Source organism: Nyctibius grandis, chromosome 4 (genome assembly GCF_013368605.1).
Source record: "Nyctibius grandis isolate bNycGra1 chromosome 4, bNycGra1.pri, whole genome shotgun sequence".
In the NCBI taxonomy this organism is placed as follows: Eukaryota; Metazoa; Chordata; class Aves; order Nyctibiiformes; family Nyctibiidae; genus Nyctibius; species Nyctibius grandis.
The window spans coordinates 3,260,135-3,332,223 of record NC_090661.1 but is presented as its reverse complement, the minus strand read 5'-3'; the positions used below and the strand labels follow the sequence as shown (position 1 = coordinate 3,332,223).

Genomic DNA, 72,089 nt, shown 5'->3' with positions numbered 1-72,089 from the left:
TCTTTTTCTCTCTTTCAATCTTTCTCTCTTTCCTTCTCTCTTTCTTTCTCATCCCTTTCTTTTTTCCTCTTTCTTTCTCTTTTCTTTCTCTTTTTCGTAAGTGCTTACAAATGCTAATGCAGGACACAAAAATCAAAGAATGCCCAGCACACTTTCCCCCCAACACAATGTATGACTTTGTGGAAATCTGTGGAATTTCAGCTTTTGCTGTATCCAAGCGACATGGTTTACAGTTTGCTGGATGCAGAAAAATTCCCTTCATTAAAAGCCAAAATAGTTGTTGCATGGGAGGTTTAAGAAATGAAAAATGAAAGAACTTGCAAAAAAAAAAATAACAAAGGGCCAAGGCTTTAATAAAGATGAAAACATTTAAAGAGGCAGGATGCACTCAAAAGCAGTAATAATGTTTTTGGTTCTAAATATCCCCTTAAGAAATCAGAAAGCACAGCATTGCTCTGGAGTACAAGACGTGTGGAGCTCCCTCTGGTCACTGTACTGATAGGGGCTGCAGTGACACGAGTTTATTCCTGCGCATCAGAGGCTGCCCATTCATACAAGTATTGCTCTGCTTTTTAATGGTATGATTATTTTTTAATCTTTACTATACGTACTTAGAGGTTGTTGTTGTGTCTTAATGACGCAGTTGTTCTTAGGTAATTACTTCATTTGGTTTAAGGTCATTAAAATGAAGCTCAGTATTTAAAAGTAGAAAAAGTTTTGACCCCATCAGTCTAGAATTACTTTGTTTAGAGCAAATCCCATATGTTCTGGCACCTCCCTTAGCTTAAGCCTCGGCCCTCAACAGGTTTTCAGAACCAACAGGTGAGGAGACATTAGGACCATTTTGGAAGGTCCTGAATTAATATGAAAGTGTGTGTGTGTGGGGGAAGTGGTTTGTGACTCAAATCCTTTATAGCCTGAGGACAGTTTAGTCTTTCACGCCAGTAAAGCTCTCCTGCTGTTCCAGAAAAGGATGCGAGAGAAAAGAGAATTGCCCCAAGCCAGCTCACCTAGGTGCGAAAATCTCTGACCTTCGCTAAACCTAAGCAAACTTAGATGATGTGCTTTTATTTCTTCTTGTGAGGTGCATATACACTCTGTGTGTGTGTGTGTGTCTTTCTCCCACCACACCTCTCAGGATGGAAAAGAGACTGCTGCTGCTTTGGGGGTGATTGCAATCTGGTGCTACAGAGGTTACAGGCTCGTAGTTTTGTCTCAATGTCAAACAAGTTAATTTGTGTGTGTGTGTTTAAAGACAGCAGAATTTAGATTTTTCTGCATGGAGGTTTACAGGCTGGTAAATCCACTGAGGTCAAATGCACAGACAGTTGTTACATTTCTGTTTGCATCGGGTCCATCCAGACCCCTCTAAGACCTGGCAAGCCTGGTGGATCAGTGCTGGATGAAAGGGCTGTGCACCAGGCAAAGGCCTCGTCCTTCCCCAGGGTCCTTAGAACAGCGTGATCCCCCCTCCCTTCAAAATCCGAATTGTTTGCTGCTAGCAAACAGCAGTGGATGAATTTGGGATTAAGTTTATTTACCCTCTGAAGGATAAGGCCAAGGAGTGGTACTTCTGCCAACAGACCTACCCAGCAGCTTCCCTCCTGCAGCACAAGCATAGTCTAACGCCCACAGCTAATGGGTCAGGGCCAGGCCTGCTTGGCCTCACTGCCACTGACAGCGATTGCCCCTCACCCAAAAAAACAGGAACTCTGAGACCTTAGTCCTGTGAATGTGAAAGCACGTTAAAACTTGAAGTTAGGGATGTGCACTGGAGGCCCAGTGAGCTGTGGTACCTTCATCCCTTTGGGATGTATGGAAAAGGGTCCTAAAACACCCTGTTAGGCTCTGAGTCCATATATTTGCAAGATCAGGTCCTAAATGATTACTCAGAGCATCCAGAACCTCAAATTACATTGCCACAATATCACTGATGAATAAGGGATGCTTCTAAAGTTCGTTCTTAAACTTGTTACAGAATTAAATGGCACTTTTTCCATAAAGGCTTCAAATGAACCTTTCTGAGAGGAAAAGCAACAAGTTTTCAGCTAAGAGTGAAACTATGAGGTTTGATTTGTGCTTTCAAATTTTATATATTCGTGTGTGTGTGAGCTTGTGTGCAGTCCACCTATGAAACACTAGTCCTGATGCTTCAAAGCCTTCTGATCGCCGAGATGTTTGTACCTGTGAAAACCCCATAGGGATGAAAGTGAAGCAGAACTGCAGCATTTTCAGTTTGCACCAGGTGTAAACGACAGGTGGAAGGTACTGACCTTCGGGGTCTTTATGTTGCAACACAGACATTTCCAATTAGAAATTATTGTCACAGGAAACAATTAAGGCAGCATATTCCCTATGGAAGCCACGAAACTGTGTCAGCAAGGCTCTTCAACATGCCATCAGCTTTCATGCAAGTGAAGGGGAGCTGAGTGCTCCACATCATCCCATAGTTATTTCTTCTGAATCTTCCACATCGTGCCATGCTGTGCCCCCTACACTTAGTGTCACACACTCTTTCACGGTAATAATTTGAATATTAAAACAGGTAAAATGTCTTCATCTTTGTATTGGCTCTATTCCCTAAGAAGCATATGGGGATGTCACAGTTCAGACAGCTCTGCTTTCCAAATTCCTCTAGGCTTAAAGTATAAAAAAGAAGAAAGGATTCACAGAATTCAGGTCCACACCCAGGTTCAAGCCCCATATCATGTATTCTGAAAGAAAAAGGGAAAAGAAGAAGGAATCTGGAATATCTTTACAACCTTTATGGAAATCATTCTGCCATTGCACTGGCATAGCAGACATCTGAACTTGGCTCTGTGTCTGTATCTCTAAAGGGGTCTAGGTCTACAATCTAAAAATCAATTTACATGTTTATTAATCCCAGTAAACAGATGTAAATGACCCCAAAAGATATTGCTCATGAGCTTTTCTATTGAAGGCAAATATTGTACTGACATCCTTTGATCTGGAAGGATGGGGAGTGGACTGGAAGGGGCATGGAGAAGTATATTGTCAGGACAAAAACCCTTTCACCATGTTTGCATGCTATGAAGACATGGTAAAAAAGCAAGCCCGTACCCCAGCTCCCCCTTTGCGCACGCCCCTTTTAATTATGATTATTTTGGAAGACAACTACCCAGCGATGTGCAGAAGGGTCTTGCCTGAGAATGCTTTCTCACGTTCACGTCTGGCTGCCTCTCTGTGTGAGCAGGGGCAGTGGTCCCGGGAGAGGAGGCAGGCTGGAATGCAGTGCAGTGCTGGGGGCCCAAGCCCCGAATGGCCGAGGTCGCTGGGAGACCTTCGCCATCCAGGCCTCTGCTGCCTGCATAACACGCATACCCACACACAAGCTAGCGAGTCATATGCACTCTTCTTTCTTTTTTTTCTTTCTCTGTTTGCAGCTGGTCTATTTGATCTCTGTGTGCCTGGGCTGTTTGCTGTTGTGAGCGTCTTGCCATGATCAAAACCTTATTATCTCGAGTGATGTTGTAGTGTTGTATATTAGAAAAGGGCAGTGGAGTATAACAGCAGGCAGCTACAATACTGGGCAAACAACAAAGGCACCAATAACCTCTCTCCAGTGTATTTGAATTGATTCGGTGAGAGGACTGGGTGTCACTTTGCTTGTGATGGGTATGGACTTTTTCAACAGCTGCTCCCTCTGCTGCTGTTGAGTTTGCGCGGTTGTACATCTCTGTATCCCTGTATAAAGCAGAGATCAGAGAGGACATAACTGTGTTCATCTGTGTGGCTCCTGTAGGTCTTCAGCAGCTTCGATGTCGCAAGTCATACTTCCAGCTTGTGACTGTGCTGCTCACATACACCCGCTGTGGCAGGGGTGAGCACCAAGGAGCTCCGACTGGAAGATCAAGCCACAGACGTTTGACTTTCTGTGAACTGCATTCAGTGCCTTGGCAGCCTTTTTCCCAGCTTCTGTGCTTTATTTGTTTGCTTTATTGCTTTTGAGCTGTAAGGTTGCTGTTCCTGCAACATCAGCTCAAAGGTGTGAGGTGGCGGTGTGGTGATAGCGACCCTCTGGGAGACCCAAGGCCGTTAGCCAAGCAACCCAATGAGGTCATGGCAAGCCATTTCCTTGTCCTGCTGGCCTTGTCACTGACTGCCGTATGAACAGCTCTGGGGTGAAGAAACAGGTCTGGGCAATCTATAATACCTTCTGCTTCTCACCCTGTTTCTGCAGGCTGCAGCTTTGCTCCATGCTTTTCTTTCACTATGCATTCCCCACAGCAAAAATTCCCAACCCGACTGTCACTACCACACCTGTAGTTTTCCAGCGGTTTTCTTTGCTCCATTGGCTTTTGCTCTTTTCCAGCAATTTTCTTACTCCATTGTTATCAGCTCTTTTTGCTGCACGTGATTCCTGTTGCCCACTACCCTCTTCTCAATTTTTTCTTCCTTTTTCTGTAGCTGTTCTACTTTCTTCTCCATCCTCAGGACAAGATAACAGGCTTACAGAAACAAATGCCCTTCATGAAAGTTACATTCATGGTAAAGGATGGCTAAACAACACCCAGACCTTAACTGCAGGCTTGAAGGATGTGGCCTACCCAGTGGATCTTCTGCAGTCACTTTTATGGTGCTGCTGCTTACTTGAACGTGTGAACTATGGCTGGCATGAAAATGAGCTTTGGGGAGCAATGTCATGAGTACCAGCTAAGGGAGGAATTCTCAGCAGCCTTAAGTGGGATTGCTCTCTGATGTTGTGACTAGTGTCAGTTCCTCAAGCCTGAGATGCTTTTCTTTGGGGTGGTGGGACGAGTGGAGAACATGAAGGATTTGAGGACTCCTCAGGAACATCAAGTTTGTATTATTGAAGAGCAGGACTCAGTGGAATGGGACAATGGACATATCCTGGGAAGTCATCAGTCAAGCCAGATCATTTTTGAGGGCAATCATGTCCCAGGGTCTTGTCATAGCCTCACAACCCTCATCCTCATGAAGTTTGAACCAAAGTTTGGAAGGGAAGTCTGCTAAGAAGTCTGCTAAGATGGAGAAATACGTTCAGAGAGCTCTGGTTATTAATGTAGGTCTCTTTCAGAAAACTTAATTCCCAGCCAGGCTTGTTCTTATGCTAAAATTCACATGCTTATACTTTCATATTCATTGCTGACATTTCTGCATATGCTATTTTCTTCTTCCTTGTCCTGTATTCTTTTTACCTATTGAAATTATAAACACTTTAAAACTAAAAATATACATTTTTTTCCTTTTGTCAGATTATGGCACATATACTTTTGCTGACACATTACTTGACACTCTGCCAAACAAAACTGGTAAGAGGAAACATAACAGAAAATGAGTTTTGAGAATCAGGGTAAGTGTTTGTTAAGCTTATTTTTATTATTATTATTGTGGGAAATGGTAGCTTAAGCTAACTTTTTGTGTGAGAATGTTTTAGCTGACTTTGAATGTAACATAACTGGTTTACAAGAGTCTGTTCAACATGTGGCTCTCTTGTATGAATCATTTTTTACCGGTGGCTAATGTGAAGAAAACTGGCTGTTGTAAGCAAATGACGTGTATTGCTGAATTTTAGAACTTCCCAGCAAAGCATCACTTAAAATCTGTCAGAACATATATGGACATAGCTGTACAATTTATAACCTCTCTGAGCATGTAAGAGACTAGCTTTTCCGGCTGACCTTTAGTGTCACAACTGTGAAACAAACAGATGTCTCCTTTCCTTATTTACTCTTGGACTTTTCGCGGTGCTCGTCACTGCAAGGTTTGAGTCCTCGGAGGAGGTAGTGGCCATATCCTCAGAATACCTTCATGAGCTGGGTGTTGCTATCCTCCTTCCCAGCCTGTTGCTCACTGTGGCAGTGAGGGGCAGCTATGCTGCCATCAGATGAGATGCCTTCATGTGCGTTTGGGGTGGCAGAGGGGGAATCAAGACTAGAGAGGCCGTAGAACACTTGTGTCATCTGTTGGGGTTGACGAACTGTTGTGGTAGAGGTTCTCAAAGCCTGGTCTAGGCAAGTTGCTTTCCCAACATGGTACAGCGTGCAGAGAACCTACAATGTTGACTTTGACCCCCAAGGACAAGACAGCTGCACAGGTCCAGCAGGACCACGGCACTCACCTGCACCAGGAGACACAGCTGGGGTCCTCTGATTTTGGATAAGCTCTGCACCTTATGAGCTGCGTGGGGTGGGGGCTGGAACACAGACATCCTGAAACCTCTCCAAATGCTCTTCTTTCCTAATAACCACCAGCGGTATCGGCAATGGCAAGAACTTTATCTTGCACTCTGGTGCACAAAAGGCCCTGAAAACAGTTATAAAAACACAGTTTAACAGGCAGCTCACTCAGACCAATACCCAGTTCAGCACTAGATTACTCCTGATGAAGTCAGCCAGAAACAACTGTATGGTTTGCTGGGTGAGTTTTTGAAAAGTAAACTGCAAGTCACAAAGTATACACAGATAACAGCTCTAGAACTTGAAGGCCAACCAGCATGGATGTTACTCATCAAATTCTGTGTTGCTTGAAGGTAGCGACAGCAGTAATATATAAATATATATTACTATAAACAATATATAATAAAATGTAATTTCTTCCCCTTCAAGGCATTTGGAAATAAAAGCTAAGATGCCAGATACATAGCTAAGAAGCATATTGCAGAAGTGTGTAAACCAGGTTATCTGTCAACAGATGTGTCAGTCATCTGTCATCAGACATGTCTAGAAGATTTGTCTTAGGTTTGGCACATTTATTATTCACTCTCTTTATGCGGTTTAATAACAGGCCTTATAGATTACAATGGGAGCCAGTGCTCACTCCAAGTTTGCATCACACAAGATGTAAGTGAATAAGTTTTGGATGAATGAACCTTGCCCAGAAAAATCCCCTTGACACCAAGGAACCTGCAGAGATGGCATACTGCGTTGCTTGATTTTTTTACGTAATCATTTAATTCCTCCTGCCATTTAAGGCCCAGAGCAACTTCGTTCTAGTCAACCATTTTAACATTGCCTCTCTTCCCCCTCCATCTTTCTCACTTCACTGATAAAGCTACGAGAGCTACAGTAACATCAGCATTACAGGAACTAAGACATGCAGGTTAAAAAATAAACAAGCAAAAGAAAAAGAGAGAGATTTTTCTTACATTTCAAAATGTGTTTATATTTGGACCAAGAGAATGTACAGCTTCCAAACTACTAATGTGCTCTGTGGGAAGAGATCCCCAGGAAATTGCTTAGATATTTGCCTTGCTTAGGGCTACTTTTTGTTTTTAAGATGTGGCATGAGTTAAATGCAAACTTGAAATGATCACTTTAAAGATCGTCTTGAGAAGAAAACAGTCTTAAACCAGGCGGACAACAACAGAATGAAGACTTTGGTGTTCTTAATAGTTTCCAAAGACTAACCCATGACTCCCTCCATCGGTAGACTGGAAGTCACTTGGAACTGAACCAAGTGTCCTTCCTCAATATGTATGTCCTGCAAACACTGAATGTAATAATGTGGTCGTCTAAAACCTATTAGCTGTCATATGCAAGCAGAACATGTCCCACAGCTCCAGCACTTTCACTTTGCTACTACCAAACTGGAATAATGGGTAAATTATTGCATGAAAGACACTGAGCTAAACTCTGTTCTCACTCATTTCCATGTAACTACCTGAGATAATGGGATAAAACGAAATAAGTTGAGCCTACAGAAAGTCTGATCCCTACCAGAGATATTGGTTTTATGTTCAGAGCACAGCCATTCAGAATGATTGTTTTTATATTAATCTTATTATTGATATTAAAGGGAATGGAGGATGTACACGCAAGCTGTTGGAATCAGAACAGTGGGATGGGAATGATACATAACGAAGGGAAAACTCCCTGCCCAGGGAATTCAGACAGTACTGTGCAGTCACTGCTATGCTATTTGCCACGTGCTATATACAGTCACAAAAGATTCCACTCAGAGACATGGCCAGAAAAAGCCCTGCGAACCCCAAAGTCTTGCAGTCTTATAATAACCACTGAAGCACGCCCTCCACCACAAAAGGAGCACAGCAGAGCTCCTGTTGACCCACATGGGACAAGCTGCATGCAATTTATTCCAGCGTGTAAAGAACCAGGCAAAATCAGAGGGGCTGGTTTCAGTACATCCGTGGCCATTTCACATTGCTGTGGAACTGCAAAGCAAACATTTTTGGCTACCTTAAAGAAATTTCATAATGCTGGAATGAGGTATTATAAAATTATCTGGAGTTTTCAGAATATCCTTTAATTTCAGGGGATAAAAAACTAAAGTTGAGTAGCAGTATTTGGGTGAAAAATGATTCTGTCATTAAAATAAATCCTTTCAAAATTAAACTGTGCTCTTCTCCCCTCTTCCCCCACTTTTTAATTTATAAATTTATATTCCTGATAGGTGGACCAGCATACTAGGAGGCTACTTGTCACTTGAAGTTCAAATGCAGGAACTCAGAAGAATAAAAGGCATTGGAGTCTTTATGAGTGCTTCTTGGGTTGGAAAACAAAGGAACATAATGATGATACAATAGTCCTTACTGCAAAATGCCATTCCTACTGTCTACAACACTGCACGTGTTATTATGACCATTCCCATTATTATTTTTCTGAAAAAAATCAGCCTAAGACTTCAGTTACAATCAAACCATAAACAGGATAAAACATCAAACACAATAAGCTGCTGACTGACTTGTCTTCCAAAATGCCCAGGCAGCTTCTACTTTTCAATAGTGTTTCTGCATGCTGTAATTACAAATTACCGCAGTCAGGTCATTTTCATTTGGCCTTTATTGGCCAACACCAGCATAGCAACCTGGATGAACATACCTATCTATTTGTGTATTGGCTTTAAGAAGAGGATGGGGTAGGTCATGTCTTGTCCTACACAAGAAGAGTGGCTGCAGAAGGAGGAGAGCTGGAGCTGGCCAAGACATTATGTCAGGATTAGAGCCAGCTTTGGAGAGATCAGGCCAGTCCTGAAGAACCTGCAAACCAAGGCAGCCCAGGGAAGGTGGGCGTTTGTTGGTGCTGACTGCCCTACGCTAAGAGAGTAGGTGGAAAGCCTGGCTTGGTAGCCTTTTTCGTGGAGTGGTGGACCGTGGTCCCAGTAGAAATCCCACTGGCTGGGGATTGGCAGGTATTGGAAGGAGCAAGAGCCAGGTAGATCTCAAAGCTGTCGTGTGTGTTTGCCTGGAATTCCCCACTGAACTGCTGCCAAAATGATTTAGTAAGAATGTTATTTTTGGTGGTAGTGACAGTTTTCACTATCCGTATTTGAAGAGACAAGCAGCACCATCCATAACAAACATATCGCAGTTTGGGGATGTGTCACACCTGAAGTCAGATCTCCTCTTTTCCTTTCCCTCTAAAACTCGCCTGCTCTTTCTCACACTGCTGTGGAAGGGGTTTACCTGCGGAGCTGGGAGGATAAAGGAGAGGAGGGAGAAGAATTGCACTGGCAAGTGTTGTTCTACGTTAGATTTTTACAGAGCTTAGAAAGTTTCTCTCCCGCCACATCACCACAGTAGTTTATTTAAATTGCAGCAGAAAAATTATGGATTGTAAATAGAAAATCTACCCCAAAATGTCTCCTATAGCAGCTTTGGTGCGATTGCAATCAGAATTCAGAATCATGGGAACAAACCTTGTACAGTGTTGTAGTCTATTATTTAACAGCTGCAAATTGCTTGGTTTTTTACCAAGCCTGAGGGGTGGTTTGCAACCCCTTTCTCGTGCTTCATGGTGCTTTCAACTCAACATGAACACAGGGTGCAGAGTTAGCTCCCAAATACATCGGGTCAGGATTTGATGGTGTTGACAAAGTGGCTTCAGGAACTCTTCCTTTTTGGGGCTGCAATGGTTTGCACCCAACACCCTGCTGTGGTACTACCCCTGCTCCTTCAGGGGTTTCAGCACTTCCATCACCAACACCATACTCATTTATGATAAAAAGTTGCATATTGCTATATATTATTTAAGCTTCTGTGATGACTAGGGACAAGGGAAAGACATTTTTCTTAGCTGCAGAGGGGAACACAGAATACCTTTGGCCATGGACTAACCCTATACTGCTGGAGGAGCTGCAATACCTCAGCAGAGAGCTTATCAGAGATCAGCCAGACGTGTTTAAACAGCAATTTGGAATCACCAAATACTAGCCAAATATATCTCACTGTTGTTATAGTATAAATATAATTATTGCTATTATTAGTAGTAGCAATAGTTACTATTACTGGTTACTATTAGTCATAATTTTTACTGTGGTCCCACTTAGGAATTCCCTTAGTAGACCCGAGCGCCATTGCAATACGCACTGTAACGCTGTTACCATGACAATTGCTCTCTGTTTGCCAGTGTGTTTTGGCTAGAGCCAGCTGTTGACTAGCTGTGCTCCAAGTTGCCGAGCAATAAATCCCAGACCAAATTCATGACCAGATTTCTGCTCCAAGTCTCAATCTTGTGACTTGCCACATAGGCTGCTTTGCAACTCTACCTGACTTCATCAAGTCACTCTGCAAAAACACCACTCTGTCACCGAAACAAGTGGCTCCTAAGAGAAATTTTTTAAAATATGCATTGCATACTCATTCATACAGGTAAGCACAGGAGATGCTGCCAGTGAGACTGACAATGCAGAAAGTATGTGTGAAAGGCTCTGGGGAAACAAGTGAAGATGAGAATGATTCCTTTGCAGTACAAGAGAAAAAGTTTTTAGAAGTACATTATCTTAAGAAAAAGGCATTTAAGTAAGCAGGATGAGACAAACTTTGTGAAGTGTCAATGGTTTCTTAGAGATCAGGAGATTTCCCTGACAGATTGTCAGTCTCAAGAGATCCACAAAGTATTGGCTTGGCTTCCAGAGTGATGTTGAACATATTAATGTTATTAATTCTTCCAAGATGATACAGCCATGTGACTTTTTTCCTTCTTGTAGCAACATGTGAAATTGGTCACTGTGCATAGAGAATGAATTTCACTGTGGGGTTCACTCACAAATTAAGTTCCCCTTAAAATTTTCATAGCCTTCTGCACAGACGTACCTGTCATGCACCAAGCAAAGAGTGCATCAGAGGTGTGTGGGGAGTCCTCAGGTGCTCACAAAAACCCGGCTCATTCGGCTGCCCCAGGACCACTGGGGTGATGCAACCCCGTTGTCACCAGGACTGCAAGCCATTAGCATCTGAGGGCTGTTGGATAGAGCCACGGTATGTGAACTAATGGTCCCAAACCATTACCTACGGAGTTGAAATCCTTATCACAAAAGCACTATGGTTGTGATTTGCATCTCTCCAATGTGCGGGTTCAGTAACTTTTCCATCTGTCATTACCAGTAATCTCTCTTTGTAATCTCCCTGGTACCTCTGTGTCACCAATATCCCCACTATAGGTGTTGTGTTTTCTAATGGTCCACTTAGCACATTCAGAAGTCTTCCATACTCACACTATTGTTTGATTATGTCTTTTAGGGTTAAGATCTGATCAGTGTATGTACACCCTCTTCTGAAGCTAAACTGACTTTCCTTAAGCCTACTATTCAGCTGTGCCTGCTTTCTTGTTCACAGGCACTCAAGCAAATGTATTCTCAAACACAGCAAACAGGCTAATGCCTCTTGAGTTTTATATTCCTTCCTGCCACCTCCTTTTCTTTCTCTTCGGCTTGCTGTAATCACATCTGAATACCAGGCACAAGTCCTTCCGCAGCTTTGTAAAGCGCTGGGAATACCTGACGCTGTCCCGCGGATGACACCTTTGTTGTCAGCGCAGCCAGGAGGATGCGATGCTTTGGGACAGCTGTCCGTGTGTCACACTGAGGACCCAAGGAGCAATGACATCTGTGGGACCACTGTGCTCTCCTCGCTGGCTTCCAGTCTTGATCCTTGCGGCTGTGCTTGGCGCCCCTGTTGATCGATCTTTTAAATGTCCCAGCATAGATCACCAATGCTCTTTTCAATAGTTTTGCACTCTCCCTTCCAGCTTCTCACCTAAAGTCCTTAGTTTTCCTGTCTCCCTCTTCAATAAGAAACTTTTGAGAGACGAGCCATTCCGACACGTTCCTGACTGTCCATGTGCAGGTGTGGGGCCATGTGAGTTTCTGACTGCATCTGTCACTCACCTTCCAAAGCACAGCTTCAGAGATATGTCTCTGAAAGGATCTATTTAGAAATATTGATGAGTTAAAAGTACACCTGGAACTTGGTGTTAGGTCCTAATTTAAAGCATATTCAGCCTTTATGCAGGCTAATCACAAAATTGATCTGTCTTTTCACACTAAACTCTTTTCATGTTAAGGAGACTTTTGTCCTTGATCAGAGTTTATCTGATTATCTGATTAAATACTGATAAAGTTGTACCATGACACAGGCAGGCAAAATATTGCATTTAAAAGATGATGAGCATTCAGACTTACCTTTTTTGATCAAATGGAAATAGCCTTAGTTTCCTCCCTTGGGCAGCCTGGTGGTAACTTTCTGAGAACGCTCTCCATCGCTGGCAAAAGGCTCTCAAAACTTGCAAATGTAGTGGCCAATCTCCAGAGAGAGGCTGAAATTAAATTAGGTCTTCTTGAAACAAATGTCTGGTCACTTCTTGCCAAATATGCCAGTGTTACTGCTCCTACAGGAAAAAAATAATGAGGAAAGCAAATATTGTTTTATTAATTCTCTGACATTTCTGTGTTGTTCAAATGCTGCAGACATCACTGTGTGAGGCACCACACAAATGTGCAGTCTAAGACACTGATCTGAACAGCTCATTAGCTTGGTTAGTGCTGATGTAAAATAGTCATATTGCACCCTTATAGAGCAGTACTACTCCTGATAAAAGCAAAAGCCATTATAAATAAAAAATCCAAAAGTTGTTTGCGCCAACCAAAAACCAGTCACAACAGTATTCGTGCCTCGGCATTTTAGGGATCAAGTCTGTATTTTATTTTTAAAAAATTAAATAAAAAAATTATTTCCCTAATAAGTGATTGATATCATGTTTAATAAAAATATCTCAGGATCTTGAGGAAAATCTGTGACGCTATTTCTGCTAGAAATCAGTGTAACTATCAGGGCTGGCAGCTCAGGTTCCAGGGAGACATCTTTCTTCCATTGCATTTTTTTCTGTTCCTTCTGTGCCAACTCTTATAAAACAAGATACCACTGGATTTAATTCTAAAAATCTAATATTACTGCCTTGTGGTGAACTGAATACTACAGATTCCTTCTTGATAATACTGTCTCATGGGATTCCTGTGTGGTAACAGAATCTCCTGGGATTCCTGCCTGGTAACCATATCTTGCTGGACTTTGGTAGTATTTCTCCCATTGGATAACCCCAGCCCCACCAAATAAGCAGTCATAAACCTTACGCTCTCACTATTTTATATGACATTATTTTACTAATGTCAGATCCTGCACCGTTTAAATCAGTGGGATGTTTTTTTCCCACTGATTTTCACTAAGTTAGAATACGGGCTCCAAGAGAAAAGAATAGTATGGAATATTTTATTTGTTTGACAAGAATAACATTAAGAAATACTTTTAAAATAGCAATAATAGAAATATTTCATGGCTGGTTTATCTACATATTGCCACTTGCAGGGTAACTCTGGCATGAGAGGCTGGTCCCCGTGGTTATGTGTTTCACAGGGTTCAGATCTCTCTCATCAACCTGTAAAGCTGAGAGTGATTCAGGAGAGGTTTGCTCTGGTTCGCCCTGTGAGATTTCCAGGCTCAAAAGTTTTGGCTTGAGCTTTCCGTTGACTTATTTAGTGTTTCTAATAGCCCACTTCTGAGAAGATGATGGGATCTTTGTGGTTGGGGGATCACCTCGGTGGAGGGATTGCTGCTGAGCTGAGAGCCAGCCTTGCTCATGGGAGAGTGATTTCACAGTGTCATCATATTGCCATCATACACCTCTTGGAGAACCCGTCCATAACAGTCCTCACCAGAGTAAGAAAGATAGCTTTGCAGCAGTAGCTCTAGAGCATTACAAAATCTGAGCATTTGTAATATAGCTAAAAATCCCCAACAACGTAGGTCAAATAAAACAGTGATGGGCCCTGCAAAGAATTATTCAGTAAGCTTTGTGTCGCTAAGCTCTAGATGTACCAACAGACATCAGGGCAGGTCTTGACTACCGGGTTCCTCCTGGCACAGGGTGGCTTTAGCAGAGATCTGGCCAGTTGAAGCCCTGGCTCAGTAAGAGAGGGAAAGTTGGAAAGCCAGACACTACAAGGGCTTGAACCACAATGAAGGCACCTGAAGAATATAAATGTTAGAGATGAAAGAAGGTAAACAGGCAACACCTATTAAAGCACGGTATCTCCTGTCACATGTTCAGACAAAAAAAATGGACATATGCAAGTTTTCCTTTTCACAGCTGTCTTTCAGTCCAAATATAATACTCACAACTCCAGATCTTATGGCTGTTCTGAGCCCTTTTTTGAACCCAGACCTTGCTTCATCACCAACTTTTCTTTGGTCTTGATCAAGTCATTAAACCTCCTAACTCTTGGAGATACAAGTATCTGTGATAACAATCCCTGACTCCTTCATGTTATATTTGAGAGAATCAATGAAGTTTCTGAAGCACTTTTTGAAGGTAAAAAAAAAATACGACTGATGCACTTGATACCAGATCTGCCAAGACGCCTTTATCCCTAAACGCTTGAATTTCTGTGGTGTTTAACTGCCTGAAGTACCATTGAAATTAGCAGGCAGATAAGCAAGTGAAAGGTATTCGGGACCTTCAGTGGCTTTGGTCCTGGATGGCACTTTGGTACCCTCTGCGATGACTAGAAGGGCTGTATTTCTGGCTATTACTATAGCGGGGTGATAAACAGGAATGGTGTCAGATTAGGGTCTACATCTCTGCCTTTTAGGGTACAACTTGCTGCTTGGACAATGAATTGAGGAAACTGTATTGGAGACTTGTGGAAATATCTGCAGGCAGCCTGGACAACGAAAAGAGGAAAAACAAAACACTTCTTACCAGGGGGCTTTGGACAGCCTCTTAAGGGGGCATTCATGACTTTCTTGTGAGTCACCACCCCAAAAATACTGTAAGTGCTATTCGTTCAGCGGGGCTAGCAGTGCAAACTGGAAACAATCTAGGGAACTCGCATCTTCAGGTCAGTGGGGGCTGGCAGCGCAGTCACTCTCTCCCTGGGAACGAGGGGCGAGACGAGAAAGAGCACGGCTTCGAAATTGCTCTCGTGCATGCTGTGGCTGGGGACTGGCACCGCAGAAAGGGAAGGGTTTATTTGCTGCCCAGAAGCAGAGCTGTGGATCCCCTTTACAGCTCTTGTGAGAACTGGAATTTTTTTTGTGTGTGTGCATGACAGATGATTATGGCTAGGAAAGGTTTAGGTAAAACTGGAAAAGGTGCAGAGCTTGGGGGAGACACATGAAAATTCCTGCCATCCCGCACTGCTTAGTCTTCTGCTTGGAAGGGTCAGAGAGCAGCTTCGGTGTATATCCCATTTATAGCCCACAGGACCTTCTTAGGGCCTGAAGCCCTCCTGCTATAAAGATAGTGGAGAATCCATAAAAGCAGCAGCATCTCATATATAGCACAAATCTTTTCTTACAAGATAGGCAAGAAGCTAAATGCCTTAATTAGAAGTTCACAGAGTTATTTTTCGTGTGTTGCAGCTAACGACACAGAACATGGACTCCTGATTGAATACCAAGGCAGTAAATCAATGGAGGGTCTTTGCTACTGTTCATGAAATGCTCCAGCTGTGCTCCTAAGGATTATAATGTCAACAGAACTCTTGATTTGAATCACAGCCTTGCCTTCACTCAGAGGCCATATATTAGTCTTGCAAAGCAGACAGAGTTTCATCGCTCAAAGAAAAAAAAGAGAATCACAGAGCTGAAAATAAAATGATGATGTAGGGGAGGAACACTGCAACACAGACGAAGGAGACACGTGGCAAATTGCAGCAAAAACCTCTAGAAATTTGAAAGTTAAGGTATTTCTCCATGTTTGTTTAGTATAAATTTCACAAGTCACATTTAATTTTTCCTAATACGTTTAGACAGTGCTTAGCCACCTGATTAAGTGCTCGGTTGGTGTGACTCCTAAAAGCTTCACTAAAGCCAGTACAGCAATGCCAACCAACTTCAGCCAAGGACCTGGTCCTTACTCAGGGTATGATATATATCAGGAATCCCAGGAATCAAGACGTGGATAATTTTAGACACAGGTATATTTGTCTGGAGGACAAATATGTTTCTGAATGTTACTTGTGGTTATGCTTCTGCTTTAGAGCATGAGCAAATCAATGAAGACTAGACTGTAGTCCATTGAGCTGGATTCCTGAAAGCTGTGTAAAAGGTGTGGTTTTGCCTTAGCAAAATACTTGAAGTTTCCCAGGAATCTTTTGCCATTTAGCAGGTGTTCTCTTGCAAAGATTGTAATTAATAAATCTTAACAATTCATATGCAACCAGGCAAAAAAAAAAAGCTGAAGACTCTCCTAATGATGACCTTGAAGTTGTTGACGAGGTCACAGTGGTAGTGTCATACTGCAGTTTGCACGTGTTCTTACTTTTTTGTTCCTATAGGAATCAGCTGCTGCCAAAGTACACATGATACAAACTAGAATCTTCATTATCCAAAGCTCAGTCATAGCCTCTGTTTCCTATAATACAGTTCTATCCCTGGTATTTATTGCTTACATTGAAAAGTATCTCAGTTATTCAAAACCTTGGTTACTCAAATTCCGTAATTGGACCCATTAAATCAATTTGCAATTAATTCATCTGGCCTGAAACCATTTCTCCTCTTATAACTGTACTGAAGTTATGCAAAAGTTTGTACAAAACTATTCAAAGACGGAAAAATCTAGCATTACTTTGAATACTTTTGCTGAAAGCAAGAAGGAGGAAGAGATCTCACAGAGCCCTAATATTCCTGGAAGTTTGGGCAGGTTTATATCTTTGCAGAAGCAAGAAAACTGTCCATGCTTCTTCTCTGAACTATAGAATTAATTGAAAATGCTGCTTTTCACTAGTACCAAGATTGAGCAGTAGCTAAAATACAATTGGGTTGGAGAGTTGAGCCAAGTTCTTGAAACGTAATACTAGTTTTGACTGCACTGACTCTTGCAAAGTTACGTTACCCACTGAGGATGATAGCAGCCTGTTTCCTGGCTAAGCATTTTGTTTATTGTGCTTCTCCACCACCACACGTGAAAGAGCTGCACACTTGTGCAGAGCTGTGCCAGCTTGTGCTCCCTCTACCATCTGCAGGACTGCACTAGGAGCTCATGCCCATGGCTGCCACGATGGGTGAGTGGTCAGTATCAGACTCTCCAACAGCCTTCATGCACGAGTCTCATCTCATTGTTTTCTTGTATAACATGAACTTCTCTTCTGATGGGGTCTCCAAGCACAAATATGCATGTGTCACCACGGTTGAATACACAGTTTTACAACTGTTAAACCTGTTACTGGTTTGCCATCACAAACAACCTAGCCAAATAGAAAGTGTGAGTTCGTTTCAGAAATAAGTGAACTTGTATCACGTCTGCAAGTAAGTGATGTCATTGGTGTCAAAATACGCATTTTGTTTGTCTTGGTTATACTGCTTTATTCCTGGAAGTGTGTGCAGAATAAAAACCCACAAGCCTTCACTTGGCAGGGTTCTCCAGGGAAGTTTTCTAAACTGATTCTGTTTCTTCTTCCCCTCGTGCCCCTGATTCTTTTTCTTCTATCAATCTCATGGAGGGAGCAGCACCAAAATAGCAGCTCAAGGTATAAAAGTGTTGTTCTTATCTCTCTTTGATTGCATTTTAATCCGTCCATGATTCCTTTCTGTTTCTGCTTTATCAAGGTTGCATGGAAAAGAGGCACAAAATGTCCTTCAGATTTCCACAGCTTTTTGCCCAAATGCTTCATTATTTTATAAAAAAATTTTGTTTGTTTAACCATACATGTTCTTTACATGAGCCATAACCTAGATTTGCTCCCAGACTTATCAAGAAAGCAATACTCTTTGCCCGTCTTTCTAGTTCACCTCTAAAATTGGAACCTTGTTCCAATATTCAAACACCAGAGTAATCCACACATAGACTTTATAAATTATATTATTTTATAAGGATTTATTTGTTTTGTAAGAATCTTATTGTTCCATAAATTTAGAGTTTTTCATCTCAGTGTAGATACCATGGGAAATCTATAGAAAAATGTTGCAGTGCAGATAAGAATTTTTATAAAAATCTAAGATTTCTGTGGAAAAGAAGTTGGATGGAATGTTTGGCTTGTGCCATGAGACAGTGCCATTGCAAAAATCGTAGGTTTTTTTTAATATGGATTTTTAAAATCAGAAAAGTTTTCTTATTTTTTGTTCAGGGTGTTTAAAAAAAAAAGAAAAGAAGGAAAAACTCAGTTCTGAAGAGCTTTGGTTCTGAAGAGCAGGTCACCCCCTGGGAAGATCTTGGAGAATCTCAGTTTCCAATATCTATGAAAAGGACTGGAAATGCAATGTGCTCTTCATCCAGAAACAGGGAAAGAAAGGGTTAATCTGATCCCAAGGGTTTTCTTTCCATATGCACTACTGAATATGGCTAACAGATCCTCGGAGCAGACAGACTATGGGACACAAATAAACTCAGTTTCTGCTGCTGTAGTTTTAGACCCATGTTGCCATGAAAAAATGTCTAAGGATTTAAGAATAATTTTCAGTGGGTTTCATGGTCTGAGCAACACATGCCTTGGAGACTCCAATGTCTGCAGTGTAAACCAAGCATGTACTATCATACTATAACTATGCTGTGCCGAGTAATGTATGTCACCTCTCTTCTAGTGCCACTGTCTCAGAGAATGCCAGCAGACTTCTTTCAGACTAATTCATTTCTGGACACATAAAATAACATTTGTGTGACTTTTCCTACTAGGAACATAAAAGGAAGGTGGAGCCGTGATCTGCTGTCAATTTTTTGGGGGAGCCATATTTGATGAAGTATATAAAGACACTGAGTTCTGGTCATACTTTATGAATGAGCCCATTTCTCCCTCCAAAATCCATGCAAGGAATAATTTCAAAAGATAAAAACTGATTTAAGACCAATTATTATCTTTTGTGGCTGGTCATCACAGGTCATCACATGCAACATTTTGTCGGACAGTATAATCAAACTTATATGAAGTACTTCCCGAAAAGGTTATTTCCAAATGAAAAAGACTTTCTATTCAAAAAAATCTTAGTGTGAGATCTTGTGATATTTTGACACTATCAGACCTAGTTTTCTTTGCTCCAGGACAAAAATTTGCAAAATCAGGCAGCTGGTGCCAGAGATATTTCCAGGTCCATAGAACTTCACATCACATGGGGGCTGGATCCTTCAAGAGCTCTGCAGCCAGCCCCACTGTCCCATACTTCTTTCTTACTTTTGCATTAGCATCAGGATATCTCTAAGTTGTCCTCACAGACAAATCATTGTTCTTCAAATCCATACATTTCAGACTGCAATAAAGACACTACAGTGTTTAGGATTGTCACTGTAAGAAAGCACAGCAGATTCTTTAATATGTAAAGTGAAGACCATGAGCTTGTTTTAGTGGTCAGAAAGGGGATGTATCCTGAATTTCAGAAAGGCTTCTCTCCTGCTATGCACTGGTGGCATCTAAACTATTGCAGAACTAAAACGGGACAGAGTTCTCTTTAACCGTCTAAATTTGGAGGTGGCCGGAGAATGCTAACAAAGGAGGACAGTTACCATCAACTGTTCTCTAATTATAGATCTGCTTGTTCACCTTCCCAAATCCTTCAAACTTTCCGAAAGGAAACAGGAGATATTTGAACTTGAGCGCCGCTGCAAACTTCAAAGGCACTATGTAAGATAGCTTAAAAAAAAATAAATCAATCAGTTCAATGCATTTTCTCCCTATGCCAAGTATTTTATCACTTAAAATCCGAGAAGGAAGAACACAGATCTTCTATAACAGAAGAGGAAGCAGGTACGTGAGCTAAAGAAACTTCTACCTTATCCAAGCTATTACGTTTTTTTTAATATTCTTTAGTTCTCACAGGGGTACAAGTTTCCCAAATTGCCCCAGGGATTTATACATGTTCTCACTCTCTTTCTCCCTCTACTTTGCTAATTCATGCCGCTGAAATAAATCTTCCCAACGCCATGGTTATGGGCAGTGCTCTCATCTGAGGAACAGTACATCCAAAAAGCAAGGCACCTTTCACTTACAAATAAATAACTATTTTATTCAAATATGCCCCTGATCTGTTTACTGTATGTATTTACGAAATGCTCAAAGTACTCAAAAATCTTGTTTAAGCTTTCACAATGTTGTAACATCAGGTGGAAAATTATTCAAGTCCACTGAGAGTAATAGAATAAGTCCCACCACCTGTGGTGGGAACCAGACCGTACTGGAGCCAAACCAAGCATTTATAGCTGAAAAGCTGAATTTTACACTACAAATTGGTTCAAATCACTCCAACAGTGAATTCTTTGGTGTATGTTCTGCCCAATAGCTTCCCTGAAGATAGTAACAAGAATGAAATTTTGCCTCAAATTGGAGAAACATATGTCAAATTCAAGTAAAAATTTTTGCACCTAGTTTCTTACGTCTCTGCCTTTATTCACGTAATATTTTTAGTTCTCTTTTTTTGTATTTTAGAAGCTGGTCACTTCTTTTTGCTGTCACTTTAATGGCCACAAAATGTGTAAAGCAATATTTGCAGCTGCAAATATTTCCTTCACTGGGTCAGTTTGTCTCTCAGGGTTGTGTCCACAACACCATTTCCCACTATAGGTGCCTTCTTACCCTATACACCAGCAAGTGAAGAACATGAAAAACCACCACAAAGGAGGGAGCATCCCTCACATTGCTCATCTCCACACTCACAACTAAGCTTTTCTGTGGACAAACCAAGGAACTCACTATTTTGAAAAATGTCTATAGTAACAGCTAGGAATCCACGATCAGTTTTTAAAATGCCATTACCAGAATAAATAATAATTCTTCAGTCCCTGAAGACTTGTACAGCTGTGGTGACGTGCTGAGGAGACCAGAAGCAACCAAGGGGTGATCGAAGACATCTCACATCCACTTCTTAAGCTCTAGAAGATGCAGTAGTATCTGTCAGGATCTGGTTCATCATCAAACACCCTTCAGAGTGTCCTGTTTTTGACATATTAACATCCCTTCCCTGTGCCTTACCTCCCCACAGAGAAAATGGAGACTGGAGAGACTGTCAGCGACCACAGCTGTATTCCATGTCGTGACACAGGTGGGTCATGAGTGCTTGCATCCTAGAGTCAGGAAAACAAAGTGAAACGTGAGGACAGACCGCATTTCACCCCAGACCACCACATCAGCATGCAGAGCTGGGGCAAAGCCCAGGCTGCTCATCCATGTCTTGTGCTCTGGCCACTGTGGCAAAGCTTGAAGCCCAAACTCCAACATCAGTCTCTTGCCTGTGAAGCCTGAAGGGCTTGGTGTTAGCTTGTTTGTAAATTGTATCAGATACAGCTTACATTATGTAAATGTTAAATGACTGATATCACAAAGAATATTCTAACAAGATGGATTTGAATTAGTGGGAGTTCACAGAATCACAGAATCAATAAGGTTGGAAGAGACCTCTGGGATCATCGAGTCCAACCATTGAGTTAATGCATTTCATCCCACCATATGTTGTTTCACTTGTTTGTTTCTTTGTTGGTGTATTTTCCTGGTAAAAGATACTTCTTTTGTGATACTTCTAAATGCTATATTGCCAATAAAAATAGTTTGCATTCTGAAAGGAGAAAAAGAAGAGCTGTCAGTAAGGTCCTTCTGAGAACAGATTATTGTTCTGATAAGACAGATCACAGAAGTTCCTACCAAGATCTTTCTGTCAGAGTGGCATTCTGATCTCCTTGCAAACATTTGGTCCTTAGAAAACAATTCTGCCCATAAACAATGCATAAATAGTTGTCCTAATTGAATGCCTTTTTTTACAACACCTTCAGCACATTACTGGTGATTAAAATTTAAATATTTCAACTCCAGGAGTATAAAACATGTAGAATCTTTTTGCTTTGGGCCCAAAGATGTAATTGTATTTGCTGTATGTATATGACATTCAGTAATTTCATGATGAATAAACTTAGAAAGGTTTGGCTTAATTTGTTTTAATACATTTTCAGAGAGGTACATTGTAAACCACTCTTTTAGTACTCCCCCTGAGGTTCTGAGGCCAGAAAAAGGATTTCTCATTTTTAATGCAATTGATTATACATTTTCCTAAGGAAAATTCCATATAACTATACAAATAATGTACACAAAAATGTGAAGAATCTTGTGCTTTATATCAAATACAAACAAGCACTAAGATTCAAAGTTTTCATTGTCATCATTAACAGCTTTATTTTCTGAGGTTATTGTTTAGGTCTGAGACGGAGATTCTGGACGTCAATGCACAGTGCTGGCAGGGTGCTCAGGGGAAAGGGTTTTGCTATAACTCAAAGAGACTTTTCAATGGCGTTGTTTTGTGATGTCTCATATTGCCCTGCCTGGCTACGACTTTAAATATACTTACTCCTCTGCTCCTCTGAGCTCATATTTACTGATGAGGCTATGAATTAAATAGTTGAATAGATGAATATCAGTGTATTATAATGGGTTTGCTGTCTAGATTTTTTTCAGCCTGAACTGTTCTGGGTGGGACTAAACCTTCTGAAAGCTGGGGGAGTAACTACATCCTCGATTCAGACAATTATAAGAAGGAGTTAAGCCTTGTCGACTGAATAGTTGAACTAATACCAGCCCCATTCCAAAAGCAGGTCCATGCAACCACCCAAAGCAAAGGCACGTGTGGTCAAAAGGATTTCTTTGCCTATTGTTTTGCAGAGGGTTGTACATCTACAAAGAAAAGCAGAGAAGAAAGAGGAAACATCAGGAAGTAAAGCAGGAAATCCAAGAGCTCACAAAAGGACTCGGAACAGAGAGGGTTTGAGGCTAGGTACTGCTATTAAAAAGTGTGAACAAAAAGTCCCCTCTAGCATACTTGTGGTGACTGAGGAAAAGAGATTTTATATGTTCTTTGTAATTAAATAAGATTACCTTGAGAAATGTCACCAGTCTCTCTTCTAAATGCTGAGGGTACAAGTGTGAAGCAGTTTCCAAATACAGACAGGGTGCACTGCTACTCTTGCTGAAGCAAATGGGTAGTGGTAGCAGGGCTTGTAGAAACAAATCTCAGACCTATAGCAAGTGGTGAAGCAAGGAGTCAGAAATATCACAAAATTACTAAAATATAATCTCAGGTTGGTAGAGTAATGACCCTCAAAGAGAGGGAAAATCCATGCTGAGAAAATGGAGAAAAATGTGTGAGTAAATTGGGAAACAATTCATGCTTTGTAACTTAGTTATTTGACATGGAGTAGCTATTTATGTTTCACGCACAACTCGCTTTTTATGAACGGACAACGACAAAAGTACTAAAGTAATCACCAAAGACCAGAATATTTTACATGAAGTTTTGAACATCTTGGTATATAAGAGCTATGATGGGCTGAAGCAAGGACTAAAGGAATTTTTTAAATGTGCTTCAGATATAGATCAAGAAGTCATGGACCACGCTGCACGTCTTCTGTCTGCAAGCAAGTGAATGAAAATCGTTTGCCAAAAACCCTTGGTGCACTATTCTCTGCCTCATGCCCATGAAAGAAAATGACATTCAAGACCAGTTCAAGTAATGTATGAGTGACTGGGAAGATAACACAGTATTTGTATAATTTGTACAATTTTGACAGAACAATATTTATTTTAAAAAAGAGCAAAACTGGAAGAAAACTGTTTTATACAGGGCTAGAAATGGCACCAACAGAAAGACTTTTATGATGGGCAGGAGGTGAAGGAGATTAATAGAATGTACCTTGTGGAGTTTGGGAAAGAGCTGGTGCAGGACAGCAAGCTGAAAAGGTAGATTTTAGAAGTACACACACCAGCTGCTCAGTTTTTGATTGTATCTGGCAATTGAACGACTATACTGAATGTGCAGTAAGTGATTTTAAGGGAAAGAATAGACAGTTAGTATACCAGACTTAAAATGGGCTAGAGAATAACTGATCCAAAACTGAACATCATGCTTGGTTTCAGGTGAAATTTGTGAATGGAGAGAAATCTGAGGGGTTGGGATAGGCAACTGGACTCAAACGCACAACATGAGTTTGAATATCCAATGGTGAGGGCAAACTAATAATCAGTTTGAATTCAATACAACTAATAATTGAATCACCGAATCACAGAAAGGTTGAGGTTGGATGGGACCTCCGAAGGGCATCTGATCCAACCCCTCTCCTCAATCAGGGCCACTTAGAGCAGGTTGCCCGGGAATAAGCAATTAGTATGTGTGACCATGCTCTCCTGGCTCCAGCATGAGAACAGCAATAGTTTTGTGCTCTGGTAACTGACCTGCCACCCAGGATGGAGAGGGTTGAAGTAACGGTCTCAAGATCTGATTTCTGCCCCAAAAGGAAACAGTTACAGGGTATGAATGAGTGGGTTTCACACAGCGTGCATCTACTCTAGCATTTGGTTTGAATCAGAAGCATTCTTTTGAGTAAGGTCTTCTGCTAATTGGAGCTATGTCAACATTTACTGAGCATGTGAAGTGGATTCCTTCTTGGTAACACTCAACATAAAGACCCTCTCAGAGCACTCCACCTGCCAAAGGGCTTTCAGTCCATAGGGCCAGACTAGAAGTTAGCCAGAGTAACCCTCCCACCCACTCCCAAAATATGTGTAATGTGGACATTTGGGTACTTGACACCAAAGGTTTTGCTCTGCAATTTGTTGCTGTGGGTCTGCACTATGTGGTAATGCAGTTGTAACCACAGAATGCTGATAGTGGCCCTGAAATGGACTTTGAAACACAAAACAATTGAAAATTGACCTGGTATATAACCAAAAGTCTGCAGCAGACAAGCTCTTTACCAGTTCTGTCTTCCTTGAATGACCCTTTCTATGATCTCTGTTTTGTGATGAATTTAAGGATGTGTGCTCGTTTTGGCTGGGATAGAGTTACATTTTCTTCACAGTAGCTGGTATGGGGCTACGTTTTGGATTTGTGCTGAAAACAGTGTTGATAATGCAGAAATGTTTTTGTTATTGCTGAGCAGCACTTACACAGAGTCAAGGCCTTTTCTGCTTCTCACACCATCCCACCAGTGAGTAGACTGGGGGTGCACAAGAAGTTGGGAGGGGACACAGCTGAGACAGCTGACCCCAACTGACCAAAGGGATATTCCACACCGTACGGCATCATGCTCAGCATATAAAGCTGGGGGAAGAAGAAGGAAGGAGGGGACCTTCAGAGTGATGGTGTTTGTCTTCCCAAGTAACCATTACGTGTGATGGAGCCCTGCTTTCCTGGAGATGGCTGAACACCTGCCTACTGATGGGAGGGAGTGAATGAATTCCTTGGTTTTCTTTGCTTGCATGTGTGGCTTTCGCTTTACCTATTAAACTGTCTTTTTCCCAACCCATGAGTTTTCTCACTTGTACCCTTCTGATTCTCTCCCTCATCCCACCGCGGGGGAGTGAGTGAGCAGCTGTGTGGGGCTTTGTTGGTGGCTGGGGTTAAACCACAATAGGATGCCAGCTAACTTCTGGAGTATGTGAAGTTTGCAGAAACTCTACAATCCAAAATAGGCCAAGTTTACATCTTCCTCAAAGAAAAAGAAAAAAGTCTGATAATAGCCTGTATGACGGAAAGGTATAAAGTCACTCAAGAAACTTTGAAAGAAGAGACACATTTTGACTTTACAATCCTAAGAAGAAAGTAACAGTAACTTAGATCTACTGCCTCTTGTAGAGTATCCTGTAGGGTTCTGGTACAAATAAATAAAATGGGATATAGGATACAACTGGGATAATTATCTTGAATAGGATTTCAGCCTGTCAGTATCTGGGAACTGTGGAATTCAAGGTTGCTAAAAGAATATTAAGAATGTCTGTAATGAAAAGTATTTCAACAAGAACATTAATATTTCTTAAAAGATAAAAAAAATTATAAATCCCAAATCCATCTCCTTTGAATTGCTGCAATGAGACTGAGCAAAGAAAAATTCTAAGAATGTCAGTAAAATTGTTTTAGGTTGATGTGAAAATCATCACTTATGTACAGTAGTTAAAATGTCATTGTGTCCAATCAGTTAAATATTTTTTCTTTTGTCTCTCCCCTCCTTTTTTTTTTCAGTGTCAATATTTTAGACTTTGTTGGGATGAAAACTGAAACTGAAATAAGGATATAGCTCGTGTGTTAAGCTAAACTTCCTTGCAGTTTCCTATGGCAAGGTGGTTAAAATGATACTCCTACAACAAGTATACAATACAGCTCAAAACAAAGACAGGTGGAAGCAGGTGTTTTATAATTAATGATACTCCTGTATCACCTATAGCAATTAACTGCTGTTGCATTATGGCAGGTAGTTTGACCATCTGTAAAAGGGAGGTAGAAGGAGAAAACAATGAGAGGAGAAATTGATAACAGAAAAACAGACAGAAAAGCAAGGGGTACAGTCAGCACTAGCACTTGCCCTTGAGAAAAGCTGAGAGTGAACACTAAATATTCAATAGGAAATGGACTTGGAGCTGGCGTGAAGATGCCATCTTTGTATCATGGGAAACAGGAGTTTGTCCACTTTCTTCAAACGACTGGGACTGTATCAAAAATGCCTCATGCAGTCATTAGTGACTAGCTTTACAACATCAATTTTTAGGGGAGAGAAAGCTGTGAACAGATCTTGTTTTTCTTACAAGTTGAGGTGAAGCAGGTATGAAAGCGCCAAAATAAGCATGGCCCAGAAATTACACATGGGGAAAAACATCTCTCAGTCTTCACCTGTAGATGATCTTTCCCTGGCAGTTGGGCTTACTGACACTTTCCTTCACTTGTATTTTGTTCCTGAAGCTTGAGAGCCATGAGGACTCCCTACATCTCTCTCTTTCATGCCCAGTCAGATTGTTCAGCCCCATCCAGAAGCCTGAAGGGAAATACAGAGCTGAGACAGGGTAGCTGGTGCAGTCAACAATGTGTCCCCAGAACACCCCTGATGCCTAGGATGCAAAACTTAATTTTCTTCACCGATACAACCAACTTTGAAAAAAACACCTTGAATTCTGCAGTAGTTTGGACCTTGTGTGGTTCCCAGAAGAGTAAACAAAACAGAAAACGTGCATTAATCTGTTTCTTTTTCACTCTCTGTGTTTCTTCTTTGCACAGCTTTTTCAGTGGCTCCTGACATGATACTGCCTGAGTACTTCTGTGAAGATCCCATCACTATTTTCAGTTATTTTGTAAAACCAATAAAATTTGGGAACATGGTTTGTGGTTTTCTGTACCGTTTTTAAACCTAGGTCTATTCTGTGTGCACCACATTGCGTTATTTAATGTACATGTCTTTTTACATGATTTCAGCACAAAGGAAAGCAGAGATGAAAGAAAAAAATTTTGACTTTCTTACTCAAACATAGTTTCTGTCTTCGTTAGAATATTACAAAAAAGATAAGAAGGTGAAAGGAATGGAGCATACTTTTTGGTATAAAGACACCTCTCTGTTTTTACCTTTATAGGGATGAAAACAGTGCTAAACCTATAACTACCAGGTTTAGTGAACTCATTCTATGGACTCATTTTACTTCTCTCTCACACAGAATTCACCCCTTAGTGATGGAAGATTTTCACTACCTAGTTTTAAATGATCATACTGTTATTCAGTAGGTAGCCCACAAGAAGACATTTGTGTCAATATGACCAGGAATGGGATTTGCACTTACTGTTTCTATATAATGTCATATTTAACTTACAGATATTTTGTTAAATTCAGATTGAATGTTTATTTCAGTGCAATCTCTCTTTTCTGCAGCTGTGCTGTATCAGGGCCTAATTCTAGGACATGAAGAGCACAAGGCCAAATCTCATTGAAATGACCATTATTTGTGCTTGTCAAGCACATCTAAATCTTTGTACTACATCTCCTGGCTGTGACGAGAAATTTTGAAAGCTTAATCCCTTGCTCAAAATTAAACTTCTGGTGTGGACTCCCATCAGCTTTGTAAAAGTTGACTTCCAGAATCAGAGTAAAAAAATGTATAGAAACATATTTTTATGTGTGTTGAATGAAAACTCAAGATCGTTAACCCCCATCTGGATTTGGAGCTTTCAGTTTAGGGCCACCTTGTGAAAATAACAAGCATTTGAAAAGAAAGAGAAATCAGAACATAGCAGCCACCTTAAATTAGCAAGTCACTACAGTTTTTCTATGCCCAGTGTGACTGTTATTCCCTCCCCGCGAATAGTTAAAACATATTTAACCTAGAACTAAGATTTCCTGTAGAAAACTTAGCTAAACAAAAGTACCTGATAAAGATTCTCATCCCCTGTGCTGAATTTTCCTATGTTGCAAGTTCAGTCCACACCACAAACTCAGCTTTCACATCATATTCGGGTCCTGTTTTAGAAGAGGATTCATCAGTTGGTAAACAGGTATATATTGCTAAAGCTTGGCCAGTGCAAATGCCACTCTACCAACATTCATTTATTTGAATGACAAGGTCAGGTGTCTTGGATTTTTAATTAAACAAGTTCAAAAAGTCTCTGGTTGTGTGTAGGTCTGTTGAAATATTTGAAGTGGCTTACACCTTTACTTTTCTTGGACAGTCATGGATAAAGTATAATTGATACTGACTGATCATAAAATAAAAATAAATATATGTAGGTTAAAAAATAAACCAGTTTTCTAACTCCTGTATTCCATAAAAATAGGAATGTAGCCTTCTATGAGGAACTGCCAAAAGAGCCATGAAAGTACTACACTTTCTCTGCGGACACAAAATTGGTGAGTGTAAAATATTCATATGATCTGGGAGGACAGGGTCACTGGGATAATACCCTACGGCAAGTTAGAATGAAAACACTAGTAATGAAAATGACTTTTTTTTAGAAAAGAAAATGTGAAAGTCATTGACAAAATTATTACATCCAACTAATTTACATTTGAATGTGCCTTAGTTTCTCACATCTCTTTTACCACAGATAATAATTCTACAATAGCTAAAAGTAAGTGATGTGACTTTCAGTTATATTATACAGTGTCTAAAAAATGTCCATGTTAATGCCTGTCATATAATCACAGCTGTTAGTTTTTTTAGTAGTATTTTGAAGACCCTCAGTCACTTCCAGCCCCCATACAAGCTCCTCCCACCCACGTCAGCGGCCTCTCCTTCTTCGCTGGTTCTTGCTTGGGGGCTTCAGGAGACTGTCTCGATATTTCACATTTGTGTGGAATAGTCGGACCATTTCATGGTCTTTGTTATCCAATACTCTGGGCAGAAAGAGAGACGATTTCTGTGTCCTGCGAGTTTTAAAGCCCCTTCTGGGTCGTCCTTTCCCATTGATTGAGACATACCAGAGTCTCTCTGCACTGGCTTTGCGCTTGGTTCCAGCTCTGTTGGGTACAGTCCGGTAGAGACGGGACGCGTAGGTGTTATATCCCAATTCATGGATCCTCTCCACGAACTCACACTCTGCATTATAATTTTCCTGTAAAGCAAACGTGACAAAGTTTAAGAAAGACTATATGGGCAATAACTCTCTTCGACCTCAATAAGATTGGACTGAAGTCTTAAGTGAGACTCTACTCAGTTTTAGGATAAGGACAGCAACACGTGTGATAAGAAAAACTCAGACTGGTGCTACAAAAAGTGAGCAGAAGAGAAGCACTGTGCCTGAACTGCTGTGCAACAAGGTGCTGCCAACAGTGTGAGCATACTGTGTGGGTCAGGACAGCAAGAAGCCAAAAAATAGCTTGAAAACAAAATATGGCATGTGAGTAGGAATGAATAGCTCTGCTGATTGTTCAGCTGTAAATTCCATTTTTTTGTGCTCACGGATCTAAATATGTCTGTCAACTGGACAGATGATTTAATTGCTGCCTATCAACTTTTGACATCTATTAAAAAGGTAAAATCCTACAGTTTAATGTAAAATCCTGGGTGCTCACTTTTTACATGATCCATCAAAATTTGCCCCTCTTCATCTGGTTCTCAACTGAGAGAAAACAATGTGCAAAAGCCTGGCAAGAGGAACTCCTCCCTCCTCCCTGGGAGCAGTAGAAACGATGCAAATAAAGGACCTCCCACACTGTACATCTGTCTTAACTACAAAATCATCTTTGCTGTACCTGTGTCATTAAGACTTCAGTATCTAACACGTGTAAGGCACAGAGGCAGAGGGGAACTGCTACCATGGTCTTTACGGAGGTTTTTTCTTTAGCACTGCCTCTCTGGAGGACATGAAAAGGGCACAGGTAGCCAGGCTGGGGCCAGAAAAGGCATAGACTCCATTAACAACATGTCTTTAATGCTGTTCACTCACCAGAAATGCTGATAGGCGTTTAACAAGATTTTAAAAGACTCCACATGTCTCAGCTTCACAGCTGTAAAACGGAAGTGCCGTTCCTTGCAAGGACAAGGTTTTCATATGCTGTAGTGCTGGACCCCACGCAACTACCATATGTAGGTAGATTTGTCCTGCTGTCTGCCTGCTTCTGGTTGTAGAGGGTTTATCACAGAGGATAAACCTAGAGGATTATCACAATCTCCTAAGGACACAAAGGAATTCTGCAGACTCAACAAACTCATTTTATTGACATGGGAAAACTGGTGATCCAAGGGATAATGGCGTTATTCCAGTGCCATTTCATAAAATGCTCCCTGTGTAGTTATCCCCAAAGAAGTCAGTCTTATTTGAAATAGGGGCCTTGCACAGGTTCCTGGCACAGTAACATCAGTAAAGTCGTTGGTCAGTTTTTTCTAGGCAAGCAAAACCAGGAAGTTTCTCCTGAGCTGAGCCCTCACCCTTTGCTGCTTCTGGGAAAAAAGCTGGAGTGGAAGAACTTTTCCTGGATTGTCCCTCCAGCTCTGAAACACAAGTCTGAAACAGTCTCTCTCAAACTTGGGCTAGAACAGCAAAAATTACCTTTTTTAGTTGTATAGAAATCTTTCATGGCTTGTATTCCTTGGCACGTGACAGCTGAACAAACTTCAGGATGGCCTGATGCTCCTCACATAGAAAGGGAAGTCCAGGAGAAATGGACTCCCGGGGTTATCCTACTCTAGGCTTTTCTCCACCCTAGGACAGGGGCTTTTTCTCAGAACTTGTTTAGTCCTATTTTAAATCAGTTTAATTAATCTGGAAGAAAAATATACCTATTTTTGAACAAGAAAGAGGGAAGATGAGAAAAAACTTGAAAATTCATCCTTCCCACTAATTTCTTTGGGGCAGACACTGGCTCTGAGCTGATGGAGGAGCTTTATTGAAAGAGATGCTCATTTAATCAGAATATTAACTGGAAGCGTAGAAGTGGCCAGCATGTGAGCTGGTATGTCCTCATTCCACTTCAACTGCATTTTCCTTTGCCAAGATTGTTTGTGATCTGCTTCTCTGCACCAGCAAAGAACCAGCATCTTTACACACAGGCCCTTTAATCAGTGTGCATCACATGAGACACATTACAGAAGCTGAGTCGTAAACACTATCAGAACACTCTGCTAAAGGTGGAGTAAAATACATTAAACCAGGGAGGCAACTTGAGTTGATTGTGTTACCTAGGTTGCATTCACATGGAAAAAGCTCACATTGCTCGAGGTTATAACCTGTTATAAGCTGTTCAAATCAATAGAAAGACATGTAAAGCCTAGTTGGAGGAAGCAAATTTCACATAGCCATGTTTTACCCTCTTCAAATCTGTTTCCATATCACAGGATTCCTGGAGAAACTGCACAGTATGGCTGTTATACAGTAAGAGATCACAAGGTTGCTAGGGATGTAATCAAAGACCATGGTAGAAATTCAAGTAGGTAGATAATGTGTGTAGTATACACACTGACAAATACACCTTAGTGTGTCACTGAATGTGAAGAAGTCTAAGCTAAAGTATTTTATTCACTGAGTGGAAATATTGGCTGGGATGAAAAGGCAAGACTCCAACTAATATGAGCAGAGCCCAGATTTTACCTCAAAGATCAGGGCAAAAAAATGAGGTCAAAAGATTAGAATAAGGTGTTTATTTTCACCTTTATCCTCTTGCATCTTGTCATACTTCCTTTCTTTGCTATAGCCCTGCCTTTCAGTACTTGTAAATTCTTTCACTGCCAACCAAATGCTCTGTGCAAAGAAACTCCCATCAGGAGGCTGCTTTCCTATAACAGGGATGCTTATTTGCTTCTGGATAGTCTTTATCTGACATGTATATCCTCTGCCAGTGTCCAAGATCCACATCAAATATAAACATGGATAATTTTGAATAGAGATGGACGTTCTGCACTTCAAAGGCTGGCTCCTGAGGTCTTTACCAGTGCACCCAATTGCCCAGAACTTTGGCCATGAGAAATACCTTTGCCAAACACATTCTTCTGCCTTTGGCTGTACACGCAATAAGAAAGTAAGAATACAGCTTCTTTCCACTTTTAAAAATACACTGATTCGTGGCCTGTAACAATTCCAGACAGAAATCTTTTATAACATTAGTATTTTCTATAGAAATGTTTATTTATAAGAAATCAGTGCTCCCCACTGGACCTGTTCTCCCCACAGGACATGACAGGCATAAGCCAGTCTTCAGTAAAACTTACTGATGCATAAAGTCTGCCTCTTTTGTTCATGGCCAGGTATCTGCCGGAGAACAAGCCCTTGATGGCAACAATTCCAACATCAACAGCAGTTATTTCAAGAATACCTAGAAAAAGAAACAATTGTGAGATATGTTGCTGTTCCCTATCGCGTGTAATTTTTTGGGATACGTTTGAATGACTGTTTACCGGCAGAGTATGATTTCACTGCTATCACTAACCCACATCAAAATCATAGTGCAATTATGTGAATGAAACAAGACTATTATTTGAAACAATATAAACCAATGACGATGTGGGAATTGTTTGAGACTCAGCTTGACAATAAATCCCTAGATGTCTGATTGAGATTGAACTCTTTCAAAAATGAAAAAGATCTGACACTGAACTAGAGGTTCACTTAATCCTATATGTATATAAAAAAGTTTAAATCCTCTTTAATGCTTAGGAACACAAGAGCTCTTGACTTATTGAAACCAGTCACAAAGCTGTCCGTTTTAGGACAAAGCCCTTGCTGAGGTCTCCAGAGGGTAAATCAGAGTGAGTCGGCTGCATTTTAGAGCCATGTATATAATCATGAAAGGAAGTTGTCATTTAAGAGGTCAATGTAGCTCTCCAGACAAGGACAATATGACTGTCTGAACCAAATTAAAAGGGAGGAGATTTTCAGGCCATCCAAGATGGGGTCTCAAACACAGGAAGACTGTCACAGGCAAGGCTGGCACAATACCTGCCAAAATGTTTGTGTCCAGCCAAAGGTGCCATGATGCTGATGGAGGCACAAATGTCTGGGGAGCTGTTGTGTTGTATGTGCAGGGCTCTCTAAAACTCTGCTCTCAGTACTTTCTGTGAGTGTTTGGAGGCGAGAGGTGACCCTTGCATCCAAACCCGTTGCTGCCTTTTGGCCATGATAAAGCAGAGCCAGCGGCCTGTCCCCTTTGCAGACCTGGCTTGCTGGCCTGACCGTGTCTGGGAGGGTTGGGGTGGGTTTGATACAGCTGTTTTGAATCAGGCACTGGTTCGCTGTTGAAGGATGCCTCCTCCAGGCTTTGACAGCGAGGGGGTTTTCCTCTAGGAAATAGTGGTTTTCCTTTATGGACTTCAGAAAGATCCCTGAGGTCTCCCTATCTCTGTGTGCCATCACCAGCCGGGATTTACGCTTCCTGGACTGGCGGGGATGGGGCGGAGGCCGGGCTGTGCCCGCGGCCGGGGCCGGGCTGGGTGCGGGGGCGCCCGGGGCTCCTCCCGGGGTAGCGGCAGCGCTGAGCCCCGCTCTCCTCCCTTCTGCCGCCCTCGCACGAACACCCTCACTCCCGACATATCCCGTTTCATCTTAATTACCGCCGATCCCCGGCACATGTCAAAGGGGACAGATGTGATTTAGCCCGCGGAAGCCCAAGCCCCCTGTGGGAGACAAGCGAGGGCGGGACGAGGGAGGTGAGGGCAGCCTGCAGCCCGTCGAGGAGGGCACCGGGACCGGGCCCCGGGGAAGGTGTGAGGCCACCGGCTGCCCAGCGGTCCGGGCTGGGGCAGGAGACAAGTGACAGGTCGGGCGGGGCTCACAGGGCAGGTTCCCAGTCCCCGTCGGGGGGAGCTTGGGAAGGAGCTGGGGTTTGGGGGTCCCGCTCTGCCCCGCGGGGACCGAGCCCCTCCGCCGCCGGCCGGGTCCCTGCCCGGGTCGTGGGCAAGGAGGGCTGCCCCGTGGAGGTGGCCAGCCCCCGGGGACGGAGCGGGAAGGGTGCGAGGGCGCGGAACGGGCGCTGTGGGGTCCGGCGGAGCCAGCGAGGCGGCTCCCGAAACGCCGAGGCGAGGTCTCGCCATGCCCGACGAGGGGAAGGGGCGAAAGCCTCGGCAGCTGCGGGTACCCCCGATCCCCGCCGAGGAGCCCCCGCCGCCGGGCAGCGGCTCCGGCCCCGGGGCAGCGCTGGGCAGGAGGAGAGGTGGGAGAGGCTTCGCCGCCGCCCCGTCCGGCACCGTCCCAGCACCCGCCGCCGCCTGCCCGTTGGTGCTGGAGCAGGACGCAATTGGTCCGAGCGAGAGACCCCCCTCCCCACGCACCCCGGCCCGGGGAGAAGCGGGATGGGAAAGGTGTGCCCGGTACTCACTGAAGACACTGTTCTTCTCCAGGGTGCCGTTGATCTTGCCGTTGGGGTGGATCTGGAGATGGTACTTGGTGGCACAGTAGAGTTTCCTGCGCCTGGGCGCTCCCCCGAGGTGCTCGTAGACGCCGCCGCGGCCCCCCGCATCCCGGCGGGGCCGGGGGTCGCTCGGGGAGGCTCCGGCGGCCTCGGGCACCCCCGCGGCCCACCCTGGGGACCACGGCTCCTGCAACAGACTCAGGAACAAGATCCAAATTATAACCATTGTGGCATGATGGCCGCAGCGCTTAGTCTGCTGGGGAGATGGAGGCTTGGAGCGAATGACACCAGGGGTCCCATTAAAGCCGTCTTGCTAGCAGCCCTCCAAAGTTGCAGAGCACACACTGGTTCGAGCCGTGAAGCATCGGCAAGTTTTTATCAGCCTCGATCTGTCCCTTTTATCTGTCTCAGATTTACTTAAATCAATAGACATCAGCAAAGGCCACCGAAGAGTCCCAGCTGTTTGCATTAGATGGAGCTGCCGTGATCAGCCTTCTCCTTGGGTTTCCAGCTAGACAGACGGCATGCATGAGAGCCAGAGAGGCAGAAGGAGAGAGAGGGAGGGGGAGAGAGAGACACCCACTGAATTTCGGCAAGAGGCTGTGGGGGAAATAGTTGATCGACGGAGCATAGAAATAAAAGCAGCTTCCTGCAACAATAGCCTGATCTGCGACCAATTGATACAAAGCAGAGGAGGCAAAAGGTATCAGTCTCGTGTGAACTCCCAGAGTGCAGCGTGGGTAAAATTACACAGCATCTCTCCCCGACACACCACACACCCGCACACCCCCGCACGGGGGGCTGGCTGCGGCCGCCGCCCGCCCCGCTGCCGCCCGCCGGCCCCGCGGAGAGGCGCGGTGCAGCCGCGGAGCTTCCGCCGGGCACCGCCACCCCCTGCTCGGCCCGGCGGGCGGGGGCGGGGGGGCTGATGCTCGAAGCTTTGCTTCTTCGGGAGGTGGCTTTTGAAAGCGCGCATGTTAAACGCAGGAGGATAAGAAAGGGGGTGCGGGTCCTGGCTTCTCGGGGGGCTGGAAGGGGACGAGCAGGTTTTAAGGGCTTTCACTCAGGCGTCAGGGTTTCTTCAGCGTCCCCCCCCCCCCTTCGCTTTGTCCCCGGTGTCGAAAGCAAACAGTTATTACTAAATCAATCAGTTCACGGTTACAAATACGACGCGTTATTTAGATATTTCAAGATTTAGTAATTTCTAAATTAACTTAGACAAAGTAGGGCCCAGCGAGTGTTATCGTATATGTCCCTGAATGCATTTGCAAGAAGTTGGAGCTAATCCTATTTCTTAACCCTGGTGCCTGGTAAGTCTCATTAGCTATAGCAGATCTGCACTCGCTGCCATGTAGCTTCGCACAACTGCCTACGCTTTCAAAATATGATGGAGCGACCTATAAATAAATAGAAAAGAAGGCAAAAGGTTCAACAGCTCAGTGAATTACGCTGTCCCTGTGTGCTACTCAAAGGCAGCTCGTTAATTAGATTTGCATCTGAAACAGGCAGTAGGAGTTTTGGGGAAGTGTTTGAGAGATAATTAGTATTAATGTGCTCGAAGGGCACACAAATACACCTTTGAAGTGAGTCACGTCAGAATTCAAGCGTTTGACCTTGGTAAATATAAATTTTTTCCAGAATCGGTGAACAAGAAGAGGTCTATAAAATATTTTTAAAAGACATTCCTATGTAGAGCAAGAGGATTTTCTTACACGTTAAAGAGATTTTTTTTTTTTAAAAAAAAAGGAAGGAAGCTTTTACCAGCGGGAGAGTAAGGGAAGGGATGCGACCTTTTCCTAAAAGGAATAGCAGGAGGACGAAATGATCTCGAAAGCTACTCCCTATTTTAAGCTGTGCTTAATATTTAGTAGGTCTCCAAGGCTAAAAGGCTTTTCATTATATAGTCGTCTGGAATAAAAGGAAACACATAAAAAACCCACAAGCACCCCTCTCCGCCATTACCACCCCTCCCTCCCCCTTTTCTTCTCCACAAATTAAGCTCCAGCCTCACAAGGAGAGTTTGATCTGGGGATGATAAATGTTTGTACAATTAATTCTTTATTGCTGTTCTTCTGCAATGCCACTTCCAGGCAGTCATGTAGTTCCAGTATATTTAGTAAAAGTAAACGACTGGAAATTAAAATAATTAAAGCACTGTATCCACTTAAAAATATGAAAACATAAACACGCAGGACCCCAGCCTTGGAGTGTATGCGGGGGGGAGGTTGTTGCTTGCGGGCCAACTCCTTCAGTCCCTCCTAAAACAAGAACCCCTCCGAAAAACCTTCCTCGCGGGGATGCACCGCAAATCGTGTCCTATGGGCTCGTAACCTCCGACGAGCTACGAGACACAAGTGGCAGCAGAAAAATATCTCTGAACACGGCACGACTCTCCTGAAAGATGCTTGCACCGGCACAGCGCGAAGGCGAGATAGAACATATTTACTTTCAGTAATTACAGCCATCTCTCCCGAGCAAATCTCAGGTCCCGTCCCGAGCCTAGCGCATCGCCCTCTAGATGTGCAGCTGACATTTTAGTTTGGGATTTGCAGAGCATTTTGCATTAGTGCTCTGAAAAAAAACCCCAAACAATCCCGCAAGATCCTCCTCCTACCCCCCCTTCCCCGCCTCCCACCGCAATAATGAACCCAAAAGGACTAGTGGGTGGAAGAGTAACACGTTAATGACTTTTGCTCAAATTGCTTCCATCTTGATCACATTTTCATAATTAGCACCATCATCTACAAATCTTTCCGCCCTGGGCATCTGACACAGACAGGCTTCCCAAGCGATGTGTATTCTACTTATTAGGGAGGGGAACATTTATAGGTCTATCATTAATGGTTCCCTTTCAAATGAAATGAATACGACCTCCACGGAAATATCAAAGGGCTCTAGCTACCTTGTCTCACTTAGTACAACACTGAATAGCGAGCAACCTTAAGTCGTTTTCCTCTACTCAGACATCTATACAATAAAACATAAGCCCACTCTTGTATATTTTAAGTTGTCTGGTGACCATTTTTGAAAACAAAAAGGGTCCCTTTGATGTGGGCTAATTCTAACAGGGGGTGGGACGTCAGATGTGGTCTACCGATTCTTTCTGGAAATATTTTTAATTATACCCCAAAGCTCCTTGTAACCCCAAAGTAATAATCAGAGAGCAGTTTGAGTCTGTTACTTAATGGGGAGGGAAGAATAGGCTCTAGACCGTATGTAACTAAATTAGAATTACAACCTATAATGATCTATTAATTCGCTCTAAATGTGTGATTTTAAATGGAACACGTTAGGTATCTATTATTCTTTATGCTTGATCTTGCTAACGGAATATTTCTAAGCCTTCTTACAGTTAAGCCCTAAAGACAGCATTTCTCCTGGCAAGTCGTTGGGTAAAAGTGAGTATTTGAGACAGATGTTTTTATCCTTACAGTGTGCGCGCTGTAAGCACACAAAGCACTTGTATGTTTAACTGATTACCCTCGGAGAAGGACCATATATTCAGATATGTACGTCTAAGATCTCTATGACAAAGCAATGCGTATTTCTATTTAAGTATTGCATAAAAGTAAACATTGGAGGGGAAGCAAATTTTTGAAAGCTTCCCCCCAAATGAAAAAAAAACCAGCTCACTTTAACCTGGAATAAACTTTATACACACACATTTTGCACCGATTCAGCTTTAATGCTGCTGTGAATCAGGATCTGATTTTACTACGAGGTCCGACGCCTCCGCCGCGCCTGCCTCTCGCTCCTCCGGCCCTCGGCGCTGATTTACGACCGGCCCGTTACTCCAACGAGAAGGAAGTTACAATTTGTAGAGCAATAAATACCGAGGCAGTGGGTGGAGCCCCCAGCAGAAAAAAAAATCACCCTCCTTCACCCAATTAAAAATCCATCCTAGCTCCAATGTGGACCGTGGGAAGGTCTCAAAGAAAACACAGCCTGGGTCATTATTAGGTGTTTGTTTGCAATGTGCTAATGTCATCCTCGAGAGATAACTTTCCTGCCCGATGCAGTTCGCTCACACCTGCTGATATGGGAAAGAGGGTCTAAAATTCAATTGATTTTATTCCGCTATATTTTGTTTTCTTTGTGGTTTCCTAGCAGGGCTATTCTGCGCCCCGTGAACAATATAATCTTGTTTAAATGACTTTCCAGACCACACAGCATCACATCACCCTGTTCTATACGTGTAGGCAATACTGTTTATTGTATTGTACACTATTAACTCCCAGAAAGCAGGATGAAGGGAGAGGGAGGGAGGAAAGCTCCGGGGAGTAAATTCATAGCTTCCAAGGTTCAGGTTGCTTTCTCAGGTGGAGAAAATAAGATTTAGATCATTTCAAATGAAAACAGAAAGAATTCTCTAGAGGAAATGTTAAACACATAACAGGCGTCTCCTCAGTTCTCCCTTTATCCACTCATATAAAATGTTTTTCATGTTTACAGTTACTTTTTATGGTTTATGGACAAACAATCTGAGGTTTTCAGATTTGGGATGATACAGTTGATGCTATACACGTTATGTGAGCTACTGCTCTATTGCACTTCAGACAATAAACTCATTTAGGATTTTTAAACTTCTGTATTTAGGTTAAAGGCATGTGTGATTTACTGAAATCATTGAGATCTGCTAACTTATCTGTTATACACATATATATGTGTATGTATATGTATTATCATTACTGTTTTATTGATATCAAGATGTAAATGTGTAAGTTCCTTACTCAAGGAAATTTCTAATAAAGTTGGCAAGAGTTTCGTTGGCTGAGGACTGAGGGATTAATCCTTCATTCAGAGCCCATGGAATTCACTTAGAGTCTTTTCTTTAACACCGGTGAATTTGGATTAGGCCCAATCTTACTACTAGAAAATTTTCCCTTGTTCTCAGATAATTCCTTAATGGTTTACTGAATGAAAATATTCAAAACAATGAATACACCAACATTAAACAGAAGTTTTAAATCTCTTTCTTTCCTCTGTTGCTTACTCCTTTCTAATGCAAGAAACAAAGGAAACAGTAGAGGAAATGTAACACTACCAAAATATGTGCGATGGTGCAGTTTAGATGACTGTCACGTGGCTTGTAAAGGTTTGTGGCAGACTCAAACTGTGCTACAATAGGGATATTCAGACCAATACAAAACTGTGAACTGCAGCCATGAAAATAACTAAACACAAGGGATATGGGGATGCCTAGAAGAGGAGAGAGGGAGTGTGAAAACAATAGAAATGTAATTTGTTGATAATTTGGGGACCAGATTTGCATACCTGCTTCACACCTTTGGTATCTCAATCATTACTTCATAGCCTGAGCTCTTGGAAAAACTTTGCTGCTTTTTTTTGGTAACTCAGCATGTGTTTTTGAAATCGACTTCAAAGCATTTCTTTAGATTTACAGAGAAGTGTGGTGTACCTGAGAGAAGTGTCTGGCCCATATCCATGATGGAATTGCGCTTCGTGCCAGAAGGACCCGCTATTCAGGTAAATCTCTTACTACTTTTAGAATTTATCCCCTGGTTACTTTCACAATCAGAGGCTTGTTACGATCTCACTCAGCTCTGCAAATCTTTGGGAATTGGGTTACCTGAAGATAAAAGATCTCTCTTTCTCCAAGCTGTGTTTGGATCAACACTTTGCAAAACCAGATGACAGGCATAGGGGTCAGGCCCAGGTCTGTGCATGGGGCTGCTCAAGTGCCAGGGATAAAAACTGGAAGTAGCTGCCTTAGGGAAATGCCACGTGCACGAACATATGTCCCTCGTAGAAAAAACCTAGTGCCAGGAATTATCCACTCAACTGCAGATTAGTAACTGTCCCATTTAAACTTTTCTGATTTTAGGGTAGACTACTTCAGATCAAGGTTTGCATCATATGGCTGGGTTTTTCCCAGAAAATCACATTCATGGTTATATGTTGTCCTAAGGTGGTCACGATGCAAAGCATCCTGAAGTTCCACCTAGATCAAGGGGTAAGAAAGAGGGCCAAGGAGGCAGGAGGAGTACAGGCAAGGAAAAGTTATACAACTTTCAAATCTAAAAAGATAACGTAGAGAACAAACAGAAACACGAATTAAAATTAGTACCTTAGATTAGTTTCAATGGAATTCCTTCTTTTGCCTCAAGGGAAGAGATGAAAGTACCTGGCATTTGTCACCAGTGCATAAAGGAACGATCCCATTTGTATTCCTCACACACACGTGTGCACAAACACACACTGACATGCCACACAGTAAAGGTGAGAGGAAAATATGCAGTGTAAAGAAAGAACAAATTAAAAGGATCTTTCATTCTGGTACTCCTTGCATCTGCCTGTCAGGGCCTGGATGGAAAATAACATGGAGCAATAAGTAACTCCTGAGTGTCCCAGGTACAGTTGCAAATATATCAGTTTATGTCTAGACCCAACGTCACTCTGGCCTCTTTGGTTATAGAGTTTCAGACACTGGCCACGACATCTCTATCCCATCTGTGTTAGGCAGGTCAGAGGCACTCAGGACACAGGGGTCACCCGAAGTGGTCCTGAGAGGCTTGGGATGAAATCAGTGTTACTTTGCTCCCCTCCAGGTTCTGCGGTGGTTGCCTAAGAGGTCTGTGGTCGAGGAGAACGTGGGACCAGTCTCTGGGGCTTACTCAAGCTAGCAGAAAAGTGGCCTCCACTTGATACTGTACAGGTATAGACCCTTCCCACAGACTCCCTCTCTAGGGAGGGACTGAGGTCTCTCTTGCTAGATATGGAACTCGCTAGAGGAAATTATCTGCTGAGGAAAAAAGTATATGACCTTTCTTAATAATTTTTTCATATTTTTTGGAAGCAGAAACCCTACTACTAAAATCCTTCTGATCAGCAGCACAAACAAGGATGAATTAGTCTCTTTTCACTGCTACATCCCTCTGCCGTCCTTTGGGAAATTTATACTTTTCTATGGGCACTTTAACATTGATATTTCAAGGTAGAGCTTGCAGTATTTTTCCTGAGTAGTAGCTGGGTCTAGCAGTACAGCTGTCATTTGAGATGCCACCACACTGAGTTCCCTTTGGCATAATGTTTCAGCATCCCTCCCTGGGGTGCTTGGTGTCTGGGTATCGAACGCTCCTCGCTGGCTTCTCGTGCAGCCCCAGCAGCCCTGGAGCCCCTGCTGCCTCCCTCCTGGCTGCCCTCTCCCTTTCAGCACCTGCTCTCCTGCAAGGCAAAGGGCTCTGACTCCAGGATCCTGTCCTATCATTGGTCACCCCACATAGCAGATGTCCCTCAGTTCCTCTGGTGCTCTTCTTTTCTGCAGCCTTTAACATTTTTTTTCCATATTAATTTCATTAATTAGGTTATTAATCAAGTGATTAATACCATGTTCTAGACATCCTATATCTAAGACAGCGCGCCTAAGAAAGTATTGGGTAGATCAAGACAATTTGGCTCTCCCATTTCAACCCAATTTGACAAGTGGGTAAGGCTGTCAGAGCTGCTAGCTCTGAAGGTATATTTTTCACCTGTAACATAAAGAGGGAGGTTTAATAATTTAATAGAATGTTATCTTAGTGCACTTTCTAATCTGAGACAATCTTCTACTACTTCTGTCCTTGGAAAAATTTCACAGAAGTGATGACCCAAATTAGCACCGTGTTAACCAAAAGAAATAAAAGCTGCTCCTGAAGAATCTTAGAAGGAAGATATAGATGTAATTTGTGATTGATGACAACACAGAAATGGACTGACGAATGCCTGTAACACAGCTGGTGTTGCAAAAGGGGAAGAACTCTAATCCCCTCCTCACTACTTGCAGCCTTTTGTTTAAATTAGTGATTATTAGCCCCAGTAGAATATTTTCCCACTGAAGAGGGCTTTTTGGTGGCAAAGGGATATATTGTGATCAATAAAGGAGGTCAGGGCCATTTTCTTTCCCGGTCTTTACATTGCACAACTGCAGCACTGCTGAATGCTGTAACGCAGTCTTAGATACCAGTGCTTAGATACCAGATTTCAAGCAATGCCTGAGCTAACGGTTTGCACAGAAGTGGTTGTGTAAGCATCAGGTATGGGGAATCTTGGTATCACCAACATCCACAGCCTAATTCCACATGTGCTGGAAGCCACAAGTGAATTTGTAACAGATATTTTTCTCATTACTACTTTGGCAGCTGTCTCCCTTTCCGTAGAAGTTAAGTAACATAAGCTCATAAACTCAGAATAGCGGAACTAGGAGCTAATGGCCAGTATTATTTTATCCATCTCTAACCCTTATTGCCACATCTTATCCCACTTCACTGTTTTCTTTCAGAGATTTTTCTCACTGGGAAATGAAATCCAGCCTTCTCTCTCCTCTAGCTGGGATGTCTGACTAGTAAGCACAGGTGATTTTTTTTTCGTCACATCTGAATACTCCCAGCATAGGCGAGTTGCATCCCATAGATGTGGCATCTTAGGTATCTTCACTGATGGCTTTTTTTAGGTGGGTATGTATAGACCAGAATCTTTCCTTTGGCTCATTTTAAAAGTATTGATGTATCTTGCAGAATTGGTTCTTTAGTGAGTTACAGGAGGCTGGGTAAGTACTTATTTATATCTTGATGTCTGAGAACTACTTTCTCCAAAGGGTATTCTTTGCCACCATGAATCTCTCCTAGGTAATCCAGTTATTTGCCTTAATAATCTATCTCAAATAATAAAAGTAAACATTTCCAGAGCTGCTTCTATATCATCTCTCACAAACTGTACACAGAAAATTGAGTCCAAATCAACTCCTTCAGCCACTTCTGATTTTGTTTTTGGCTCTGAGGCCTCCGAGACTCTAACTCAACCACAGCAGCAATCTGCAAAGTGAAAAAATCAGCCTCTGTTTTGGATGCAGTTGTTTCAGTCCAGCTCCTCCTTTTCTGGGTTGATGGTTCTTGCTTTAAGACTACAATGAGGATCTAACTAGGATCATTTCACAATCTAAAACTGCAGGACACTCTAAATAAGACTACTGGAACCCCAACAGTTCTCTGGAAAATCTCAGGTTTGTTTTCTTCTCAGAAACACACTTGTCCTCTGATTTTAACACTTAACCACAGAAAACCAAAACACATCAGGACTTTCTGCAACTGAAGGGTATAAAATTTTTCAGGAAAGCACAGAATCTCCCTGAAATATTTGGGAATTACCCACCATAAGCAGATCCTCCAAGAAACAACAGCCTTTGCAGAATTTCTCAACTGGACATGTTCACAAGAGAGTACAACGCTACTCACAATCTCTCCTTTTCCCATCACCAGCTCTTTAGCAGACATTCTTCTAGACTACCACTACCTGTTTTTCAATAGATTCTCTTCAGTTCCCAGAGCTGCAGGACTCCAAATAAAGTCAGACACAGGTAGCAAAGACCGATTCCTAGAAGAGTTTGTTAGACCAGGTAGCTGCAACACTCTGGTTTCAAGGTTGTGAACAAGGGTGAACTGTAATACGAGGAAGTCAGATCATTGCCTGTTTGTCTCAGAAGCATCTTATTTATTCATATATGAAGGATTTACCTTAAGTTGTGCTCCAGCTACATCAAAGTGCAACGTTGTTCCCTAAAAACTGGTCTCTGTATCAGACCTCAATAGGGGAATCCTGGAATACTTTTCAAAGACACTTCTTCAGATAATTTGGATATTGCTAAAAGATGCACAGTTCCCCTTCTACCTCCCCACCCTCCCCACCATGGCTTTTATGCACAGCTGATCCAGGGATAACAGATCCTAACTTAGGCTTGCAAAATCTTGCACCTGATCACAAAAATTCCCCCTTTTTTTTTGACTCTGACCACGTGGCTCTTTCCCCACTCTACACTGGAAGTACTCTCAGTGTGGAACAGGAAAATTTTAGACACTTATTCACTGTTGTACTATTTCCCCTCATGGAAGTGAAAATGTACGTATCATTTTCAGTCTACTATCCAATCCAATCCAGCCTAGCCATCCAAAATACACTCATTCTTGGGTAAGAGAAAAAACAAGGGAAGCACACAAAAGTAACAGAGAGCCTCCTCTGCTCCCTGTGTGCCCTTGCCTTCTGCCACTCAGGAGGATGAAAGTGGTGCCCAGCAAGGCTTGCATCTGCTCTAGTTCAGTATTATCACCTCAGAATCAATTATTTGGCTACTCTGAGAACAGGAGGCTTGGTCAGCCTGCGCCGTTCCCCCCTGCCTTCTCCGCTGCCTGTTGTCAAGGTATGGGCGACAGCTAGTGTCCTCCCCTCCAGACAGCCATGCAGGTGCCTGCTCCTCGGCTAGAGAAGATTGCCATTTCCCAAACGAGGTGGACGCAACCTATGTCTCTAGCATCCTCCACCAACTAAGGAATAGGACCATCTATTTATAACCTAAAACAAGACTTTCTTTGCTCAACAATATTTGGAAGATAATACTTGCTGGGAGTAATCTACAGTGGATGGCAACTCACAGAGCTCCTCTGACATAAATCGGTGAAGTAATTGTCAGATAAACACCTGGATTAAAAGAGAACAGTGGGTTTCATAATCACCAGAATTTTATGGAAGATCAATGCAAACAGTTATAGACATTTGTTTATTTGCTTTTGTCTTAAGTTTTGAGTTTTCAAACATAATCTTTTTCAGGCCACTCATTAAAATCTAACCTTTGCTTAGAAAGGACACTCACTTCTGAGCAGACACACAGACACAGACACACCTGCATCCCCTAACCAAATGTAATGCCTGAACCTGCAAATTCTTTGTGATGAAAGTAATCTTTATTCACGTGAGCAACCCCACAGGACTATTCATGCAATGGAGAATTACTCACGTGAGTAAAACTTTGCAGGATCAGGTCCTGGATCTAACAACAGCATTTTAATTACAGACAATCCCCAAGCAATGTGTACAAAAGAGTTTTTTTCCTGGACAATAACAAAGGTTATTAGCCTGTTCTTTTTTTCCCCTTCTTGCTCTTTGGTTTAAAAGGAGGCACCAATAATCCAAACCAAATAAAACTGACCTTTGAACCTTTTCTGCTGTACTTTTTCTCATGCCATGATTTCTTTAGTGTGTTAGTGATCTGAAGGCTCGTTCTGGGCTACAGCCACTTTCCCAGACAGGACTGCCTTTCGTCCCCTGACAAATCACTGCTGAGCCCCTTTTGTCCTGCACCACTTTGATCTCACCTGCCTGTCAGGCAAAAAAGAACTCCAGTACAGTCAGAATGCATTGCAAACAAATTGGCAACCATTTCATTCCCATACACCATTTCAGCACAGATCAAGATAGAGATAGAGAATTTTTAACCCTTTCAATGACCTGTAGAACAGAGAAGGAATTCTCGATTATGGTGGAATGATAAGACAATTTCTTAAGGAACTGGAGGATTAAAAGCCCCCCAAAAACAACAGCCTTCTGTAGATCATAATTGCATGACATATTAGCTCTCAAATACAAAGGAGTTATTGCACAGTGGGCAGTGCTATGTTCAGATACAAGCTTTGTAGAAGATCGATTCCTTTTAATTGGACAGCTGCTTAACCATAAATTAAACATAATAGGTATTCTCCAATGTGAATGAAATTAATCCTATTGTAAATAACCATTGGAGTATTTAATGGGCTATCTGAACCCTTTCCAATATACAAACTTAGCCATAGGTGAGTTTCTTTCCTAGTTTAATCTCAGTATTTTTTTTTATTTTTTATTTTTACATTTTATGGTTCCTCATCACACAGAGTTTAGAGAAGGTATTATGTAGCAATTTTAAAGTGATTTTGTGCTTGGCAATGACCTACCAAGATCTGTGTACTTCACTGTGTGTTACTAGAGATACCCAGTCCTTTGCTAGGTCGGTTACAATGAAGCTACTAGGCTGGTCCTGCTCCCACTGAGTCATGTTTTATCTTTTATTTTAAAGGCAAAACTCCCTGTCATCTTTGATGAACTCAGATAAACCAGAACATAGGTGCATTTCAGCTGTTTAGCATTTATCTGCTCCCAACTATTACCACGTGCCAGCATCCTGCCCTCTTTCCACAGTAGCAGCCCTGTTTACCCAATAGTCTGCTTTCTACCTAAATACCTCACCACCTTTATTGTAGTCTAAAATGCACTGGCAAAACATTTAGTACTCAGAGAAAGGAAATTTAACACATCCCTCTCTTCTATTTAAAATGATTGAAAGAATAAGTATAGACTTTTGGAGAAAACAAAACTACACCAGTGATGAAAAGAAGAAAGTGCATTCAAACCTGCTGTCAAACATGCATATTAATGAAACAGTGGCATACTGCACAAAAGAAATATTTAAATTACATCTTATAGCTAAAAGTTGAAAGCTTCTGTTTTCCTGCCACACTTGCACAATACAAACAATAGTGATTGTTTTATTAATTTCAGGATAACCCTGCATATTTATTTGATTTAGAGTGTATAAGTTTTTTTTTCAAGTGTTACTCCGCTAATTCCTTCACAAGGAAAGAGTCTTTTATTTAACACTATTCTCTGAAATTAAAAGGAAAGAAGCTATTTAAGAGCTTGTTATAAATGTTAAAAGGAAACTATTACCAAATCTCAGCTTTGGTTCATTGTCCTGATTCCTAATAATGTTCAAATACACTAATAATTGAGGTTAAAATACTATTAACAAATTCTTTTACTTCATGACAGTGAAGCATTTGATTTTTTTCCGGAAAACTGAGCTAAGGACAACTTCATGTTCAGAAATCTCGGTCCCCAAAGCATGAGAGCAGAATTTCAGTATCAGCTAGTCTTGCTGGGCTGGAAGAAGTTGTTGGTCTGTGTTTTCCATGTACGACACATTACTGTCAGAATTTCCTTCAATTTAGTATGTGAAAAGGGGCTAGTCATGGTGGAGGAGCTGAACAACCTCCTGTGATTGTACTGCATGGCTTCTTTGATTTGGAAAATGACTTCTTTGACTTGAAACTGGACAGGCTTTTTGTACTTTCACGTCTCTTTGTTTCTTAACTTCAAATTTCAAGTATCTTTCAGAAAGCACCAGACTATGGCACACCTTCTGACACTGAGATCTTTGGAAGGAGCTGTCAGAAAGTGTACTCTACTCATGGCTGCAGTGCTAAAGCCACTGTTAAAAACTGAGAGCTAGACAAATGATGGGAGGTTCCATCATTCCCGAACAGGGTCAGGTGCTCTTCTTCAAAAGGATCTCTTCCCATCTGGTCTTGCAGGTCTACTTCCAGGGCATTTCACGACCACCCTTTTTTTGGAGATGCTCCGTATCTCCTGACCTGAGCTCAGCTTTCACGAAAGTCTTTGAGGCCCCTTTCCTATTTGTGTAAAGCATAATTTTGTCCCAACAGCTGTCCAGCAATTAATCCTAAATTGCATAATTTTGGCAGGAAAGTGTCTATAATGAATATCAGTAAGTTTGGAGTAGGGTCATTTTTCAGGGAGTTTCATGGGTTTCCTTGTCCTGATATATGGCTGGCCTAGATCATCTAAACCAGCTCTGAGAAGGATTAGACTTAATGAAAGTGCTGATGATGGTACACTTGGTGATGCCACTGCTGCTAACCCAAATGCAACTGCACCAGTGCAGGTCCAGTTAGGAGAGATAATAACTAAAATTCTGTAAAGACATATATACAACAACTGTGAATACAACCGCACCCACTGCAAGGAGATGTTGCCAAAAGATGTCAGTGAGAAGTTCCTTTACCATACTGGTCTCCAGATATCTTTATGGCTATCTTGGACTTTTTTTTTTCAGCCAGATACATTAGAATCTTTCTTAGGGTGTTGTTTTTTTCTCACGAAGGGAAACTACAGCTTGTATTTGACCCAGTGTGTGCAAAAGTCAGCTCCAAGTTACCTTTCATATCAACTGTTTTGACTTCTCCATGTAACTCTACATACTAGTTTCAAGCTAGCTTTAAAAATTCTGTTCCCCACTCCCCCTTTTTTTTAACCTGTTCCCATAAGCTATTTAAGGTGCACTCACTTTTCCTTTTTTTTTTGAGCCTGATTATTTATAATTAGCATTTTCTGCCCACATGCAATTGTGCTCTAAACTCTTTCACATTGGGTTAATTCACTGACTTTAAAATCTATTAATTGACATCCAGAAGGAAAAAAGTAAACATGTCTTTAAAGATGGCATGAATGGTTGAATCAAGATTAGGTCCCCACTCTTTTAGTCCCTGATTTTAAGGGGAGGCTGCAGTCTTCAAAAATCAATTGTCTTCAAAGCTCCAAAAAGAAATGGAATGAGCAGGGGTCAGACTCAAGAGCATCCCTTGTGTGCTGGAGTTAACATTACCTAAGTACTTTAAATGATCACTAATTAGTGCTTTCAATGGGCACTCTGAAGACCACAGGATTGAAATATCTTATTTGGGAATAAACAATTGTGTAAGGCAGACTAGATCAACTCTCTAACAGGGGCAGTAAAATAAATCTTCTGTTACAACCTGTAACCAGAGAGAGGTCCTCAAGGACCCGCTAAACCGTTCACAATTGCCCTCTTCCATTATTCCCAGGTCAGGATGGCCACAGGACTCTTGTCTGTACATGCAAGTGTGCTTCCCTGTTAAATTCAGGTTTTAATAGAGCCCTGCTTGTCTTGTATCAGGAACATTAGTGTGCCCCTTGGTATCTAGGAGACTGGGCAGTAAAAAAAGTATCCTTGCTGACCATTTCAGATGAAACTTAGCAAAATTCTTAAAACATTCTTAAAAATCACAGTATAAAAAAAAAAAAAACTATAAATAATTGTTTCATAGTTGAGTTGAATTCAGTAGAGTTAGAGCTTACTATTCACAACTGCATTTGAACAAAACAGGTGTATCTAACAGAGCAGTAAATTATAATTAAATAGTGCCAGATCCTTGAGTTTGAAATCAACAGCCGTAAATATTTTCTAGGTGTAACAGGTATAAGAAAGAAAAAATCCTAACAAAGACAGGAAAACAGACCATCTGACATACACATCCAGTCAATTTTTAAGAGTGTAATTACAAATACTGAGTATTCTTGATGGAGGTTTTCTAAATAACTTGCAAATCAAATGCAGTTTTCATGAAATATGGGAATAATGAATATACACAAGGACAAGGATCTGCCATAGAAAACCTGGAGATTGGCATAGGTGCTCCATTTGTGAAAGTAATGCTTCATAATCACTTGTTTGCCTTTTTAAATAATATTTACTCATTGTTGTAACGTAGGATGAAGATACGTAACAGGAAGTCAATAGAGATTCCAAAACAGAAGGGCAAAGCTTTAACTTGGCCCTTTATCCTGAGCCTGCCATATTACACAAATTATCTTTTCCTTTCTGGCATCCATCCTTTACATAAACTGACCCACTTATAATATTTCACCTTCGTAAAGTGCAGTACAAAACATATGTGACCATTAGAAAAAATCATCAGAAAAATGGAAGTGGGACTGTGAGTGCTATAAGGAATGGTAAAATCCTCTTAATCTACCAGAAGACAGATTTTCTATTTTTAAAAAGAAAAATTACATGGAGGACAAAAATGTTTCTGATTTTACAAAGGCTTAATGCTTTCTTTGGAAAAAAAATTAATTTTTGAATTTTTTTTTTTTTAATTTAAAAAAATTGTGTAAATACAAATTCTTTTCATTTTTTCACTGAAGACTGAAACTCTGGTTTCTGCTTATCAACAAAAAAGCTGTCCTAGAAAAATTCTGACCAACAATACTGAAAACTACAATACCATTAAAAATCTTGTGAAGTTCTACTGTGGCTTCTAAGTCTTCGCTAGACTCTGTGCCAGAAATTCACTTCTTGTGCTTTACAGCACATTTGAGTAGATGACCTTAGTTGTTAAGCCTTGAAGATAAATAAGAAACTTCTTAATTGATCTCTTCTGTCAGGAATTTGTTTCAGATTCTAATACTCAAACTGCAGCCATAAAACCACTAACTTCTCATGTTTCCAGCACTTGTTTTTTTTTAATTGAGGAAAATGGCTTCAAAGATGTTACCAGTCCCTCCTACAGGTAGTAAATAAGACCTAGCAGAATCACAATATACAACAGAAAATGAATCCTACAGAAATATCAGCTCTAAGGTTAATGTAAAGTTCAATAATAAACTCTGAATTTCTCAGATTTGATGATATGACCCAGCCTTGGTATTTTCAAATGAAAGAATCATTTAGAAAAATATTAGAAAAATATAAGAATTATTCTAGTCTTTGCCACTGCTAGAAAACTTCTGTTCAAACAGAACAAAAGCCTGTTCCTCCTTGTGGCACTACCTGAGAAATCAGTCACTAGCGTCTATCTCAAGCACTAGCCGACAGGCATATGGAAATGGAAGTTGCCTTTCTTTGGGGGCTTCGTTGTCGTTAGTTTTTCAGGGCACTGTTTTAGCATGCCATTTTCACAGAGGAATAATGGCAGGGCTGTTTGTCAGCCCGAGTGTGGCCAGGTGCTTCAGGGATGTGGCTCACACAGCACCGAGCCTGGGCTTGGGCGTTTGCAGGGCTCAGCTTTCCAGTTACCGCTGGAAACCCTCTATTATGCCCCATTCTGTAGTCTGGCCACAAGAAACAAGCGATTTCTGAAAAGTTAAAGCAGGGGTCATCTCTAATTGAAACAATTCAATGTGCAGGTCAGATTTGAAGGATCTTTAATGTGAGAGATCATGAAATAAAGAGATTTAAGCAATTGTTGAAACATGTAATTGCAAAAGCCGATCACACAAAGGGAGATACCAGTTGGCCACAGCAGGGAAAATCAAGCAGCAGTTTGAGGATGATCAATAGCTGATCCATGTTGCCCTTATTTGTCAAAATGAATCAGGTATTTTTCTGGGTTTGGTTACTACAATTTACAGCTCAGTTCTATAAATCTCTCCTGTTCAGTGGTAGTTAAATGAATCAAAGTATTTAGACGTAAACCTGCATTCTGGATCAAGCTCTTTCCTTCTATATTCTTCTATGTGTGACCAAAACTAAACTTGTCCAGACAGAATATAATAGAATTCCATCATGCAAATAAGTTTGTTGTTTCTTTACATGTTGGGAGGGGCAATGCTACCTGTCTTTCCTTTCATAGAACCATAGAATCATAGAATGGTTTGGGTTGGAAGGGGTCTTAAAGATCATCTAGTTCCAACCCCCCCGCCACAGGCAGGGACACCTTTCCTCTAGACCAGGTTGCTCCAAGCCCCATCCAACCTGGCCTTGAACACTGCCAGGGAGGGGGCAGCCACAGCTTCTCTGGGCAACCTGTTCCACTGTCTCACCACCTTCACAGGAAAGAATTTCTTCCTAATATCTAATCTAAATCTCCCCTCTTTCAGTTTAAAACCATTCCTACTCATCCTGTCACTACTTGCCCTTGTAAAAAGTCCCTCTCCAGCTTTCCTGGAGCCCCTTCAGGTACTGGAAGGCTGCTACGAGGTCTCCCCAGAGACTTCTCTTCTCTAAGCTGAAGAGCTCCAACTCTCTCAGCCTCTCTTCATAGGAGAGGTGCTCCAGCCTGCTTTCTAGTAACTAGGAACTAGGATTCTGCAAGTCTAATCTATGCAGAAATGTTTAATTTACATTCTTGAATCAATAACCACTGATTTTGGAAATGTAATAGTACAAACTGCTCTGAGGTGCAATCCCACCAGCATTATTGTATTATTTAATAGGGGACCAGAAGTTGAAAATAATTAATAAGAAATTGAGAATAATTGAACTTTTTTCATCACATATTCAAGAAAGTAGGGATGGATCATATAAAGTCTTTATTATTTTAGATGTGCAAACATCAGAACAGTTTGAGTTGAAAGGTTTAAAGCTTGATCCTGTAAGCAAGTGGCCCTTTCCTAAAATTTCCATTCCCACTGATTCCAGTGGGATCAAAATATTTGAAGGTGCTCAGTGTCTCTGTGTATTGTGGTTACTCCTGACAGAGTCCAAAGATGGCACCAAGGAAACATGTTCCACAGGGTTTCACACTTTCAGTTCAACCCCTAGATAATGAACTGATTTTGAGTGAACCTGAAATTATTTCTGTTTCTTTTTCCTGAAGAAATCCAGCACTTAAAAGATTCATATAAGTGCTATTTCCAGTGATGCTCTTTGCAGATATTTCAGTGGCTGCTCCATGCTGGTAATGCTAATTCCTTTCTTACACATAGCACAGGAGCCACTCAACTAATTCTGACTTTTGGGCTTGCCTGGTATCATCCCCTTGTCATAGGAAAGCCAAAAGTAGCACAAACTTTAAACTACCCCAGTAGGTCACTGTTTTTTTCTAGGCTATGTACAATCCTTGTAAGCATTTAGATCAGTAAATACTTTTCAACTGAACCTCTCATTTCAAAAGCAGACAAAAAGAAAAGGGAGGCAAGATAGTTTTCTGGAAAAAGAAAGAGGGGTCCACAGACCAATGTAATGCAGACAGTCTTTTGAATCATAAATCTATCAGAAGAAACCCCGTATATGTGGAATCCGACTGCATCATAAGCTTTGGAGTGTTTGAGAAGTCTGATATTGATTTTAGAAGGCTCATTGAAGAAAAGCTTTGACTGAACGGTTAGCAAAGTCTTAAGAGGAGTTTCAAGAATTTTTTCTTGCTCTGTACAAGGCATCTATGTGCTATGGCCATAGGAAGCCTCTTACAGGAGGATTAAATCAGCAGCTGATGCTTTCCTAGATATATTGTGAGATGTTTTCCTTTCTGTGGCTTGTTTTGGAGGTTGCTGGGTGTGATATGAAAATTGTGTGCATCAAGTCCAATGTTTTGTATTAGTGCCCTGGTACGAAAACGGGTTAGTGTGTGACCAATTCATTTCGCTAAATGCCACAGCCACAACATATTTGGAGTGCAAATCAAAGGCGCTGTACAAAATAAAGTCATATTAATACTAACTGCATATTTTTGCAAGATAAATCAACAGCCCACTTGGCCACAGCTTCCCAGTGACACTCTGTGACAAGGCTTCTTGCAGAGCAACAGTACTTGCTGTGAGCTTTCCTCAAGGCTCACTCCAGCCATCCTTGCTGGAAGAACAGGGTGAAAACACAGGAATGCCTGTCCCGTTTCCCACACATGAGCTGAATGACTGCCTATCTTTTTGGAGCATCCTGCCTGCAGTCCTTTGTGTCTACCAGCACGTAGCCATAGAGCCCACACCACCCCTCTGTCTTACCATTCCCAGGAACTCCTTAGACTCCCTTGTACTGGTAGGCTACACTGCCTTTTCGTTTACAGTACCATGTCTCCACAGTGAGCCAGATGTGTGAGAAACCCTGAATGTATCACAGAGCTAGAAAAAGTCCCGTGTTCCCCTCTTGCTATAAAACACTGATTTTGAAAGGCTACCACTAGCAGTGATAGCTGACCAGACAGGCCAACAAGGAAAACAGATTTAAGTTGAGATTGTAGATTATGATTAAAAGTCACATTACGTTAAATATCACATTAAAAGCAAAGATGGAAACGCCCACTAAAGTAGTGGTAACTTTTCTGGTTTGGATAGCAGCACCTAAAGCCACTATGCAAATAATGGAGCTACTTGCCCAACTTGCTGGTGGGGAAGGAGGAACCTCATCACTTTTGGGGGAAAGAGTAAATAAGACATGGCAGAGATGCAAGCTTCTTAATACAATGCAGCACCTGGAGAGGACAGTAATAGTGAGCCTTGGCTTCTCCTCCCAAAGCCAACAAGATATGCTCTCTGGCATGAAGCTTGCTGCTGACCCAGACAAGCCAAACTCTGCCTGGCTCAGCCAGGAAGGAGTCTCACACAGGGTGACTTTGTGAGACAAGAAGCCCTCCTGGTACAGACCAGGGCAAAGGTGCAGGGCTTGCCTCCTTGCTACCGCCAGCCTCACCTCCAGTCAAAGTGTGGGCAGGGGAAGGCTTTTTGCCTCTGTAACACTCAGGGTCTCCTGGCTGTTTTCAAGGGAATCCAGGATGATATCGGCTGGGTTATAGATGGGGAACTAAGATGTTAATTGACTTGTCTATATTATACAAAGAAACCTATGGCAGAAGATAGATCAGACTTGGGGTCTCCCACGACCCCAAATGGCAATGTAAAAAACAGCTAACTCCTTCTGCTTGTTAGACTCCCATATGTTGCACTGTTAAATTCTTCTAAATAGAGGTTTAATCTGCTTCGGACTGTCACACTTAATAATTTGAAGTGTTGGAGCAGGGTCATTACTTACAACTTGTAAGAGGAATTCTTTAGTAAAATATTCTTATCGCTTATTTGATCTTGCTCTGCCCTTGTGGGAAAACCTTGGGTTTCTATTCCAGTTTTTTACATTTCCCAGGTACGTTAGAAGCAGAGCAAAAGAAGAAACAAATTCGCCAGAAATCTCTACGCTACAGACTTTTTAACAAAAGGATTTTTAAAATAAAAATGAATGTCACTGTGCACATAGCATAGGCTAAGATAGCAGTGGCATTGTTTAAATGTGCTCTTTAGAGTTTTAATTCACCAGGAAAACCCTCTCAGAGAAATTAAATAGTACTCATGGGAAAGGATCCTTCTTTCAGCAAGTTTTCTTGGGACTTTCAGGGCCATTAACAAGGCTAATACACTGCATTACCTTTCCAGTCACTTCTTTTCCCTTTGTTGTGATACCTACTTAAAATATCAAAGCTGTGAGAAGTTCAATGAGATATTGAAAACTGAGTAACACAGGTTTTATATGACAATCCCAAATCCCTCCCTCTGTCTTTTTTTTTTGAAAAGTTCTTTGCCAGCATCACTAGATGAAAAAGAAATAAAAAGTCCATGGGTGGGACATGAAGGACTGACAAGGTAAAGCCAGATCAAAAAGAAGCCTCCGTTAATAAATCAAAGAGGCTAAACAAAGGGCAGAACAGAAAAAAGCATTTTGAATCCTGTAACCTAGATGTAAACTGTCGTAATTCGGCATTATTTAGCACTCACAAGATAAATTCTTAGTCATTCTAACCTGAAGAAGAGGGACGGGGAGGAGCAATATTCCTCTGGTGGTATCAGGAAAAATGGCAAGGTTAGGAAATGGTGGACAAAATCAACGTATTTTTCCTGGAGATAAGGAATGGGAAAAAGTGCTGGTTCTTGATGTTTCTGATTAAATGTAACATTTGGGGTTTTTTTAGTATGCTCAACTCTTGATCTAATAAAGCTAAAGAAGGAAACTGGAAAAAAGGAAGTGCAGATGTAGCTCTGAAAGTACACCTAGATAATCCGTTAACCATCACTGAACAGAAATAAATTCCTAGAATATGAGCTGAAGGTGACAAGCCTATCACACATGGATTAACCTAAAGTCAGTTCTACATTTTCAGAATTAGTTTTCCATCAGATCTTTTGCTTTATAACTGTTTTGATCATCAGTGTGACTAGAATGAGATGCAATAGATAAAGCTCTCGGAACCTTACAGTGCAGAGGCAGCTATTAAAATAAAATCAGGAAGAATGTTTGGAAGAACACTTTATAATGCTGTGATACCACCCAGCATATATTCCATGCTACGCATAGGTTTGTGATTCAGCAAGTCAACTACTTTTTGCAGTCCTGGTCCGAAAATTTCTTTGTCAAGGTTTACAACATGTTCTGAATTGAGACCAAATCCTGACCTCCCATTGGTGGATGTCATACATTGAATCAGATTTTATCCTGAGGTTTTCAGTATCCGACCCAAGTCTGATGGGCTGAGGACATAAAATCCAGAAATCCAACCCAAATTGCAGTATAATATGCATAAAGGTCCCAAGAGTCAAAATAGATTCACTTAAGCATAAACATACAGAAGTGTTGCATGACTTATGATGTATAAATATGAAATTACTGAATTTTTAAGAGCATGTCAAATACAAGATGAACATATTTCCACCTTGAATACACATTTGGTGGAACTGTAGAAACGTATTTTCTTACAATTAAATTTTTTAGAAAAAAATTAGCAACTGTTCTCTTTCCATTGATACATTCTGAGCATTAAATTTTGTTAGTGAATGTGTGAGACTTCTGCAATGCATTGCTGTTTGTATTCAGCTACTTAACCCTGGGAATTCTTTTTAAAACCAAGCTGAGGTTCAATCTATATAACCCCATTGAATGAAAACACAGAAGTGAAGATCTGGTAATCCAAACCCAAGCATCCCAGGCCTAACTTTTAGAAACTAACATTAAAGTGCTTCGTTGCTGTAACCAGAGGTCTGCACCTGCTGGGTTTTTTTCCAAAGATACAGGTATAAGCCTTTGCAAATGCCTTTTCCTTTACTTATAGATACTGTAATTTGACTGGTCTGTATTTGAAATTGAAGGCAGATCTTTTCTTTTTCATCAATAATCTGCTACATCTTTTAAAATAAATATTCTTTTCAGCATGCTTATCAAATCAGACATCCACTATGGTTCTTTAACAATGAAACCGTTTTTTTAACCTGACACTTTAAGGTGGACTTGATAACCCCTAATCCTCAACTGCTCCACAATCTCTCCTTGTTTTGTAGATTGCCTTTAAGAAAGTAACCTAGACATGTCTTTGATGTGGGTTTGTCCTTTATTTGCTACAGCTTCTGAAAACCTTTGATAAATTAATCTCCCCAATAGAATAGCAATGTGTAATTCATACTTTGATGCCTGCTATTGAAGGAACTGCTATTCACCCCTGCTACTCAGTGAGTTAGAGGCTCAGGAGAAAATACACAGAAGGCATCCTCATTTAAATGGTGTCATATATCCAGATGAGGAAGACTTTTTTTGTGCTTGAGAAGTGAACCATTCCTTCCATAATATCTTCCATATACTCATACAGTACTGTTTCCTGAAGTTCTGCATCTGTGCATGTGTGATCCACTATGACTCAGCTTTCAGAAACAGTGGGTTCTGGGAGGGTTTTTTTAATATAAATATGTATAGTTACAAATAAAAATAGGCATTTAAATAAATAAATATAAGTGTGTGTATGTGCCTGTGTGCATTCTCTACTAGTGTTCAATGCGACTGTTGCTGTACGTCATCTTGTAGTATTTCAAGATGATCTGTTGTACAGCTATTTACACTCTGTGAACTGACACATTTCAGAATAACCTGGTATTTAGCTCTGTGAAAAGGAAATCTAATTCACGTGACACGTGGCACACAGGCAAATTTTAACGTGTGGAACCAGATGTACTTGCCTGAATCAGAAGTTGTCGACTCTCCAGTACCCTAGAGGCTGTATTTGTTTGAGTTATATCAGCACTGCCATGGTAAATTGTCACTATGAAAAGATAGTGTATATATGCACACAGAAGTGTACCCTGCCAAATCATCTCTGCTTTTATTAGCCCTGCATCCTAGATTAGCGCAGCTCAAACGTGACATTGATGATTGCAGGCCATACCTATGCTTGCATCGTACTTGAGTCTGAAAAGGACATAAGAATCAGGGCTTTTAGCATCTTCTACAAGTAAACCCTTAGGCACACTAGAAACTGAAAGTGAGTATCAGTTGAAAACAGAAACTTGCTGATGCACTGTTGTTGTTGCCAGTTTACGTAAAGTAGTACGCCCAAAAGCCTCTTAGCAATTACCCAACATTTGAGTTTGTTCTTAATTTTAATAGGATTGCATAAAATTATGATGGAAGTGCTTAGGGTTTTCTTTTCAGAATGAGCAACATTCCATGAATATTTGACACTGAAAATGGACATAAACAACATTATAATTAGGGGAAGTCTATTTTGGGAATGTCAGAAAGAATGTCAAGAGTCTGTTGGGCCAATGCCCAATGTCATCATCTGGTATAATGACTCTATTCATCCCATTTAAATCCAAGATCACAACATTTTTCTTAACTGTAGGGCAAAAGACAGGAGACTCTTTCTCATTCTGTTCACCCCACACTTTGTAATGATCTTCCCTTTTAAGATACACTCTATCTCCGCCTTTACGTGTGTTCTGCTCTTATCTCTTCATTTATACACAGAGAAAAGCCACAAACTTTTCCAAAAATTGCAAACACAAATATGAGTGTGAAAGGCTAAGCCTAAAGACACCGTCATGTCTGCTTACTCTTAGAATAAAAGAGCAGAGAAGAGAAGAAAAAAAAGAGAAAAGAAAAACGAAAGACGCTGTTTGTCTTGCTTAATTAGTAAAAATGATGGTCATAACAAACAGCGAATTTGAGGTGAGTTATGTTTGCATTTGCATTTTAATAAAAGGCAGCTAAAGGAATTTGAAATTTTTTTTGGTTTTCCCTCCTGTGATGGATGACTTTGGAGATTGTCTTGTAGTATTCATATTCAATACCTCAGATCATCAGATCATTTAATTCAGAGTCTTCTGTCTCTAGGAAGAATTTTTTTTTTTACTGTGAGGATGGTCAAATATTGGTACAGGTTGCCTAGAGATGTTTTGAAATCTCTGCCCTTGGACATATTCAAAACTTTGCTGGATGTAAGCAACCTGCTCTAACTGGACTTCCTTCAAGCAGGGGATTGGACTGGATGACTTCTGAAGGGGCCTTCCAACCCAAATTTTTCTATGATTCTATGAAGCTGATGTATAAGAAGATGACTAAAAAGACTAAAAAGACATAGTACTTCTCCCTTCTCCTTTCATGGCTGTGAAACATGGGAAAAACATTATGTCATCTTCTCTATAAATCTTTGGAAGTCCCAGTGAAGCTACCAGTGCTGAAGTCATTTTTCATGAAGCTGAAGGAGTTGGTAATTTAAATTTTGAAATTAGATTGCAGATCTCTTGGTTTGGTTTGTCGATGTATGAACACCTGCCTATTGGCTCAGATCTTAGAAGATGATGCCGCCAAGTGCTGCTTCTTATTTTTCCTCTTTACCTTATTCCCTTTCCATGTTTTTACTGACTAATTAGTAATTCAAGTTCAGCAGTTATCTTTTTTTTAATCATTTATATGAATTTATTTGCATAGTGGGTTGAATAGTTTAGTCACTGGTATGCATTTTTTTTTAAACTTGTTCACATAAAATAAGGAAACAATAAAAGTTTACAATAAGGAAAACTTCTCAAGAACAGGTCCACCTGATAAGCAAGTGTGTCAGACAGCTCCCAACCACCGTGATGACATTTCTATATCTGTTAATTAACATGCCAAAGTCCAAGAGTCCAAGAAGATGATGGCACATGTAGAAATCATGGCTGCAAATCATGGCTGCAAATCATGGCTGTGTCTTTGCTCCCAGGAAAGGTGAGACCTGGAAGTGCACCGGCCCGTTCTTCCCAATACTACACTACTTTCACGGAAAGGAAGCCTAAAGAAGCAGGGCACACAAAATATGTGGTATGCTCTGAAAAAGGAGAAGGCCAAGACCCTGTGGCAAGCACCATCAGGTGCAACTTCAGCCTTGAGAGAACATTTATACGAGGCGCTATTGGGCTGTAAACATGTTCTTCAGTCCGCTGGGCACCAGAATCTCCATCTAGATGACCCCTTCTTTATGCTCCACAAACACCAGATGAATGCACTAACTTCAGATGATCCTTTCTGGTATATCAGCACAATCGATATCTCTACTGACACAGATGCTGCACCAAAGTATGCTGAGGGGAATTTGGCCCTGGGCTGCTCCGCTCTAGGGCTGTCAGAGGGATTGCTATTTGAAGTAACAGCACAAGCTGCAAATTTCCTCATCTGCAGACACAGACAAATGAGATGGGACAACATTCTCTGAGCAAGGAGCCCTCCGTGAAAGGGAACTGGAGAAGTGGAAAGTCTGCGCTCAATTACATTAACAAGATAAATCATTTATGTGCCTCGAATCGAATTTGCTGCATGATTTAAGGGCATCATCACTATATGCAGTGTTGTCATTCCTTGTTAGTTGTTATTTCCTTGTTATTAATTCTAATTCTTATTGCCTCTCAACTGTCCACGCTCAGAAAATGAAGTGCTTGGGTTTTCTGTATTCTGTTGCTATGTAATGTGATATAAAACAAGTTTGGAGTGTCTCCCTGAATGCATGCAACCAAAACTAGGCCAGAAATCCCTTCCGCTGCAGCTGCTGATCATTAAATCATGGGCCTGTTCAAGAAGCCCTATATCCTTATGTCAAACTGCATGAGAACCTATAGGAAGGTATTTATATGACAACTAAGAAATCCCCTGGAATATAGTATATGTGCATCTTCTTTGCACTTTTGGATATAAAAGTCTTTTGGTTTTAATGGAATCACTACAAAATTACGAAAAGGATTTACATGCATGTATATTTGAATGTACAGAGAGAGAGAGAGGGAGAGAGCTGGTGTTATTCTAGTAGAGCTGCTCAGAAAAATTTTGTAGAAATGAGAATTCTAAAAAAATTGAGAGGAGGAGAAAAATTAAAATTTCATAAATCTTTGCTATTTTCCAACTAAGGTTTCTGCAGATAAAGCAGACTATTTTTGCCAAAAAATTATTTTATGTTGTATTTGTAGAACAAATGGGGAAAAGATAATTGTGGAAACCATGCTTTCAATTTCAGACACTAATTTTAAGCATACTATTTATATGGTTGTAATTCGTACTTTAGTCAGCATGTTTTTCTTGCGATATTAAAAACCTCTTGATTTTAAAAAAAAAGCGTCAAATCTGCAATGAGATCAGCCTCTGTGTTAAGAACCATTTGTAAGATTCAAAAATATTTGCTGAGATTCAAAGATATTTTCACCAGGCCTCATTTCCTGAGTACAGAATTCAAATTTTCAAGGTTTGAGTGCTTATTCAAACACACTTCACTTTTACTGAAGTAATTTTGAAATCAAGAATGGTTTATGTTTTTTCTTAATACACAAAAATCATGAATATTCAGTATCTTTTTTAAGAAACTTTTTAAGAATGTCATACCCTGTTATAAAACTCAATGTTAGAATACCCTTAAACTTTAAAAGAAAGAAAGAAAAAAAGAAATTCTGCAGTATTATATGGAAATGTTCTCAAAATAAAAAGGACCTCCCGCCTTGCAATGAGTGTTATGCTCACCAGTATTATTTGAAATATTGAAAGTGTGAAACCCTTAAGAGAGGGGAGTAAGTACTGTATCAGTAAAAACACAAACTGCAGCTGATAAACTGTTCGATAAATATATATATATTTAACACATTATGTTTTTACTCAAAGACGTGCTGGATTCTTTGTGTTGCAGTGCTGGAGCCTGGGGCAGGGGAGCTGGCCGGGCTATAACCCTGGGCACTGGGACTGCAGCTCCCGCGAAGCGCAGGGCTGTGGCAAGGTGCTGTGCTGCGCAGGGACCCTCCACTGCAAGGAAGAAGGCAGTTAATGCTGGTGGCTGCTGTGAGACACCCCCAGCAGCAGGACTGCGCCTGTTCCCCGGCGCAGGGCTCTGCCATGCAGGAAGCAGGGCCACCTGTAAAGAGCAGGTTTGGGGCCTCTGTAGAGCTCTCTGTTATGATAAGGACTCTCTTTTTTTTTTCATCTTGGTAGAGCCATGATTTTTGGCAGGTGTATACTACTAATATTAGTCTACCTCACAAGGGTGTTTGCTAGACTCAATTAATATATGTCATATTTGGAGATAATTAGGAAGTGCTCTATAACTGAATTCCAGTCTTTGTCTTCATCTAGGATTTTTGCCACTAGCTTCAACAGGGAAAGGATTTTGGTGTACAGTAAAAACCCAGGAAAAGGTTTTTATGAGACTCAAAGAGCATAGTAAAAGTAGGACAACTCCGAGTGCTTTCTAAAGTGTAACAATATCGATCTGCTATCACTGACCTCCTACTGCTGCAAGCAGAATGACTAAGCAAAGGCTGTTTTTTTCCTATAGATCAAAGAGAGGGAACAAAAGAGATCGCCCCAAAAGGTGGTTCACTGCAGAAGTCAGTGCTCTTGTTTCCCTATCTGATCAGCAGATTCCTTCAGCTTGCATTGATAAACCCGGCTGCTGCTCAGTCAGCCTCAGCCCTGTCATCAGTCTTGTCGGACAAGATGACTGACTCTTCCCAGGCTGCATGGGAGAATAACAGTGTTGCTCTGGCATAGCTAAAACACAATAGATGGGAGCTGGAATATAAAGTGGGGAATTCCTCACATACCTTCCCATTTTCATGGACTATTGGCAGTGAAGAAGGTGGGGGGGGGGGGAAAGCTCACTTTGGCATTCTGCCAGATATTTCTTTCGTTTTCCTTTTAATTGTCTGAAGTCATTACACATTGTGCTAGGGTCCCCCCTCCCCGACCTCTCTTTTCTCCCCATCCTTTTCTTCCATCCCCCTTGCAGCCACCCTCAGCCCTGGTGGCACTGCAGTAAGGCTGGGTCCTGCCCCCCGTGCAGCCTCCAAAGAGAGGAGCACCTGGGCGCCGGTGTTGTGGGATGTTGCTCTCTGGTCTGATGCAGAACAAGCAAAAGTCCCCTGTGGGGTAGCAAGTGCTTGCTTTACCAGCACTGTCAGCCTTAGTATATGGCATAGGACCACATCGTTAACTTGGGCAAACTGTCGTAGTTCAGTGGAGATCAATGAGACTGCAACTACACACACCAGCTGAGGGTCTTTCCCTGGGTCTTTACTTATATTCGTTATCTGAGGTGTCTTCCTTAAGTCTTCAACTCAATTCCAAATTCCCATTGCAGTCTGCTTACTTAAATTCCCACTGCAATGTCAATCACCTAAACCAGTGCCCTCTCCCAGCACTGCACTGCTGCGTAGTGCTGTTGGGATGTGTTACACAGAGTTGTTTCATTCAACATTGGAGCAGTTTGAATTTTAGTGAATACAGTGGGTCTTGCAATGTCTCTGTTCCCTGTGATCCTTATTTAATATTTGAAAAATGCAGAGGCAGAAGGTATGAGTAGTTAGCACTTTTTTCTGTAGTCAAAGAATCCTAATCAGCAAATTTGTTATTTTTTTAATCATGTTGAAGAGCAAAGCTCTCAAGGACTTCATCTAATATCTTTTTAAAGGCTGCTTTTCTATATTAATTTAATGAAAATGCATTTTAAAGGGTTTTAAGACAATCTTTGCCTCCAAATCTTTATATAAACAGTTGGATATGTTTGTATAACAGTCTTTTCAGGACAGGGGATTAGAATACATTCACTGTTCATTAGGGATCAGGTCCTTGAATATCTTTCAGATTGGGACCTTTTCCCCAAACAGTAGTAAATAAAAAATTGTATACTACTCAAATAGGCAAAAGCCTGTTTGCTGAAAAACAGGCTGAAAGCAGTCATGGGTTTATTTGATTATATAACAATCTCAGTTTTCTGGGATATTCTGTAGAATTTAGGAAGAAATTAATAGACCAGATTTTGCATTTTAAGGTGATGTTCTGGGTCCTGAAAGTAACTGTGGTTTCAAGTTTAACATCTGCATTCAGTCTTTATTTATCCTAGTTGCCCGTTGCCTATTTTATGTCAGTGAATGATATGGTGATATTCTCCATTGGAAAGGTTGTAGCAGAATGAAAGAGAAGAAGAGAAAAGAAGGGAAATCTGCCAATGAATGGAGGGAAGAGTAAGACTATTGTTTTGTCAGGAAGTAAAAATGTAGGAAAACAAATAAAGAAGTATTGCTAATGGAGTTTATACTCTCCAAAACTCCAAGAAAAATGCTTGGAAATCCAGGTTGGCCCAAATATATTTTTTTCTTAGGTTATTACTCAGGTTCTTGCTGTATCTGAAGTCTCATTCCAGTCTTAAATGAGATTGAGGAGCTTGCATGAACAACAGCACATGAGAGCACCCTTGATTCTAGCCAGGAGCTAAACAATCTGCTATACTTGCGTTACCTGGCAGACCCTGGGTGGGGAGCAGAGCACAGCCCAGTCCCTATCCCATGCTCTTTGCTGTCATGACAGCAGCAAGGGGGTACAGGAAAGTGCTATTCAGGTGTCCCCAAATCATGGTCTGCCACCCCATATGCAACTGGAGCCCAGTGAGAACGTCTGCCCAGCAGTGAGCCCACGACATTGAAAGACTGTGGGTGCAATCTGTGTTTGGCTTCCACTATGAACTCCAGCTCATTCCTGAAGTACAAAGATGGCCTGTTGATTCATATCTTAATGCTATCATTAGAAACACTTTCTTAAATAAAGCCTAGATAGAGATCTGCCATGGTTGCACAGCAGATGGGGACAGCACTGCATTGGGCAGTAATATGTGTCCAGCCACACTTCCACTGAGCCACTGCCAGTCACGGCAGCTGGGGAGACACAGCAATAGAGGATTTTATCTTGTGTGTTACCGTTAGGCTAACGAGAGGAAAGCTTGCTTGGCTTCCCACCATGGTGCAATCTCACCTCCCCGTAACAGGACAGACACCACCTACAAAGTGGGGCTAACTATGGGAAGGATAAAAGGAACAATCAAAAATGTGGGATGTTCAGCTATTATACAAACAAGAGATATAAAAGTGTGACAGAAAGAGGATGGAAGTGCAACAAGCAGCTAGAGAGGGAGAAATTATGCTTTCAAAAGCACTGCAGTGATGCAGTGTTCAGAGGGCTCTTAGTAAGAGTTAGTATTTGTGCACTGATTACACCTCTGATTTACAAAGCACTTTTCATCCAGAGATCTACAAGTGTCTCACACACACTAGTGCCAAAGTCACCGCATTTGCCAGTAGAGCGAGCCAGCTCTGGAATGCTATTAAAAGCAAATGCCGTCTAATGTTCTACTTTTTAAACACAAATATCAAAGAGAGGGAAAAAAGAGAGAGTTGGAGGGATGGGGAGGAGGGAGGGATGAGTCAATTGCTTTTGCAGAAACTGCAGTTTCTTTCAAAAAACCTGTCATTGACATCTTTCCCCAGAAAACATTTTGTCATGCACATCAGTGTATGTCTTTAAGGAGATCAATCTAGAGAAGGAGTCAAACCAACAATCATCATGTGACAGATTTTCAGATGGTGTTCTCATCAATCACACTGATAATGAGGTGGCAAATTGCTGTCTTATACCAAAACTAGAAAGACAACTACCCCAGTAGGTGTCAATGAATATGTCAAAGGATTGTCCCTAGGGGAGTCTGAGAAGGTTCTCAGAAACCTTTTTGTGAAGCCTGAATGCAGAATACTTTATTGATCACTAAAGAACTTGCACTGACATGCTATTTCCCCATGACATTTGAACCACCAATTTCCTAACTCATGGTGAGTACCTACTTGGTAAACACTTTGGGAGTTTTCTTTCACCTTTAGTTATACTAAAAACTCTTGTTTTAATATTAGCTTAGTCTTTCATCTCCTAAAGAACATCAAAAGCAAAATTTTACAAGTTATAAGCAAGGAAAATTCGTGGAAAAGTTTAATGACCAATAATCACTGCAACTCAGTAATAGTAATTCAGAATTAACTTGTTTAGATTATATTCTGAGCTATTTTCTTACGCTGACTAGTATCTTATATTCTGTCTTCTTAGTGAAGCAAGTAGTCCTGTTTATGGAGTAACCTGCTATTAATCTGCAGAGCTCAGTTATCAGGACAGTGACTTTTGAAGATAAAATGGTCCTTTTGTTCTCAATTTCCCAAGTCTCTTAACATCTGAATTAGTGCCCAGTATGCTCCTGCAGCTCAAGATCATGCAGTGGTGAATTGCCATCACTTCAGGTTGTGTTCTAGAGAGTTTTGGTGGCAGACAGGCTGCTGTTTACCAGGCCTGAATTTCTACGTGCCTTGCTTGCCCAGTTTTCAAGCAATCATGGTAATGCTTATTTCAAACAGTATGGACTGTCCTTTTCAGTTCTGAGGCAAATAATATTGCAAAAAGTGTAACAGTGAAAATTTTACACACTGTTTGATTGCTCTTGGCTCAATTGTGAGCCAAATTTCACAAGATTTCCCTCAACATTTACAAGAAAAATGTGTCCAAACTCCTTCTGAGATAATTTGAATAGAGTGTAAGTTTACCACTGCTCAGTTTTGGTAAGAACATGTAATGTGAACGGGTGGAATTTGTTTATGTTTTTCTTGAAAAACACTTTGATAAAAATCTTCATTTAAAATCACTTACATAAAGAAAATATCCATCCAATTAATAATATCACACAAAAAGATTTTGTGCTGAGAAAAGGCTATGTTCAATAATAAATATTTTAATGCAAACATTTCAATTCTATTTGGGGTTTATATGGTGCCTAGCACAACTGTTTCTAGTCTTGAGATTAGTAATGCAGAATCATACCAGGAATAAGTTTTCTAATATCCATTTGGGCTTGTGTGGCTGAGGTCAAATGTATTTGGGGGACAGCCTCATTTCTGTATAAAATTATAGGTAAGTGTATGGTTGATAACTCATAGTGCACATGGTAATTAAATGCTGTTACTTTTACATTGCAATTATATGCAAACCCTTGGTATAAAAGAACAGAGATTTTACGTGTGCCTGGGATTGTACATGCCTGACGTTGTCCCACCTTTGAGAATATTTAGGCATTCAAAACTACTGAAACATATTTGGTTTTACATTCAGCTTTTGTCATACCAAATTAAACATGTGCAAAGCACATGCAACAGTAATGAACATAGTTGCAAGCAGTAATAGTGCAAAGGCAAAGAAGACCCAAGCCCAACGTACTCTCTGTGTACCACTCACGCTCGCTTGCTAGCAAGTTTTGCCTTAAATTAAAGGAGGCATCAGCCTAATTTCACATGCATCTTCTGTCAGAAGATGGTTGTGAAAGTCCGAGAAAAGCAGTCCAAAAGATTGTTTTGCAGAATGTCAAAAGTTAGAAACTGGAACAATGTCTGGGATTGTTCCTGTTTCTGACCTTTGACATTCCATGAAACTATATACTGAAGCACAGCTCTACTTCAACATTATGAGTAATGTATTTCAAAGGGTTTATGAGCCTTATCTAATTCCAGTTAAAGTTAATGGAAGAATTCCCACTGAACAATAGTAATAGTAAGTATAGTCTTGGATTGCCAAGGGGACAGCTGTGAAAGGACTGCTATTGTGCTAGACGCTCAGCGGAGCAGTAGCAAGCTCAAGTCCCAAAGAATATATGATCTAAACAGACAAGACAACCCCATGGGGAGGGAACAAAATAGCCGAGGAACTGAATGGCATCCTATTATACCATGCGTAATTGAGTCATATCAGTATTTAGTATCTTGGATCTTAATCTCCCAATTAATACAATTGGCATTAGAGACTTGAACTAGAGCAATCCCAATTGCATCTTAATTGGAAATTTTTTTTTGTTTGAATTTCCATTTTATATGGGGCTCTGTTCATATTCCTTTAGTTTCTTACCTGGACATTTAAGATATGAACAACGTGGGACCCCAGATGAGGTAGCAGGTGTATTTTTTGAAGGCAAGGGACCATCAGAGCCTGAGTAAGCATTACAAGAATGTCAGTGGCATGTACCGTTGCATATGGAGTAGCTCTCAATGTATCTACTAAAACTCAAAGAAATCTGCTGTGATAAGTGCTCCTGACACAGACCTGCCACGGGATTTAGGATTTTTTCCCTTTTATACATGCCCAAACAAAGCAGCAAGGCAGGCAATGTGAAGATCAGTGACACTACTGCCACCTCTAGCCGAGCTGGCTGTCCTCCTCTCATGCTCCCCTGTGTGTGGCTAGCTTGGATGGTGGTGCATCTTAACCACATGACATTGTGGATCACTTAAACTCAGGAGGGCTGATTACTTCTCTCCTTCTTTTTGCAAATTTCATAAATACTTCCAGTATTGGGCCTTTACTTGGCTAAATGTGTATAACATATGTGCTATGGCTTCTGTGCTGATCAGCATTAGCACCCAGGAAAAGACTGGGTCCCTTAGCAATAAAATCTAGATCCTTTTGGTTTGAGCAATGAGAGACATATTATCAAGTATCCTTTGAAGGATATGCTTGCAGTATGGTCAAAGGAGACAATCTGGTTTCATCATTATAAAAATTGTGATGTACAAGGCAATTAGCTGAAGCATGAGACTTCTGCAACCGTTCCTTTCCTTAAAGGCTTGGGGTGGGGAGGAGGAGGAGGGCAAGGAGGCATTAAGGAGGTTGCTATCCTGAGCCTGCATTAAAGCCCCTTCAGATTCTGGATCATGTTGTCCCAGTCTGAAAATGTGTAACAATTTTGATGCACTATAAGCAGTGAAAACCCACAGCTGCTACTCACATCCTGAAATTAGTCTCTGCCCAGAAGACTGTCTTGGAGGATTACGTGATCCTTTCTTGCCACCCACTCACTCTGTCATTTCCTAAACTCTGATGTTTTTTACAGCATCTCTGGCAGTTAAAAGAACATATGTACATGTATATCCCTGGAGCAGACTGCAAGCATGCTTTTAGAAATACACAAGATGACATCTATTTCATAGGTCAACCAAAAGTAACTGGCTTTTATTGTTAAGGGACTAAAGGGAACACATGTACTGCTGTCGGCTTCTCTCCACACCCACTCTACGAGATGACTACAGAATCAATTTAATCAAGAATGAAGACTGTGTAATTCAAGCAACAGGGTCAAAAGTCTTGTATCTACAGGAAAAGTTCACTGGTTTAACTTCAGTCAGTTTTAAAATCAACATTATTAAAACTCAGTTAAATAATTAGGTAAGTAGATTAATACCACTTCTAATTTAATTTAAAGCTAAGCTATTTTAAGACAAAATAATAGCTGCTCTTTTGCGCTAAAATGAATTTATTCTCACGAGAGTTTGCACAGATTTACCTAAATCAATTAAATTCATATCCTAAGTCAAACCTGTGCAACTTTCCCATGTAACTAAAGCCTTAAAAAAAGATGTTTAAAGATAGATAGCTCAGTTGAACGCTTAAGCTGCAGTCTGAATCCTATTGAAGTCAAAGAGACAGTAGAGCATGCTGCCAGCAAGGCACATACTGAAGTGTGTTTCTGAGTGAGTGGCTTCATTCTGCTCTCAGGAACAAGCCTCCACTTCAGTGCGAGCCATCTTAGGATCACGGCAAGTTAATATTTTTACTTCTTCCATGTTGGCAGATGGAGACTAATCACAGTTACTTTCACGTTAAGTGATCTGAATCATTTGTACCAGAGCAACAACAGCCTAACTAATGCAGGGCTCAAGACAGACTATGAAACCAAAGATATCTGCATAAAGATTCAGATAACTACCATGTGCTGAGTGGTCATGGCTGCCCTGCTATCCCCACTTATGCTAACTAGTACAATCATACAAACTTATATTTTCCAGCAGGATAGATGGATGTTGCATGGTAGGTATGGGCCCAGCTGACATAGTGAGTTGCTCCAGATCCTCCTGAGCCCCAAAGTTGTGTTCCAAGGTCTTTTATATGTTGTCCTATCTCTGTTTTTCCTCCTTAAACTCAGGAGAAGCATACACCATTTCATAGCTCAGCTTCTTCTTTCTTGTGGTCCTTGCTCCCTCTGTATGACTCTGAAGCTCATTTGGGTAATAGCTGTTCTCTTCCACCTTCAGTCCTACGCTTATGCTGTGTCCTTATCTTTTGACACGCTCATATGAATTGTATTTAAATCAAGTACAGTACCAAAGGTGCTTCCAGCAATCCCATTTGGGATTTGCACCTCTTCCCCATGACAGCAGGTCAGCTATTGCTAGGTGTTTGGGAATTCTCATGCCAAAGGAGAGGGGCTCAGCTCTCCCACAAAACACTGATGAAGTGTTTTCACCTACTGCAGGCCTCTCACTCAGACACTCAGTACCATTTGTATTCGAAGTAGCAGGAAATGATGGATGCTTTGAGCATGGTGCATCTTTCATACAAACCACACAGCTTGTGTGCTGTAGTTAGACTTTGGCAGTACAGAGGTGAAAAAGCTCTGATGATCAGAGTAACCTTTTTTTTTCTACTTCTTTTAGGGAATGGCACCCCAAACAGCATCAGGGATTGTCAAAATGCAGACGAGTTTGTAGTACCTTCGCACCTGATGCTCTTAACACTGACTTGTCAAGTGAGGCCACTGCATGAAAGAGAGAAATATATTCCCTCACTAATTGGATGCTTGTCTCTCTGATATGGGCAAACTGCTGACAGATTGTTCTGCCTGACTCCCAAGTGGGTGCGTTGTGTCTGTGTGTATGCAAAGGTGCTGCTAAACCATGTTTAGATAATTAGCTCCTGGTTTGTGTAGTAGCTGATCTTAGGGTGGACGATTTACTGGTGAGGGAAGATTTAACCCTGCTATCCTGCAGCCTCTTGCCCACTTTTGCAAACCATGCTCAGCCCTGACTATGCCTCGAAACTAAGATGAAGGCTGTGTCCAACTCTGACTTCTGCTAGTACCTCTTACAACTTCTCTGGTGCTCTACCTGGTATGCTTTCTCTCTACCATAGCCCTGTAAAAATAGTTGCATAAACAGTCATCCCCTGGAGCTGAAATAGAAAAGAAAGGAAAGGCAAGGCAAGTAAGCAAAATATCCTGTGACAGGACCTAATAGGACATACCTACAATATATGGACACAAGTGAGCACATCTGGGATGTTACCACCTAGCAAGAAAAGATACATGGAGTGGGATGAAGAAGAGAGGGGCACTGACAAGGCTCTGAACGGAGAAGTGAACTCAAACCAACCTTCCTGGTGCATGACTGAGAGGTGGGCAGTTGTATACAGAATGTGCTTTCCTCCTCCGCTTGTTATTTATCAGCCGCCTCCAAACTCTCATCCCTTTAACCAGATTTATACAAGATTTCCTTTCAAGTCCAAGGACATAGCCTACCATTTTTGTTCTGCTATTCTTAAGTCTCTGCTCTGCTTTTTCTGTACAGAAGCATTCAAAGCTCTTCACTGTTTACTCGGGTTAATCCTTGATGGATAGTGTACATCTCCTAATGTCCATCAGTTGTGTAAGAAAAAAGCAAGCTATTCCTGCATGTTTAGTCACCGTGTGGTCTTCATATGTCTTGCTGGGTCTGTTGCTGCTTGCCAGGACTCAGGTATATGTCAGCTGAATCACTTTTTACTGCACAAAAGCTGAGCACATCATGCAGCACTTTTCCATAAATATTTGAATGTTGATACAAATCTAAATCAGCTGTGTTTTAGTTCCTTTGGATCACTCTGAGTGTTCATTGGCAGAAATAGATATTAATTTTAAGCAAATACTGAAAATACCCTTGGGCTATGATTTCTGAATTGCTAAATGTGAGTTCTTGCACCAAAATTACTTGTGATCTTCTAGCTGGGGTACAGAAAGTGCCTAGCAATTCAGCGTGAATTATGGATCTCAACTGTTAGCAAGATATAGCTTGTAAACAACTTACTGACTGTCCATCAAATCATATGCAAAAGCAAGACAGAACTTGGTGAAAAAATAGTGATGTGTAAATTATTCATCCAGCTCCAGATAACACAAATAACCCATTACCTTTCTTTGAGTTGGATATATTTTGTACTCATCTAAAACATCCCTAGAAAAGCTCATAATTAATGAAATAAAACATTGCATGATTCAGTCAAAGGAG

At 41.3% G+C, this 72,089-nt stretch overlaps 1 protein-coding gene across 1 annotated transcript; it reads right to left on the bottom strand.

Annotated features, from left to right (window-relative positions):
- Positions 1 to 29,209: 29,209 nt before the first annotated feature.
- Positions 29,210 to 34,995, bottom strand: FGF3 (fibroblast growth factor 3). Its single transcript, XM_068399748.1, has 3 exons — positions 34,737 to 34,995; positions 32,635 to 32,738; positions 29,210 to 29,542 (listed from the first exon to the last, which is right to left on the bottom strand). Exons 1-3 carry the CDS (start codon positions 34,993 to 34,995, stop codon positions 29,210 to 29,212), a joined length of 696 nt encoding a protein of 231 aa, XP_068255849.1.
- Between the last annotated feature and the right edge of the window lie 37,094 nt (positions 34,996 to 72,089).

Coding starts and splice junctions, on each gene's coding strand:
- FGF3 (XM_068399748.1), bottom strand. CDS start 34,995: ATGGTTATAATTTGGATCTTGTTCCTGAGTCTGTTGCAGGAGCCGTGG. Junction 32,739..34,736: donor GGAGAAGAACAGTGTCTTCA/GTGAGTACCGGG, acceptor TTCTTTTTCTAG/GTATTCTTGAAATAACTGCT. Junction 29,543..32,634: donor GAGGCAGACTTTATGCATCA/GTAAGTTTTACT, acceptor TTTGCTTTACAG/GAAAATTATAATGCAGAGTG.